Source organism: Clinocottus analis, unplaced genomic scaffold, assembly GCF_023055335.1.
Source record: "Clinocottus analis isolate CAN_PGR_092001 unplaced genomic scaffold, fCliAna1.0.p SCAF_4, whole genome shotgun sequence".
Taxonomy (NCBI): Eukaryota; Metazoa; Chordata; class Actinopteri; order Perciformes; family Cottidae; genus Clinocottus; species Clinocottus analis.
The window spans coordinates 9,004,810-9,076,898 of NW_027176153.1; the positions used below are offsets into that span (position 1 = coordinate 9,004,810).

Sequence of the window (72,089 nt, forward strand, 5' to 3'; positions counted from 1 at the left end):
GGCATATCTAACTAGCTAATTAAGCCAACTAAGCAGCTTGTAAAGTATGTTCTAATCACTGGTAGACCTGTACAGCTCTGGTTTGTTTTGCTATGGCACCTCTAGTCCCCCTTCATGCGTGGCCTTTCCAAAGGCTGCTCGACAGACCAGCACAATGACTCAGCTTTGTCTGGAAACAGGCAGCTAGCTTCATTTTGGAATGACTCCCACAGTGCTGAATGCTTCCCATTGAAAAGATCAGGGACATGGCGGTGTGCTACACATAGACTGTACATATAAGAAGTGGACAGTGTCATTGTGACGTCACCCATTGGTTTGTGGACTGCCATTATGAAGCCTTGAGTTCGACGATTTGGCGGTCGCCATCTTGACTTTTTGCAACTGGTGAATGGACGGATTTCATAGATTTCATAGATTTTCATAGAACATTTTTCTTGGGATGTATGGGAGAAGAGGCTTCAAGGATGAAGGGAAACACTTTGAAAATTGGATGTTGCGTTAACTTCCCCAACCCTGAAAAGAGCAACACACAAATCTAAACAGTGCCAAAGGACATATTTTTGATGTTCATCTTACAGTGTTAGTCTGAATGGGATACCAGCAGAGCAGTGATGCATCGCATCACAGCTATTTGAGAGGTGGATCCTGGCTGTCTTGTATATTACTCTTATAAACCCCACTGAGCTTTAATCATTTTTTGACAACATAACTGCTCTTTTTGGCTCAACTGTCTAGAAGAAACCAAGCCCCTGCTGTGCTGCTTCCAGCCGTTAACTAATGCAGTAAATTTTGTAACTTGCTTCATTTCTAATAAGAAGGTGCGCTTTGGTGAAACCCTGTTTGATTACGGTGGCCCTGATATACCATAGTAAGAAGAGGGTCATACCTATGTTTCCTCAGCCCCATGTTCCCCAAGCATCAACCCCAGCCCACGTTGAAATGATCTATTCTGGAAATACAGATAACAATATCCAATAACAGACAGATAGTACGCATGAACTGGCAAGCACTCGTTGCCTTCATTGGTTGGCTTGATTTGGTTTAGGCATAAGTGATATTGGTTCAGGTCAGGATATCATGGTAAACCAATCATAGGTATGGAGTATGGCCATGGTCATGTCTTCCCATAGAAGGAAACATATATGGGTCCTGTAAACATCCGGTAACACCCTTCTGCATAATAATTAGCGATGTGCTTCCGTTTGTTAAATTTCTTCATCTGTAGAAAACTTTGATAACTGAAAATTGTGATAACTGTGACGACATTGGTACAGCTGTGTCTTTATAAGGCATTGGTAGGCCTATGCTTTCTTATTGCGCTTTTGTAAGTAATAATTATATGTAATGTCTTGTCTTATCTGGACCCTGAGTTGGAAATAAAAAAGTTAGAGTAATACATCTTTTCGATGAATGATGAAAGTTGACGGTTAACAGCGATTTACTACTTAGAATTTGATGGTCAATAGGAATCAAATACAATTTGATAATTTAGGATTGGTCCACAAACTAAAGGGTGTCATCACTGTGTGCCAGCTCTCTAGTTTAGGCAGGGCCTGGTGTGTGTGCATGTGTGTGTGCGCTCTCATTAGGACGTTATAAACACCTGTCTCACACCTGCTTTGACCCACGGTACAGGGTGATTTGATTGGTTCGTTTGTTTAAAAATGGCTGAGATCGTTTCTTTTTGTGAAACAGCATCAGAGGAGCTTTTAGCCCATCTGAACCATCATAATAAATAACAAACATCTTTCCACATTTGACATATTCCAAATGTCCTTCAGGAAACACATTAAGAACATGCATCTCTAATTGGTGCAGTTTCTCATTTTTCGTCTCCTTTGTTCTCCATGCACACTTTTATTTTCATATGATTCACTAAAGAGATATTGAAATGCATTATAATTCTAATTAGCAATGCATGGCGAGGGCAGATAATTTCATTCAAGTACAGGCTCACAATACCCTTAAAAACCACTTGTGAATTTCGGAGTGCGAGAGCTGAGCAATACTTGCACTTCATTATATCGGCTGAGCTATTTCTAGTCACTTTAACAAGCAAATCCAGTGTGTGTGTGTGTGTGTGTGTTTTACTGTGTTGGGATCTAAAACAAAAATGAACACCAAGACACACATTTATAATGGGAGTCACACGACAAGACAAGCTCAACTACTCAAACATTGGTAGCCTTTTTGCCCAACTGTCACAGAAGTAGGGACGTGTTTTCTTTAAAAGGACCATTGTGTAGGTTTTGGTGGCATTTAGTGGCGAGGTTGCAGATTTCAATCAATTGAATATCCCATTGCTCCCTCTTCCCTCACCAAGACTGCAATAGCGTGAGCTACAAAGTTAAAAATAGCGGTAACTCTGTTGCTTCTTACTGTAACCCAAATTTTGGCGCAATGGAAAGAAATTGCCAAAAATGATTTCACTTTATCATAAAGGTGAAAAAAGAATCCTCACATACCAGCCTAGTTTTTAAAAGTGATTGAAGCTACATGGCTTGCTGATAACGATAATTAAGTTGTCTGCATGATTGACGTGCCATGGGAGATGACTGGGAGACAACACATCTTCCTTGTGTTCGTGTGTGTGTGTGTATTTTTGCATACATCTTGTATTGGTTATGAGTGAACTGCTGTGCGGTTTTAAATGTCACTGATGCTGTTGGTGATCTTCTAAAATATGTTATCTGTTTAAAAGCAGGCAAGTGGAGAGTCTGAGCAGGGTGACAAAATGTATGAGACCTTTTCTCGGTGGAAAATGCAGTGCTTTTCTGGAGGTGTGGGAATGTCTGCATTTGTCTGGGCTTAGAGCCAAGCAGGGGATTTTATTTTGCGAGTTCAACGAAAGCTCGAGGTCGTTATTGGTGGAAGACAGAACACCAAAGACTTCCATTAACTGTAGGGATTACTTCACAGCTCCCTGGGCATCCGACTCTGCAGTGTTTGTCTTTCCTTTTTGCTCATTTCCGCCTCATCTTTCTCACAATCACCTCCCCCATTAGATTACAATCGAGAAAAACAAGTACAGGAAGGGTCAATAGTGAGTGGGATTAGGCAACAGAGGTAAAGATATTTCAAACAGTTGCTTTATGTTAAATATTGTTTTGCAAAACTAATATGCTAGCTGGAAGTAAAAGTCATATTCAAAGAATGTAGTGTCTTGTCAACACTAATCTATTACGTAATTAGCCATTGTGTTCCTTCCACACCGCTTGAGGAACTTGAAGGAGATCCTTAATAGGCAGCTGCTTTCTGCGTTTACTTTTGTTGGTCTCAGGGTCGAGCATTGGAACAATTCATGTGAAATACAGCCTGTTCTTATTTGCGTCAAGAAAGGCTACCTGGTTGGTGGCCATGAGCATTAAACTATGACGCCCTCCGTGGCTGTGGTTATGCCCGGAGCAAAGGATAAAGTGTTTGTATAAGCAAGGCGTGACGGATGGATGGATCACAAAAACACAGAACTTTCACTCACTTAACAAAAGATCTTTAATCCGAGAGAATTCCCTGATTTCTTTGAAATCAGTGATAAAAAATAAATTCCTCCTATGCACAATTGCTAACTCAAACTTTGAGCTCCATGTGAAATATCAACTTCCGTATTATGTCCTCCAGGCAGCTACTCCTGAAGTCTGCCACGAGACTTTTCAGCTGCACCAAACAACACGTTGCTGAGTCCTTGCTTAGTGTGGTCCACTATTTAATGTCCGCTTCTATGTCAGTAAAACATTTAAAATCACACAGCTCTGCTTGTGGATGGGCTACTGTAAGTCCAAGAGCTATGCTTCAATAAGCGGTGGAAAAACATGCATAAAACCAAATAAACATTTAATTCAGAAGGCCTGCAACCATTTTGATGACCGCTAACTTTTATGACTTTTCCCCAGAGTAACTGGAGGCATTTCAACAGATTCCCTCAGCACTGCACAGTGTTTGTCGTCGACCTGAAAGTATGTGACAGGAATCCCGCGCGAGTCCCATTATTGACTCTGCAGCTGCTTGTGTACATAACAAGCACACTAAACATACATTTTTCAGTCAGAGGCGCGCCTACCATTCATCTTTCTCAATTCTCTCATTTGGGAATCTGCTCTCGTTGTTTCTCGTGGCGTGTTTTTTTGTCGTTTGTCTATCCTTTAACCTGGTTTGTGAACACAACGCCGAGCCACGTGATTCATCACACCCAGTCTCTGTCTCATTAGTACCATATCAATTGAGCTAGACTGCCATAGTGAAGGTCAATCAGGCATTTCCTCTCCAAAGGTTAGCCAAGACTTGTCATGAATGGGCCTTTAATTGATTGATTGGGCCTTTAATTGATTGATTGGGCCATTGCTTTGTCAGGCTTCTTCAATCTGTTTCACCATCAAACCATCCTTTGCATTGTTCCCATCTCTTCAGTTAGTACGCTTGCTTTTGATCAGAATTACGGCACTTGATTGTGATTCATTTCATGCTCGTACTGCCTTCATGTCCAGCTGTTCATTTTGATGAATTTTCTTTTCTTTCAGAAGCATTGACACATTATGTAAACTTAAGCCACAACATACAGGTAGAAGCCCATTGGGTCACTAATACAACCCATGACAATAGCCCGGTATTGTTTTTGTATTAGTTTGGGGTTATTTATATGGACTAAAATACAAAAAAGGGACACAACATCGGATTAAATGCATCAGAACACAAAATGTATTCACGAATAAAAAACAGGATAAATAAAAGGAACACAAAATGTCTCCCATGTTGGAGGTTTCGGGAGATACTGAGCAGCTTCACGGGTCACCCGCATAAACCCCGCCCACAGCTCCATACAGGTGCACCTCGTCAGTATTTAGCAGCAATCCCAGGATCAAAGAAAAAAAGTAAATCATTAAAAGTCGTACGTGGGTTTACTCTCCTGTAGACAGCTGTGAGCAGCAATCCAGCAGCACCTTTAGTGACATGTACACAGCCACAATAACATTGCTATATATTCTCATCACATTCACTTATCTGAATCTGCTTCTTCAATCGCTTGTTGCCGAGTTGCTCCACAGACTTTATGCATTGCCTTGCGATACTTGTCTGCTTGACATTAAAGTAAGCCCGCTTACCACTTTGCATGATATTCTTTATTTTTTATCAGCTCCCAAGTCTATTTCACATGAGAAGGCTAAGCCTTCAGTGAGCGTGTGTGAACGAGTGAACCTGGACATGAAATGAAGCCCTTTGAGTTGTCCAAAGACAATTTATGAACGCAGTCCATTTATAAGCACATAGCTTTACACAATAATTCTTATTTACAGTCTTATATGATGCAAACACATAGCAGGGTAACGTTAGAACATTGATTAATACATATAAATAAATACACCTGATTAAGTTAGCAACAGTAGTGACTGCAGGCAGTTTAATATGCATGCATATATGTACACAGCAAAAATCAATTTTTCGGCAGCTGTAAACATCTTAGTTAATATTTGTTATGCCGGATGATGCGTTCATGCGTTACACATTAATTTATTTGGAGCTTGAACCCCGCGAGGGGCTTGGGTTCGCGCTGTGTTGCCCTGCGCGGCAGCAATCTGTAGATCCCCACCCGAGGAGTCCGGACACTGGTGGTGGTGGCTAAAGGTTCTGCTGGAGATGCAGACGGGGTGTCGAGTCTGGGAAGGCGGCCTGAAGCTAGAAGCAGCAATAGAGTACATTTAAAAAGGAGAAGGTGACAGCTGATAGGCTAGTGAAGGGGGCGTGGCTATGGGCACACCCAGCTGTTAAACAGCTGATAGAGTCTGACACCTCTGATGTTCCTGGCAGTGATGTTAGGATTGTGTGCTGCTGGTCAGGGACGGTATGTGAGAGACCTACGAGCCCTGCATGAGGGGGTTGTCTTCTTGTCTGAACTTAGGCTAGAGCTTCATAAATTAGTAATTGTGAGAACACCAAAAAAAAACCGCTTAAATTTAAAATGTTTTTTCAACCAACCATTATATAATGTGGATAAAGGAAGGTTGATATTCAATGATTTGCTGAAAGATTTGTCTTATGCAACTGTCTGGCAATTTTGAATTGTCCTGTGAATAACCCCATCATACAGGGTAATATCACTCGATCAGGAGAATTATGGGTTGTAAAAAGTGGCTGCATGCATGCCATAACTCAAACTCTTACACAATAACCTGAACCTACAGGAGAAGCATTTGTGGCTTTTCACCTGCGTGTTTGTGTGTGTGCAAGGTCATTTGGCTAGAAGTGAAGTTATTACAGTGAAAACAGAAAAGCTCTGATTTTCCCCGGAAACAAATGTTGCCACTGAACTTCAAAGAACTGAAAACAAAGACTTCTGTTCTGTTTACAGGACTGATATTTGAAATTGCCAACTTTTGTTATTATAACATTAGACTTAATTGATTGTAATCATTAATTATTAGGGCTGTGAAATGATTAAACATTTTAATCAGATTAATCACAGGTTTCTGTGGATTAATCACGACTAATCACATATGACCGATATTCTCGGTATATTTTTGTAAAAACATAAAGATTTATGATAAAAGACGGATATATACATTGTCATTTATACATTGGGGTGCTGTTGTAAACAATGCAGCTACAGGCCGTAAGGTGAACCGCGTTATGGCTTCATCCCGCTCCACAGTCCAGCATCTACGCGGTCTTATTATCTTATCTTATATTAATTCCGCAACTGTGCTGCTCAGCTCGTCACAGGCAGACTTGGTGAGGGGTCTTTGTTGTTCAGTGAGGCTGGTTTGACGCATTCCTCTTGAACGCTCCTCAACGACCAACATGCTGCGCGTTGAGGTGTTACTTAAGGCTGGTTGTGCTGCGGTGAAACGACAACGTCTTCCCGCAGAGTGAACATCTGACATCTACGTGTGACTGCGTTAGAGAGGAAATAGTTGAATTTCCGCTCTAATGGAAGCTCATTCTGCGCATGCGTTAAATGCATTAAAACAATTAACTAATTAATCCTGTAATTTAATCATAATGCGTTATTTTTCACAGCTCTAATTGAAGTATTTTGTTCTTTTGTTGACAATACAAACAAATCTGAACACTGAAAACACTTATAGCACAAAACTACATGCAATGTCAAAATATTTAAATATAATCTGTATTCCTAAAACATTTTGTATTTTGTACAATGCTGAACAAAGCTATATATATTATATATATATATATATATATATATATATATATATATATATATATATATATGTATATATATATATATATATATATATATATGTATATATATATATATATATATAGAGAGAGAGAGAGAGAGAGAGAGTATATTCTTTTTAATTTTGTCGAATTATTCAGTATATTTCATGGTGAATGAAAACGAATTTCCAAGGTTTAGTTTACATTTCGTAGAAACCCTGTTGGCTAACCAATTTAATTGAAAGAAGCAAGCAAGTCAGAACGTGACGAAGTAAGGAATGCTGAATGTAGTGTTTTGTGCGTGACCCAGCCGTTCTATCTGGCTGCTTTTGCTCCTCTGTCCAACTGCAGCTAATGAGAGCGACGGCTCCCCCTTGACAACTTGTGGGAAAAACATCTCTAAGCTCCTGTGTTGGCTCCAAAAACAATTTGTTGTGCAAATTCCCAGAGGTTGGATTTGGATCCCTCCTGTGTTGGTTTACCTACTTCCAGTGACGTGCTGCGCATACGCTTGACCGGACCTCTCTGTCTTTCCTTTCTCTTAGTCTAGCTTTCCCTTTTCCCAGACTTACCTTATTTCTCTTTCTCTCTCTACACCCCACGTCAAGGCTTCCCGATACCTTCTTCAAACACTTTTCTCACTTTTACGGCATCAATTCATCTTTTTGTCTCACTGAAGGTTAAGTGTCGTTCTAAAATCCCCTTACGTAAGACAACAAAATGAAGTTTTGTGATTAGTTTTTGGAACTCAAGCTTGTGTCCAAGACCTTCTGTCTGTCTCAGAGATAGGTAAAGTGGCCACATGTTACCACCACTTTTGCAAAATCTTGTCTGGATCGTGAATATCTCCTAAAACGGCATTCAGAAACGTTGACAAGCGGTGTAGTGTGGGTGAATTTCGGGAGCTTAAAGACCAGTCGAGCTGCTGCATTCTGGATTAGCTGTAAAGGTCGAACGGCACGAGGACGTAGACCAGGACCAGGACCGTGTGGCTCCCTTTCCGGTCTCCGTTACGAAGAGAGGGGTCTTGTCTGGACGTTCAGCCGATAGATCTAAAGTTTAGGTAGTAGCGGATGGGCTGGTACGGGCTGAGGAACGAGTCTAGACCGTAGAGGTGAATGGGTTGGGGCGGACCGTGTTGGTGGTTCTTGCTGTGCTTGAGATGATGCTATCGCTTGGGGCGGTAAACTCCGAGCAGTGCAGGGAGCCAAAGAAGGAAAGCAGGAACATTGACTCCTTTTGTTTTGTCCGCGAAGGGAGACAGGTACCCCGAGCAGAGCGTGTGGATGCAGCAGGCGAGGAGGTCTAAAGTGAGGGGCAGGTAATTAGATACAGGAGGCAGTTAGGCCTTGCTGAGGCCTTCGATTAGCATGGCGGCATACAAGTTGGACAAGACTGGACACGAAGCCCCTAAGGCTAGTTTCATGAGGTTAATGTCACTTATCTAGGGCCGTATTGTGGAGGCCTTTACTCTAAGAAAGGAATGGACGTGAGGGATGAAGTGCGTAAGTTGGAGGACGTTGAGCGACGAGAATGATAAAGGAGAGCGCTGCAACAGTGAAGAGCTGAATGTCTTCCGGTTTGGTGATGTGGTCTTTGAAGAAAAAAGTATTCCTGTATATAAGATATCTTGTGAGCTTGCGGTCGGGGTGGCCTTGGAGGGCGGAAGCTAACGCGTGTATATTTGATTGGTCCCTTATTATTTAGTCTGTATGTTAATGATCTCCATGAACAGTGTCATAATGTAGAAATACAAATGTATGCAGATGACACTGTTGTTTACACACACGCAAAAACTCCTGAGTTGGCAGCTGCCAAACTAGCAATTGCATTGGAAAGGATCTCACACTGGCTTAATCAGTCTTGTCTGAGCCTAAATGTCAAGAAGACAAAAGGGATGTTTTTCTCTAAAACCATGAAACAACCTCCTGAAGTTGATATTCTGATCAAAGGTGAAAGGATTGATATTGTTACGGATTTTAAATATCTTGGCATGACACTGGACCAAAATTTGAATTGCAAACATGTTAAGAGAATGGTCAAAACCATAAGGTATAATCTGGCTAATTTTAAACACATTAGAAACTGTCTTTCACTGGATGCTGCTAAGATTTTTATGCATGCCATGATCCTCTCACATATATCATATTGCATCACATGTTGGGGGCAGGCTGGTGAAACAACCTTAAAACCACTGCAATCCCTTTACAAACTCTTAAAACATTGGACAAAAAAGCATTGGATTGCCATCACTGTAGGATACTGGAGAAATACAATCTGCTGAGCTTCACACATTTTAGATTATTTACAAATATGTGCATGGTCTATACAATTCTAAATGGCTTGGCCCCTCCTCCACTGCGTGACCTTGTGTACAGTCGCTCACTCACTGCCATCAGATCCACTAGAATAGCCTCAGTATTGGACTGCACTATCCCATTTCGCCGCACTACATTTGGGCAATCATCCTTTACTGTGAAAGCCACAAATCAGTGCAACACCCTGCCTGATGTGGTGAAGAGCTGCAGCTCCATCAACACTTTAAAAAAAACTTTGAAAAATCTGTTGAAGTCTGGTCAGCACTGTACTCATTGAACACAATTATTAGAGTTTGGTATCACTTTTAACATTTTATTACATTTTCTTTTATTGACTTTTAATTGATTGTATTACTTACTTTTAACGGTTATTACTTATTATTAATATGGTGTATTATTGCTTGTATTGTGCCCTCCTCCCCCATATAATGTTTTATAGTGTATTTTATCCTGTACTATTTGTTCTTGTTTTATGTTTGTCCTGGTTAGTTAAGGGACTGCAGATGCAAATTAGCAATAGCTAAAATCTGGTACTGTGCATCAAATGGTGTATATATATATATATATATATATATATATATACACACACACACACACACACACACACACTGAAAAAGTTATTATTTTCAACTAGAATGAACACATTTTGAAAATGACGTGATGAATACAAGAACACTTTCTGACCCACAGCAGCAGATTAATTCGAAGAAAATGAAAGCTAAATGCATCATCTTGAGTGCCGTGCCTCGGTGTCGACTGGCTGAAGGACGGCAGCGCATCACTGAGTACTGACTGCTTCATAAACCGGCATGCCATTCATTGTAGAATGAATAGCAGAATCAGTGACTTTTAAACCCTTTTTTTGGGAATTGCTTTAGCAGGATCTTGTCCATGTATGTCCTTTGATAGAGTTCTTTTCTTCTTCTCAATTAGTTTTTAAATTATATTTATTTTGCATCTTTTTTCTTTGTTTGCATCTGCTTCCTGCATCTGGTGTTCTTGTCTTCTTGTGATGGCTATGTCTATTGTACGGCCTGCTTAGGGTGCCTTGGGGTACACAGGCGTAACACATGTAAAGAGAAAATAGCCTCGACCAAGGTGGAAAAAGGAAGGGAAACACCAAGGTGGGTGAGGTATATAAGAGTCAATAAATATAATTTATTCACAGCTTTAATAGTGAACCAAAAGGTAAATCAACTAACAAGAAGCAAAAGTAGTCAGCTTTATTTTTGTACCATTATTATATTCGTTTTAAGGCCGTAAAACCCCTAAACACACACCTTTATACACTTTTTTTCAGACAGGAATTAACATTTTCTCACATTTATCTCTTATTTAAACACTCTCAAAGTTTCGCGGATTTAAAAAAAATAAGCCCAAACATGTTTAACAAATTTCATTTTAATGATCAATCTACGAGGTCCTCTGACCCGTATACCTCTTTGTCCGGGCGCCGCTCCGCTGACTTTTTATCCGGACGTATTCTGTCCTGTACAGGAGACTCTGCACAGAGGAGACGGATTACAAGATGTACAGTACAGTCTCTTAGCTTAATGAGGGCGCAGAACACAATGCACGTTCATACTGTACGCTGTAAAAAAAAAAGCAACAAAAAAAAAACAGCGAGTCGGTGCCACATTATCACCGGTTGTCTGTACCCAACCCTAGTTATTAGGACACCATACATATCATTATTGTAGAAAAGGGTTAACGATAAGAATAGAGAGAATCACCCACAGTTACATACATATATCCTCATAAATATCTATTAAGTCATATCAATTAGATGCTCTTTGGGGTTGTTCATCATACTTAGGAAGAGTTGAGAATTATTTTCGCTGATTAATTCCATTAAAACTACTGCCAGCAGGCACATTTAAAGAACTACAATCGGTCGGATTGATTGAGGTGATGAGGCACTTAAAATTACATTATCCCAACACGTACGCATTTAGTTTGTCGGCAATGATTTAAAACACTTCCTGTCGAGCCCTCGCAGCAGTAACAGTGTTGGATTTGGCCATGATTATGGTTTTTACTTCCTCAAATGCTGACATTTTCTCCTGCTCCTCCACAGAGAAAAAGAGGCTTTTTCTCTTAGTTTGGTTGTCAAGGTGGCGTCAAGGATGAAGGAATCTGTGCTCAATGCGGCTCCCCTTTGAAGCAGACGGACATGTGCAATTATCCAGATGACTGAAGTCTGGTTCGAATTAACGACAAAGTTTAAGGACGGGTCCACCTTTGAGACACTGACTTAGCCTGATGTCAATCATCTCGGTTTAAGCTGGATGATAGGACATTTGATCGACTTTGTTGACCAATGTATGAAGCATAGGGGACAGATCCGACCAATCGCAGCACTGGAGAAGTCATAACAGCAAGGTCATTAAATCATCATGTTGTATATCTCCATTTATTGATTTTTTATTATGAAATGAAATAACATTGTCAGAAATGTGTCATATACAGTTGGCTGATTGGAATTATCAGCTAAAATAAGCAAATGATTTATTCGATTTTAAATACAATGCTTGGCCAAAACACATTCACTTTGTAATATCCATGAACAGGTTTCTGACTGCAAAAAATAAAAGGGATGTACAGCATCTTTTTCATATATTTCATTCAGTATGTCTGGTGGCGCTTTGGGTCAGGGAATCTGATGTTTGGCTGAATAAAGGTGTGATGAAACGTGTATACAGTAAAGTGGCTAAAGCCTCCGTGGATTCAATAAGAACACAAATACCGCACAGGAACACAGTCATAGGAACTGATACAACGCTAATACTGTTACTGTCACCTACACTAAGAAAGCACATATCAAAACAACCAGCCATGGCGTGATACAAATGGTAGCCAGAGGTTGACCCTTTATTTATGTTTGTATCAATTTAATACTGAGAGATGCAGTGAGTACGTGGAAGCAGTGTTGGGGCAAATTTAGTGGGCAAAAGAAAGCGTAAGGGCCTGATCTGCTTTTATTTTTTGCTATGCAACCACCAAATGAGTGCTGCTAATGTCTGCTTAATAAAACCCATACATTGTATGCTATCTAATAGTTGCTACTCGAGGTTACATGAAAACGTCTTAGCCAAAGTTTGAAGTAAATCACTAAATTGCGTCTGTTTTCCGTTCAGAGCGCAAAATGCTTCACCCCCATTGACAACAGTTACCTGAAGCCACCCAGGCTGGCTGATCACGAGTTAATTTTGTTTGCATTTTCAGCCACGAGCAACATGGCTGTTTGAAAATGGAGGCATCTGTTGGATTGCCATGAACTTTTGGACAGATATTATTGGTTTCCAGATTTTAGCTCTACCATATAGTTTAAATGTGTTTTTTTGTATTGGGTATAATGATACACTCCTAATGAGAAATGACAATCAGATTGGTGATCCTCTGACTTTGTCATTTATCTAATACTTTAGTCTATGACTTTTTATTTTCCCCGTCAGACTCAGCTGTACTTTGCGTTTAGTACAAATGAGCAAATGCTTAGTACACAGCTGCCAACTTTTCAAAAAACCTTGGAGTGGGATTTTGTCGACGGGGGAGATGTGAGACTACGACAAATATGCGCTGCCGAACAGCCGTGTGGCGGGAGGGCGTGACTTAAAACCAAAATGAGTGACAGTCACGCTCAATGCGTGACTGCTTGCAGCGAATAGGTTTACAGATGCGCTCCTTAGCGCCATCTATCATCAGAGTTTGAACAGGAACGAACATGGCTCAGGTTTTTGTTTTGCTGTGAGAAATTGGTTGTGTGGCTTTAGTGCGTGTGAAAACATGACAAAGCGTGTATCACATGGCGAAACCGTGAGAGTTGGTAGTTCTGTTAGTAATATTAAGCTAAAGGGATGGCAATGTTAAACTTGAGCTGCTCTGCATCAACATGCTAGTATGTCACTACGCTGACGTTAGCATTCAGAGCTCAAAGTACCTCCGTGCCCAAATACAGCCTCACAGACCTGTTATGACAACAAGACTTATGACTTTTTGCATCACCTCATTTGGTTTTCAACCCAGCAGAAAAATAGGTATACTTCAATTATAATAGGTATACTTCAATAACAATAACATGTATACTTCAGTAACAATCAAAGATATGCTTCAGTAACATAAGCATTGTAACCCGTAAACTAGGGCTGCAGCTAACGATTATTTTAATAATGGATTAATCAGATAAATGTTTTTTTTCAAAGCATTAATTTGTAACCTTGTACTACAAAAACAAAACTGACAGTGCAAATATACAGTCCAAACAATCCTAACAAAGAATTTATATTAAAAAAAATGAAGATACAATTCAAAAAACTTAAAAGGAACGTCAGAACTTGTTCTCCACACTCTCAGACGCTCACAGACACACACACACACAATCACAGACGCTCATACACACACACACACACACACACACACACACACACACACACACACACACACCGGACACTGTACTTTACCTAAATAAAAGTTATTAATTAGATATCGAACCACAAATCCAAGCAGCACTTCCGGACTGTTGAACGCAGGTCAGCGTTCTGCACCTCAGTGGAGATATTTACACATCGCTTCTCTTAGAGCCTCTTAAACATTTCAATAAGACGTTATCTATCCCAACAGCTCAAACAAGGGAAATGAATGACGAGCTCGCGAGCTAACGACAACGGTTAGCCTAGCTGCTACGTTATTGTAGCAAGCAATGTGAACGCGCAGTAGCACACGAGGGGATGCAACAAGCTGCACCAGAACCTCCTGGACCTTCTGTCTGCTCTGGTGGTCGCGCAACTTTTCTACTCAAACATCTCCGCGACTTATTGAGTAATAGTTGATAGTGTAATAATCTGTGCGACACAATGAATCGATAATTAAATTTGTTGCCAACTTTTTTAATCGATTTTTAGCGATTTGTTGTTGCAGCCCTCCTATAAAAAACTGAATAACTCAGCTGCTGTGACTGATCATTTCTACAGCCACTTGAAATTAAATGTATTCAATCCAATTGCAATCAGTGTTTATATGCTTCTCCTAAGATGAAGTACCAGACTGGGTTCTCTCAGAGACTAAATATTAACTCAATTGCTGATGATTCAATGATCCTATGTGTTTATAAATTAAACAAACTAGCATATAATAGAATCTGTGACTTGTTCAAAAGCACATACACAAGTATCATACATTCTAAGTTACACGAACTCTTTTGGGAACACACAAGCATCGCCTCACAATACTCAGAATACTGACAACACAAGCAACAGGTCTTCCAAAGGAAAACCTTCAGCTACTATGATTACAATGACCTCGCTCACTCCTGGTCCTGCATTTTACATTTGTTTTACCTGGATAGGAAATTTGTTGACGACAATTATGCTTCATGTTCTCAGTGTCATTTTGTGTGTTTAGTCACTGCATCGCCAGTCAGGATATTGGATGTCGATATTTGACATATCGGCAAACCATTGATTACATTCAGCAACAATGTCTTGTGTCCACTGCTTATGTTTTCAGCATTCTGAGGTAATTAGTAAAGATGAAAATGTTGAATAAAAAAGCTAAGGCGTAAAGTACAGTTATTGAACTGAGGTCATTATTGGACAATTAATGAAACCCCAGCCCTGAAACCTCTCTGTTATTTTTTGGACCGTAACAACTGTTGCAACATTGTGCAAGCTTCAATCTCTTGGCATTTCAAAATGCTGTTGCTAAATAATGGATAACAAATAGCAATGGGATTCCTCAAATCCTTTTGTAGCACTTCTGCGTGCCTTAACTGAGGGATAGTCCAGATCGTTTCACATTTTGGCATTGCTCCCGAAGGAAAAGTTGGAATGCCCAGATCTCTCCCCGCCTCAGATTACTGCTGCTGCTGCAGCAGCTGGTGGGGAGGCGATGGATTGGTTCTATGTATCTGTTGGTGCTCATGTCTCTGCTCAACATAACGTTTCAGGTCAGCAGAGTCTAAAATCCAAAAGGGAGATAGTAAACACTCTGGACTTTCAGCCTCCAGTCACTTGGCTTCATTGTGAACAACAACATGTTGAAATCGACAGAAGGAAGCCAGTTCTGCCGTTTGCTGATGGGCCTACACCGAATGTTAACAGAGGTAGGATTGCACTGCTTTATCATTCACTCAAGATCTATTCGGTTAAAATTCATTTTGATCAAAGGTAAACTATAATGTTGTCATACGTTTGGGCGGAAAGTAGATCGAAGATTTCAAATTAGATATTGAAAATGATTTCCAGGGTAAGGGTATTGATTAGTAAATGTCCGGTATCACGACATCCCAACGCCTCTGTGTGCTCACTTAAACTAACCAGAAATAATCATAACTTTTATGCTCTATTTACAAATTCCATGTACATTCGTATTTCAGAGTTTAAGGACCAGCTATCTGAACTTACCAAAAGAGGCAAGTGAGGTAAGCAGTAATGACGCAAGGTATTCGTCCTACACAGCTGTCAATGCAACCTAGATCCAAGAAAGAGGAATACCAACATCAAAGCTTAGTTTATCCACAGATGCTAACCAAAGTTGCACAAAGGAGGGTTGCATCAGAACTTTAGAGCTTTTTAACTTGATTCTTGAAAACAATGAGTCATTGGAACTGTACAGCAACAAGCAAGTGAATCATTGGTACAATAAAAACATGTATATACTGTATAAAACATTTACATAGGTGTCCATTTTGCTCGTTTATGTCCTAACGTTTTTCCCTCTTTGCATCCTTTCATCGTCATATATCGTTTTTTTTTTATTTCCTAAAATTCATGCTGAATGAACAAGACCACAACAAATGATCACGCATAATACTTGTGCATCTGAAATGAAATCTCACAGCGAGCACTTGGCGCCACGTGTCAACTGATGGTGACGTCGGCAGTACTGGATCATCCTGTCCCAACAATCTCCAAACAAGTTCCAAAAAGTCCTTGATGAAGGTGGAACCGGTAATCACGATGTGACACAGACGGGTTCATAGCATGAGAACGTGTATCCCGTTGCAGCCCAATCAGTACGCAGTCTCTTTGATGACGTGGGAGGAGAGGGTGTGGTTGCTGGATATGCTGATGGAGTGGCGGGTAAAGGGGTGGGGTTGCCTCCTGGGGGCGCGGCGGCACGGCAAGCAGAAGTAGCGCAGCGTGGAGAAGAAGACCTGGCGGTAGGTGGCCGACACCAGGTTGTAGAGGATTGGGTTGACGGCGGAGCTGACGTAAAACAAGACGTTGGTCAGCATGTAGAAATAGTGGTAGAAGTCATACAGGTCACTGTGAGAAAACAGGAGACAGGGAGCCATTGTTATGACATATTGATGTGTTGGATTATATTTTTAAGGCATCTATTTTTCACATATCATAATTAGACATATCTTTCAGCTTCCTTCTCGCCTAAATAAAACTGCCAATATATCCATTATGAAAGCTTGTATGCAGCCTAAATAATGGCTGTATATCGAGGGATGTCATGGTGGACTTGGCAGCAGGCCTCAATCAGCCTCTCAGGACCTCAGGGCTGACCTTGAAACGTGAACTAAAGAGATCGAAGTCAACAGCTTAGACCCATTATTACGGTAGAGATTCCTCACTTGTATTGTGCATTCATGGGCGGAGCCAGACCCTGTAAACATTTCAGGGCCTAGCTTCAAACCTTGGGGGTAGCTATATTAACTTTTTTCCAAGACATTTAAGATAATATAATGCCTAAATATCTGTATATTAATTGGCAGAAACATGACAGGTGCCAAGGAATAAAGTCCTTCTATAGATCAAGCATCCTATTTTATATGTAATTGTACTGCTCCACATCTTGACAATAACCAATTTCCCCTCCTGCCACCTAGAAGAAGCAAGGAAAAAAAAGGTCTGTTACTATTTTTTAAATGACGTACAAACGTATGGGTAGGAATTTGGCATTAACAGCATTACTAATCTTAAAACCTATTTTTTGTTACACTATGCTGGATGATTTAAAACAGCCATAGTTTCATGCCTTAATGTAATTAGTTGTGGTTGTTGTCGTTATTCAACAATATATACAATGCAATGTTAGCACATAACACACACACTTAAAGGAGTAATTTACACAGGGCCTCTGCCTTGATCAGGGTTGGGCAATTATTTTCCCCAGGAGGCCACATGAGAAACCGAACATATTGTGGAGGGTCGGGCCAATAGCCTGAAGTCATTCATGTATTCTCTGCCATGGAGTTTGACAGGACTTCCCAGCATGCAGTTCTGTGGTATAATTTTATAAATGTGAAACCTTGAGTTAATGAACAAAATTATAATAATAATTAATTAATATATATGTGTGTATATATATATATATATATAAAAAATGTTTTCAATGGTATAATTATTATACTCTGCGGGCCAGATTTAAACGCCCAACGGGCGGTAGTTTGCCCACCCCTGCCCTCGATGTTGCGGCTGTACGGGCAAGTGAGGCAGAGCGGTTGGAAAGCGGGCTCAAAGGAAACGTTAGTGCTTTTGCCCCATAGATGCGGAAGATCCCCGTAAATGGAGATGGAGACCTTTTTAACACATCCATGGCTTTCACTGTAAATAATGTACAGAGTTGTTTGTTGTTTGCTTATTTTTTACCAATAAAACCTATTGTGGAAGATTAAACATGTTTCATGCCCAAATAACATGAAGATATACTGATGAGTAAAAAGGGAGTACATGTATTTAACTTTCAGTCCATGAAGGAATTAGAATGCATTACACACAGTTTGAGCTCAGTGGCATGGTCTGCGTCGAGCTTCTGGGGTTTGAGCTGGGAATGTTTTAGCAGGAAAGTCAAATCATCATAAAATGTAAATAATTAAATTCCAGGCCACAAGGACCCTCGCTGCCGCATGTACTTGTTGGCGGATACAACAGGGGCATTTAATTAGGATTCAGCGAGGTCCAGTGAGAGAGAATTCCCTCATGAAAATGACTAAATGTGTTAGGATTCTGAGAAAACATGATTTTGTCATATATGACACGAGATTGATATCGGACACTTGAGGAGTTTTCCACTTGGGGTAATTGGAGAAAAGCCATATGGTCTAAAATTGGCTCTTGATTTGCTCAACTCCAAGAAAAATCCCTCGGTGAGATTCAAACCTATGTGTTGGAATAAGTGATCCGTCCCTCTGATTGCTGTTGGAGAGGAGAAGGGCGATGGAGGTTAAGCTACACAGCAGAGGACTGTTAGGGGTGTAAAGATTACACGAGATGTGACAGGATAAAGATGGTGAGGAAAGTATTAATACATAAATACAAAACTGTGTGAGGGATACTGAAATGGCAAAACAAATTTAAAGTGCAGGCATTTATCATTGAAAAGAAACTGTTTTGGACAGATAATTTTTTTTGAGGAAAAGCTCAGCTTAAAGCCTCAGAGTGTGTTTTTCCAATGGCAACGGTAGACTGACAATAGAGAATTGGCATGCTGTCAACGGGAGCACGTCATATTCTTGGTAGTTTCCGCTCCAGAAGGTGTTTCCGGGACCACAATGACAGAAACGCACAGAGCCTGATGTTACATCCAGCGCAACCAGTGCAACTTTTATTGCTCGTTTCAAAGCAGCAACAACAATTGGCATTTCCACGTCGTCTAAGTGGCGAAGGCGCTTGCGCCCAAAGGCTCACTGATCTTAAAATGGTGTGTGGTCAAGTGTATTGCTGGCACATTGCCTGAGGCATCAGACAGCCACTGTGCAATTGATCAACAAGAACCTGGCCTAAAGTCAATGGCGCAGTACTTTTCTGCTATTTAAAGGGAATCTTGTTCATACAGGATGCACTTGCATAATCTTCACACACGCACGCACGCACACACCGGCCAATCACCACAAATATGTCCCCCAATATGTCATGGCAACATGAATTCAGCTCCCTGAAAATGGACAGCAACAAATAGTACACAGTGCTTTCACATCATATGAGACAAAGGCTGTACCAAATATTTGGAAGCTTTGAAACTTCATTCATAATTTCAAATTCTTTTGTATTATTTTGTTCAAATACTGGAATTCCTGTTGCAGATAAAGATTTGGCTACACTAATACTATTAACATAGTAATATATCAAGAATTAGGGTCCAGTGGTAACACTTCCTCTAACTCCAGAGGGTGGTACAGTCAAATTGTATTGAAAAAAGATGGATATAATCGTCTGTAAAATTCATGTGTTTTCGCCGTTGAAATAACGATGCAAAACAATGAACATCCAGTAGACGTGATATACGGTATATAGCAACTTTAGTTCACCTTGAAGTGTTGCATTGCTGCAGCACCAGAGCAGACAAAAGGGTTCTCATGAGATCATACCGGGCTGTTTTTATTTATGTGCACAGGTAAAGCAAGGATGAATGGATACCGTAGCACAGATAATGAAATGGAACAACATAAAACACGGAAACAATGCACACTGAAGGGGAAAAACTAAAGGTTATAAGTCACAACAAATTATTGTCCTCACACATACTTGAATCTGGTGTATCGATCTGTTATGCTCTCGCAGTGGTGAAGGTCTCTGAAGTGTGCAGAAAGGCAATGATCCACATATAGGGACCCCATTAAAGACGAAGGACTGAAAGGGCCAACGGAGGTAGTTGACCTGCTCATCACATATGGCGAGGTATTTCTGTGAGCTCTGCTTATGGTAGATGACAAATTACTCGTCTTTGCTCAGGTACAAATTTTTTTTTTATAGGAAATTCTGCATTTTTCATTACAATGACACACAATATGGGTCAAGGGTGTCATTTTTACATTCAGATTTTGTGCTTCCTGCACACAAGTTAATTTCCTGTCGTAGAAGCTCCACTAAGGACCGATTTTATATCAGCACTGCTATTACCAGGAAAGAAAAGACAAATATGTTCACTAGTCGGTGAAGGACTGCTTCCAGTCCCTTCAACACTACATTCATCTGCACCGGCTGCTTTATGGCAGGAAATCAACCTAAAGCTGTCAACGTGCCCTGAGGCCCCTCCCCCCACCCCTCCACACACACAATATGCTCCCATTTGTCTAATTTTGTGACTGACACGTAGTCAGACACACACACCTGGCAAAGTGTGTAGAAACGCAGGATCTCCAGGACCACATTATGACTCACTCACAGGGAGAAATCAATAGCTGCGGCGCTGTCGTGGCTGGTAATAACACCCGTTTACCTCCTGATATGGAGCTACACTGAAGATGGCTGCAGAGTTGACTCATGCCATTTTAAAGACGGCTGATGCTGTGCACTGTGTTATCTTGGGTCCCTAAATAATAAGAGTGCTTGCTTCTGAATAATGCCTCTACTGCAGGCGTAATGCAGAAAACACACACCAGCACAGTATTAGCATAATCTGTTGAGGACACACGCACAATTGAATATCAGTGGATGGCAACTTGCTTAATGATGAGTGAAACCGCAATCATACTATTTCCTTATGAATAAGTCATTAATTTGAATGTTATTACAGTTTGTTTGTTTTTATTGATATTGTTCACATAATTATGCATGACACGATGCTTGTGAGGCTTTGGAGACGGTATGAACAAACGTTCAACGACAAAACAAGTCTTATTTCCATGTTTTTTGTAATTTTCCAGAATTCAATTTGCACATTAATGCTTTTTTTTCTAACTGTTTTTGTCACAAGGATGTGAATATTGCTCAGCGATAAAGCAAAGGACAACTTTCAAAAAAACGTTAGCTAACCCTCGTTAAACGTTAGCTAACGCTAACCAATGACGTCATGTTGACTTTATCAACATGCAATATTGATACGCAAAAGGCAAAAGGAAATGACAAGAATGTAGTTTAATACAATATAAACAACCTTTCCAAAAAAAGATTTAGTTTGTTTAAATGGAGAAGCTCAGTTTCCTATAGCATACTTGCTAAATGCAAAGTGAACAATGAGGACAGCAGGGCCAGTGAGAAAGAAAACAGGTGATGTCTTCACAAGACCAGACTCACAAATTGATTTACACAATCTGAAGTAACAACTAAAATGCCCAAACGTTTAGTAAAGATTGACTTGGGAGAGGAAGAGGTTGACTAAAAGAAAACACATGTTTCAGCCCATAAGCCACAACGACAGAGATAGGGTAACCTTATACATAACACCAAAAAGGAATGCGGTATTTTGTGAATAATCGCATAGGACGTTCTTAAAAATTATATGTAATTTGGGTTTGAGGCTCTAACGAACAATCTTTATTAGTTTATCATTTATTCACAGTAAAGTTTAATCAGTTCAACAAAGGAAAAGGCTAAGATTCATAATTTAAGATTCTTATTTTATTTTGAACTACAGCTGTGTTTCTTCACTTTTGACCAAATTGTTTGCAATTTCCAATGTCATGCGGCACTTTCCGTAGCGTTTTAAGTCGGCTGATTCTTGACAAACCGGCCACAGATTTGATGCGTCCGGCTTGACGCTGCGCCAGACAAGGCATTGAAAATCCGCAGTGTCCGGCCTAAATCCGGATGTCTGGTCACCCTAGACAGAGAGGAACTCTGGAAACCTTGAAGTCATGCTGTTTGTTCATTCTTCATAAGAAGAAACATGAAGCTTCCCAGAACTAACATTCATTTACTGAAACAGTGTGCGTTTCAGAGAGAGAGAGACTTTGTCAGACGCTCTTAACTGATGACCCTCTAAACGACGGCTGTAGCCACCATTAGCGTGTGCTACGGTCTCTGCATATGTGAAAGTAATGTGCGTGCAGGTGAAGCTCTGTGTGGATGTGCGTGCACTGTGCATGCAGCATCAGTGTGTTTCTGCACAGAGAACCCCACCAACCCCCTCAAAAAATCCAGTAAAGGGGGGTTCCCTCGTGTCAGAGGTGGAGAAGGAACGGTTACTCACTCGGGCCAGTCGGAGACGTAACAGAACATGAGGCGGCGAGCGTGATAGGGCAGCCAGCAGACCACGAAGGCGATGACCACTGCTCCTGAACACAACAGGTGGGGAGGGAGGGCAGTGTCAGAGGCCAACAGATACAGAGCAATACCAAACACACAGAAAGTGAACATTTGCTAAGTTGTACGCGGCAGATTTTGGATTATGCCAGGGATACAAGGACGGACAGAATAATGGCGTGTTCTAGAGGTTGACGGAAAATACAAAGAATTAATGAGACGCCGCGCAATCGTGCTCAGCGACCCGTGTGACAATAATGATGAATTGCTCCAGCAAATCAACAGGGGAAATTTTTTAGATGTGAAATTGTAGATATGTAGAACAATATTCGAGATTTCTTTTTTTACTCCGTTCAATGCAGAACTTTGTTAGGTTCTCCTTCCACACAGAATACAAAGAAACAGAAAACTTCAAACTTAAAGCATTAATACCAGAAGTTCACCCAGATTCCTTCGATATTGTGTCAAGCTTTGTACTTGATTACATGCATTTAGTTAGCTTGGGAAATGTTAGAAATCTTGTAAGTCTGTGGATCAAAAGGAAATTTAATGTGTCAGACTTCTGCAACCACCATCACAATTATCTCTAACCATTTAAAATATATTATAAAACATCTCCCATCAATTTTATGCTACTGTCAGTAGCAATGAGAATTCTTCTCGCCCAGGCTTGTGTTCTGAATACTGTGACTATACAGACAAACTATTGAAATGTTATGTGACAAACTTTGTGAGGCTATATGGACCAGCGCACCTCGTGTATAACACCCACAGTCTTATATATCTGGCTGATGATGGAAAAAACGTTTGGTGCCTTGGACAGCGTTTCATGTTTCCCTTTTGAAAATTATCCTGGCACATTAAAGCGGCTGGTAAGAAGGCCCCAAAATCCTCTTCAACAAGTTGTGCGGCATTTAGGTGAAAAAACTATCCCCTTTAAGAATGGAAGGGAAATGAGGAATAAGCCTCAACAACCACTTCTCTATGCTCCAACTCTCCAAAAGTTCCCTGCTCGTGTACAATACAAGAAGTATAGACATGAGGGCAGAGTTGCTGTTGTGAGGAATATTGTAGAGGTGTTATCAGGAGCTATGTACACTGTGTGTCAGTTTTATGAGAAACAGAGATGCTTTTACAATTGTCCTACTGATTCATCTTGTGTGGGGATCAGAACAGTGACAACTCTCTGACCAGCTTCATGCAGTGGCGGCCGGCCCATAGAGGGCAACGGGGCTTGGCCCCACCCACCCCCCAAAAAAAGATTATAATATTAATTATAAAAAATATAATTATATTAATACATTCTACAAATTGTCACTATTTGTGTTTATGTAATATACCCAATAATATTTGTAAAATAGGATGTCTGCGCCAAATATCTGCTTTTCCTGCTTCTCTCCTCTGCTGGTGGTGGGCTTGATCGATTCTGTCCAAAGAAGACGGGTCTAATACGAAGTTTAGCCGATCACCCATTAAATAAATAAATAAGTGACGTACAATTCATCCGATCAGCGCCGTATTAACAGACTTCTGGAGGGGCTATTCTCATCTTGCTCCAGAGCGCCATCCCTTGTCTCTGTTCTCGTCAGGGCTCGTGTCTCGTTCACCTCTCACGTGTTCTCGCCAGCTTCTCTTCTCTCGCAGCGACATTTGAACGAGACGACAGTGGAGCGCTACTCTTGCGAGAAGACTCAACCCAACCGAGATAAAATCTCTCCTCCAAGGCCCGTTTGAGAGAAGGAGAGGGGCGGAGAGGGTCCAGGTGAAACAACTGGTCCCAGATCAGCCGCCTGAACTCAGCGTGAAACAGACCGGGGACATGTATGAGAGACGGACAGCTGCTGCTTGTGCTACATCGATGCTAACGGGAACGAACAAGAGTCCAAATTCTAATCTAAGCAAATTCTAATGTTTACAAACTGACTTAACTATCCAAAACGAGACCACTCCTTCAATAATGCTTCATTGATAATTAATGTTGAGATTGTCCCTGTGTATTTACCAAGACATTGCTATGTGTGAGGGACTTGTAAATGACCTTTAAGTGTTCAAGTTTTTATATTATTTGCTAAAGTATCTTCTTCCAAAATAACCCAGGTTCTGTCAAGTGAGGAGAAGGCTGAGTCACGTGACGAGGACCTAGTGCCACCTTCTCACCTTCTCCCTCTCAGACATTTAGCAGTTGGGTACAAGCCTAATATCACCTTGAGAGTAAGTGGCTCCAGTCTCTTCAAAGCCTCAGTGCTGCCTCAAGTGTGAGCAGCCACAGTGACATTAAAGGAGCCATGTTTGTAAAATTGGCCACCCCTCCTGGAAGAAGTGAAGGACACTCAAAGAGCACATGGCAAAGTGGTAAATACACTGCTGAAGCAGAAAGTGTCCGTACCGGTGTTGGAACCACCTGAAGGAGCGATATTTCCAGTGACCACGATCCGAGACGTGCAGGCCATGAACGAGAAGCTCAGCAGCCCAAATGTAAACCTTATGGGCCGCACATGGACATGCCGATATCAGGATGTGGACTCAAACTCTTTGGATGTGTGTGTGTGTGTGTGTGTGTGTGTGTGTGTGTGTGTGTGTGTGTGTGTGTGTTTTGTCACTGTTCTGATTTGAGTTTCAAACGGAACCTGATTATATACAAAAAGCCAAACATCAAAAATAATACAAAACAAGCATCAGAGAGGCACAAATCGATATGTTATTCAAACAGCAGCGTTGGGTTTCTTTATGGGTTCTCTTCTCTTTCATCTACATCTACCACACTCTTGTTATTGGTCGACAAGACAGTATTTCACTGGACATTGATTAAAAGTTCATTTATTTCTGTTTTATTACTGAAATACTTAGGTGAACATCTTAAGGAAAGCTTTAGTGTTTTCTGTGTAGCTGATTTTATTTCAAGGAAACCTTAACTCAAACTTTAAGGTGGTTCATGACTTGGAGTTGTTTTGTGCACTCGGCCACTGAGGCTTTCGGAAAACACTTTTTCAGGTTGCAGACTCAGCAAACAACCAAACTTGGCCAGTCATCTCCACTGCCGCAGGCTCAACTTTAATGAAGACAGAGGCTCTAAATAAATAAACTGCTTCCTGGACAGAGCCTTAAAAACCCAACCCAGGAAATACCCAAAGGGAATCTTTAATGTTGTTAAACCCATGAGATATGTTTAGTCTAGTTAGGATTGAACCAGTCCGGCAGAAAGAGAGAACATTTAAACAAAGTCTCTTGGAGAATGTATATACTTATAGTGATTTCACCACATGAAGATTAGTTTATAATGATGCGCTTATTTATCCTCAATGCCACTTTGACCTGCTGTAACATGTTTGGCTTGACTAATTCACTCTACTTGGACAAATTCATAATCTCAAATTTGATGTATAATGTTATTAGGGCTGGGCAGATTAACGCGTGAACGCAAAATTAATCTGGCAATCCTTTAACGGCGTTAACTATTTGATCATGCGTTAACCGCATGTTGGTGGTTTTTTTGCATTGGGAGGGGCTTATCGCTTTAAATCTCTCCAGACGTAGTTCAGGCCTGGCGTCTCACGGCTCTCCCGGTCCGGCCCGCGTCAATCAAACATGAAAAATAAATAAATAAGATAAACACTATGAATGAAATACGACACAGCTTTTACTTTGAAGAGGAGAACTTTCCTCACATCACAAGATGTTCAGTGCACTTGCTCAAGACAACACAGACTGGACTTTTCTCACCGAGGAAGAAAAACTGAACTGAAGACATGAAAAGCACTTATTGCTTTTGTATAAAGTGAATCAATTGTTGGTCTTTAACATCTTTAAGGTAAGCAACAGACTGAACATGGACTAAAGAAGGAGTGGCTTGTCCCTCACAGGGACCCTTACTACTGAACACTACCTGTTCAGGAAAAAAAAGAAACGAAAACAGATTTATAAACTATGAATGTATGTTAACTTGCTGTTGCTCCAGAGTGCCTGTTATATTGCTCTGATGACATTTAAAATAAATATATCACAATTAATCGCAGAAAAATCATGTGATTAATCAGTTAATTGTTTTTCAACTTTGCCCAGCCCTCGTAATATATATATATATATATATATATATATATATATATATATATATATATATATATATATATATATATACACACACACACACTTCAAAATCAAACTTAAACCGAAAGGTCCATTTATGGATTGGAGTTCGACCAATGAGCTCAACTACATTAACAGAAGTAAAACAATTTCTTCGGCAAAAATGAACAGGTTTGTAACATTTCGGGAAATTTGCTCATTGGCTTTCATTCTGTGCTTTCTTTGGGTTTTAATATTTTAAAAAGGTGAAGTAAGAGTCTGCTGGTAGATTGATTTTTTCATATATTTGTAAATCTTCTTCATTTCACATCAATGTAAGGTTTAAACTTAGGAAAGGCAGTCACTACAGTTTACAGGCTTTACACCTTTTATATTAAAACAGTGGACCTTCAAATGTCTTCAGGTCCACTTCCTGAACAGGTACCCGAACCATAACCACCACTTGCCTAATCCATACACTAACCTTAACCAATGACCTTTAAAATGAGCTTTTTCCAAATGGAGACACAGCTTTTGTCCCAAGCCGTCCAAAATGTGTCCCCAAACTTAACCTCCACTAGGAGCACACGAACGCACACACGCATGCATGGATGCACACGCACACGAAGAGCAGGTCTAATTGAGCTAGAGAAGGATGGTGGTGGCCTGTCAAGAGAGGAATCTCAGCCCTTTTCCTGTCAATGTCTCAGTCAGCTTTCATAACGGATGAGTACAGATCGTGGGGCACATGAATGTGAGCATTAGTCAGTCTCTAAATGACATCTGTGTGATAAAGATGCCAATTACACGGAGAGTATGAGAAATCATTTCAAGAATCCTCTTCCCGTAATTGAAATTGCACGGTGACATCAATCTTATCCGATTGACGCTAAATTGCAACACGGCTTCTTGTGCATCAGGACAGATTTCCGAATCGACTGCTGTGACCGGGAGGATCAGAGATGGCTCTGGACCCTTCTGGCCACCGCACTCATTTTGACCACGTTTGAGTTTCCCATTCAGTCACTGTGATATGCGGACATGGTTCACAACAATGACAGCGGGGCCATTATGGAAAGAGCTTATGCATCTCATTTCAAGCCCCCGATAATGAAATGCCAGAAATGTCACGCTGAGCTCGGTAAGAGTTTATCACTCGTGCCACTGATTCAACGAGAGCTGCGACACGGAGATGTGCATTTTGTAGGGACTCTCACAGCTGAGCAGAAACAGTATTCACATCATATCACACAATATGTGACCAGATTATTCTCCAGAACAGACAGAGTTCGAGGTAGTGCACTTTCAAGCTGTAGGTTTACGTTAAAACGTTCATTAGTACAAAAGCTAATTAATACCAGGTGTGCAAGCTGATTTTGCTCAGGTGCATTAATTAGGCTGATTAAGAAACTTCTTGTTCCTGTTCAATGCAGTTAGTTAAAAAATATATATACATAAGAAACATGTAATGCTAACACAAGATGCTACAGTAATACATGTAAGGTTCTATGAAATTGCGATTTTTTTATTTCCTTGAGTCGTGGGAGATAAGTATCCATCAACAATATCTGAAACACTTTCAGTGTGAACACACATGCATAATAAATATGGATGGATTTTGGACACGCCTCCAGGAAAATCCAGAACCATGGACACGCATACACTAAATGGTAAACTATCAATTCATAAGCAACTTAAAGTAACTTAAAGCGTCCTCGCTACAGACTTTTAGATCACCGCAAACGGACAGCGGACACGGTTTCACCAACGGACGCCTCACTGTCTCATGAGCTGCAGAACCAGCAGCAGTAGTCGAGTTTGGAGAACTGACCCACTTCCTGAAAGTATATTGATTTTGCTCAGTTCGCTGCAACAGTTGAGAAATTGCTCTTCTGCAGCTCGATACTTTTCAGCAGATGCTGTGTGTTTGTTCTGGAAGAGTCTTTCAACATCACATTTTTTGTTGCTTGGTAACTTCTTGCCGCATATCAGCAGGTCAGACAGCATCGTTGGCAGTGAAAGCAAATGTAATACGGCCACGCAGAATTAAACGCTCTGCTTTTCTCTGTGACCTTTTTGATTTTAGATTTATCCGTTGATAGTTTAGAGAGTTTAGCTCCGAAGCCGCAGGTTGCCGACCCTCTAAGTGCCAACACATTTGATCTCTACTTTGACAATTACAAAAAAAGGGGGACAAGGGAGAGGAGAAGGACAAGGTGAAGAAGGAGGAAGAGAGAGAAGAAGGAGAGTGGTGATCTCAAATTAAATCCAGGCAACTGTTGTAGACCATGTTCTCAACCATGGGTTGAGCATGAGGGAGGCTGGCCAGAGGGTCCAACCCAACCTCAGCCGCCTCACAGTTGCTGCCATCATGAGAACTTTCAGGATGGAGAAGAGAACCACACCGTGGAGGTAGAGCGTCCATTTTCACAGCCGAACAGGAGACAGCGATTGTAGAAATGGTTCGTGAGAACAATGCTCTGACACTGAGACAAGTAAAAGCTAGGATCCTGGCTGACCGTGCTATATTTGGGAATGTCCAGACTGTCAGCCTATCCACATTAGACAGCGGATCCAAGAGCACGACACAGCAAATGTACTTAACCAGTCCATCTTTATTGATGAGGTGGGTTTCAACCTGGTGAAGGGGCAGAAATGTCATTGGGCAGCGGGCCATTGTTGAGGTCTCCGGCCAGCATGATGGGAACATCACGATGTGTGCTGCGATGAATCAACATGGGATCCTGCACCGTCATGCCCACCTACAACACCGTCTCCTCGTCTTTCTAGATGGCCTGCATGACCTGCTGCTACCACCTGGCCAAATAGATGACCAGCAGTGTGTCAACCATGTTGTCATCTGGGACGATGTCAGTTTCCACCGGGCTGCTCAAGAGCTCGAGTGGTTCCAGGAGCACCCACATTTTTCTGTTCTGTACCTTCCTCCTTATTCACCATTCCTGAACCCTCTTGAGGAATTCTTTTCAGCTTGGAGGTGGAAAGTATACGAACGCCACCGACAGGACCGGGTCCCACTGCTCCATGGAGGAGGCTTGCGATGACGTGAGTGTCGAGGCCTGTCAGGGCTTCGTGCGTCTCGCGAGGCGATTCTTTCCACGCTGCTTGGACAGGGACAACATTACCTGCGATGTAGATGAGGCCTTCTGGCCAGACAGGAACCGCAGGCCGGTTTACAGTACTATACTGTTGTCTCTGTACCAGAATAAACCTTTTTTTGCTGCATATTTGTGTGCTGTTGTATGTTTGACTATGAAAAAAGTAGGCCTACACTGAGACATTTTACAAAAAAGGAGAAATGGCTCATTCTCCAGAGTCATTGTCATTCCTACGGTGTGTTTCATTTCGATGATTGCGTTTTCAATTTTGCCCTTCTGTGTGCTCTAAATGCTTGGTAGTGTGCAGCAAATGCTTAGCTGTGTGTACTCAATGAATGTATGTGTGTGTGTTTTGAAAATGTGGCTGTGTGTACCAAATGCAAAAACACAAGTTTCATTTTGTGAACAGTCAAGATATTTGATGGCAAAGAGTCTTCTTGCAAAGGGAGTGTCAGGTTAAGCCTCTTGTGTGTGAGGTTTTCAGTTTTCCGTGAGCAGTTTTGAGAAAGCCGTTATTGTTTTGAAAAACGTGTGTTAACAATTGTGAAAAACTGTAATCTGTCGGCATGCTTTCCACTGTGCGTTTTGCTTATTCTTACTGAGGAACTAATGCTTGGTGATTATTTGTTATCTAGAAGATATAACATTTTTGTGTGTGATTATTTTATAAAACCTTTCTGTGTGTGTGTGTGTGTCTGTGTGTATAAACCACAAGCGTGCCGACCGCCGTGCACTGTGGGTAATATGCTAATATACAGCTACATATTAAAATACCCAAACTATCTATTACAGAAAATATGCCTCTGATTTTTTAGAGTAACTATAATATGTTTTTAATATCTGTGGATTTCTTGGCATCAAATATTGAAAGACATAAAGTCTGGTAGTAAAACTGCTTGTCAGGGGATTGTTGAAATTATCGCTCGGCATTTAGCAATTACTTCTGAACATTGTGGCAGTATGATTTGAGTCAAAATTAGAGTGGGGGGGGTTGGCATTTAGCGATGTGTACCGTTACAGCCAAATGGGAAAATGGTTTTTATGCAAAAAATAAATCTGCATTTTTAATAACAGTGTTGGTTGATTAGATGTACCTCTATATCACTGACTAGATAACAGTGAGGACACGGAGCAATGACTCAGCTTGAGTGAGTGAAGCTCAGATCACTGACACCATGACGGATCACCTCATGTATTTATCTTTGTAGCAGCGAAACCCCTTCCACCATCAAGCATAGTGGACTGGGATACTGGGAATGGACACCTCAGTTCATTCACACAGAAAGGGTGAAATTGAGAAATGAAACAATTATCAAAGTTACTCAAATACTAATACTGAAATGTAACTCGACATGGCTGTGGCATCCTTTGAGACACTGACCCCCTCTCATTTTCCCCTTTAGTAATCTATAAACATTCTGCTTAGTATGCGACTAACTCTACTTCTTCCCTGGAGTCAATGTGCTTTTTTTTTCCAGCTGTAGTTCAGGGGGATGAGTAGTCTTTAACCAGAGTCTTTAACCAGAGTCTTTAACCAGAGTCTTTAACCAGAGTCTTTAACCTTGCTCTTCTATGTTCATTCTTCTTAAAGGCAGTTCAAAACTTGTACGTCTCTCATGTGTTCAGACGATTATTAAAAGCTCAATGTGAAGCTTTGCTACGAGACAAAGCACAACTCTTTTGAGCAAAAGTATCGACTTACGTCTGAAATAAAGGAACAGAATCTAAGAGCCAAGATGATCGTGGATCGTGGTTTTACATGAATGCCGGCCGTTCGGTTTCCTTGACTTTGACAAATTGACTGCCGAGACAATGCATGTTTATGTTTCATGAGGTAATAAATCAAATGAGTAGTAGTTTTATTTTCTCATTGACAAGACTTAGTTTGCTCCCGGGAATCACCCTGATGGCCATTAGAAGGCATTAGAAGTTCAATGCGCTTCCTCATTCGTCACTTTTCAGAACCAGAGGTGGCTGTCAATGCAGATGTTTGGCATGAAGTTCAGCTCTTTGACATGTTAATCCATCCTCCTGACCATTAGCTAACTGTTTTGCATTTGAGGGAACAATAACCAGAGTTGGGAAGTTCCAATTTGTGCTTCATTGTCCTTTTAAAATATCATGATGAAGTCTTTATTGTTGGTGTGTTATATAACATAGAGAAATATAAAATAGCCAAATCTCCTTCTGTATATGGAAATCTGGAGGTGTATGTATCTATGCATGTTTGTGTGTAAGGCGGGAGAGTGCGCACTTACGGAGAACAAGGACCCCGTGGCGGAGCGACTGAGCCCGGTTGGGCTCCACGGTGACATTCAGCATGGTGGGATTTCCCCCAACGACACAGACCCGGTTCTCCTGCTCCGCCTCGCGGAACATCCGCAGCAGCTGGTTGGCTATGATCCCGTTCAGAGCAGAGATGGCCACCATGGGTACCACGAAGGACAGAAACGCGTTGACCTGTTCAGGGAGGAACGACAGGAGGTAAAACATATCACATCCGAAGATTTGTTTTTATCTAACAATTGATAGATATTTTGACACGTAGCAATATTAATGAAATAGAAAAAAAGAACAAAATCATATGAATGTAACTAATCAAGCAATAGTGCAAAGATGTAGCCAAACAAACAGGATAAGAGTGTGATAGTTGAGTGATTGAGTTGGCCAGAGGTGAAACTCGCACAGCGACATCTTGCCAATTTAGTGATACAATTGTTGCAGATTCATTTCTGTTGACTTATCAAATATTTGGATGCTCGTGTAAGCGATAGGCACAAGACAGGCCACAACAACACTGGCTTTTTGAAGAAGGAGCAGAGAAGTATCGTCACTTTAAAAAAGAAACATGTATTTATATGCAAATACGACTGAATATTACTTGAAAGCAACTGATTTTTCAAATCATGAAAAAAAACATTTGAAAATGTTCAAAGAGTCGTGGAGGGAAACAGTTGGAGACGAAAGGGCGAATCACTTACACTCAAAATAAAAAGGCGCAGCAAAAGCTAATTGAGTTGGGCACTTTTTGTGCTTTTTAAAACCTTTTTGCAGCCACTGTAGACCTCCTTTGATCAAATCCATTTAGCGGACATATGAACACATCAATAGTCGCTTTGTTTCCCCCGGCAAAGGAACGACGCAAACATTTTGAGAGAGTTCCATTGAGAAACACCAAAAGATACTCTGGCGGAAATCACATTTTACGAGTGCTTTGATGAAATTCAGAATGGAAACTTTTGCTCAAACAATTTCCGTCACACTCGGCTGCGTCGCCGCTGGAACACAACAGACGATAGCGGCGAAGATTAATGAGAGAGAATAATGGAGCGAGAGCCTTGGAGGGGGAAGAAAAGAAAAGAGAGAGGAGGAGGTGCTGCCACACATTCGTTCTGACAGTTTACTTCTCAGTGGAGCTGGCGTGTGACTGCGTGAGAGGACGCTTAGGAGAGAAAACGTGGATGTGCGCGGTGTGTAGATATTTGCTTTATCGATGTAACTAACAGCTCTTCCATCAGTTCTTCCCTGCAGCATTCCCTCTACACACACACACACACACACACACACACACACACACGTTGTTTTTCCAAGGAATAGTCATGGATGAAAAATGTTAATGGCTTTAACGAAGAGGCTGGCTGACTCCTGAGGGTCCCCTGCCTGCTAGACATTGTTGACTGATTAAAGCTGAAAAGGAGAAGAGACGCAGCGAGGCAAACCCCGGCTACGGACTGAGGCCAAACCTCTGCTTGAGTGGAAATACAAATAAAGTAGAAAGACGAGAACCAGACATAAAAACTGTCAGAGCAATTGAGGGTAATTGGAACTGAAGACCAAGTAATTGAGATATTATAAATCGGAGGAAAAAGTTGTGACACAGTGGACAACATGACTAGAAATTATGACATTTTGATGCATGTAGAAGGAAAATATAAAAGGTGTAAAATGGCACAAGCAATGAAAGTTGGAGGGCCACAAAGACAACAGGACTTTGTTGTCGCCTTCGCTAACCGCTGCCAGAGCATCAACAGTGTGTAATATATAACTCTTATCGAGTGTTGAACCCATTTTTCTAATTCACCGCCCTGTCACCAGAGATTTACGACCAGGGGTTGTTGCACTTGTCTTTCCTCTGGGATGTGACAGAGGGGCTGGCAGGTTCCCCATCCTGATAAAAACGAGGTTCTTGTGCTATCTGTGGTTGACGTGCACTTGAGGCGCCGCCCCCTTTGCTGGCAACTGTCACCTGCGTTTTTTAGTACTGTTGTGTGTTTCAATGCTTTTCAATGCCTTCCGATTCATGATCATGAGCGGGATCACACCCTGGCTGCACTGTAGTTTGCCTCCTGTGGCTTTGTTTCAGACTTTTCTGGAGAAACATTTTGCTTTTTATGTCCTGTAGTCGGCAGGAGCTTCTTTAGCTTCTTCCTCCTGCATCAAGTAGACAGAGTCCTGACTTTGACTTGTCGGATACCAAGCCTGTGAATCAGGAAGAGAGGACGCGGAGGCGGGATCCGGGTCAGGAACAGTCGGCGGGGTACCTGTGCTCCCCTCCACTATCATGGAGAATGGGCGCTCCTTGGCGAATAAGATGGATGAGCTGTCGGCCTACTCGAGGTATTATCGCTGATGATGGAGGGATTTTCACTCCACCGGGGCCTTTGGAACAGCATTAAATCTATTACTGGCCATGGGACCAGTAATTCCAGTTTCTTTGGTGCTGGGACCAATGCAAACGGAGCAAATCAGATCTTTGGAAGAACCTGAGACCCGTAACCCTGACGCACATAATGAAATGTTTTGAAAGGGTCACCTGAGTACACAGGTCTCAGTCTTCCAAGATCTCTTGCAGTTTGCCTACAGGAAGGGTGTAGGGGTAGACGATGCACTACTTTTTAATACTATTAGTACTTGTAGCCATCTTGACTTTTCTAACGCTTTAACAATTTCAATCACACCAAAAAACGTTAAACTTTTAAACCGCACGATAAAATTATTGCTTGGGTTCTGGATTACCTTTTATCTCGACCACAGTTTGTCAGGCTTGATAAAAAACTTTCTGAAACTATTTTAACTAAAACTAGAGCACCACTGGGAACAGTTTCATCCCCCTTTTTATTCTCACTCTATACAGCGGACTCTCGGGAGAGCCATGTGTCCTGTAACATGGAATAGTGTTGGGGTCCATCTGGACAGTAAATTAAACTGTAAAAAGAATACTGATGCTGGATTTAAAAAGCCTCAGTCAAGACTTTTCTTCTTCAGGAAGCTTAGATCCTTTGATATCAGCAGAAGGTTGCATGTATTTTATCAAGAGATCTTATCTAGTCTTCTATGCTGTGCTCTGCCATTGTTTCTTTTGAAGGCAATCCACTACACAGGGTTTCTAATGGACTCAAAAGCTCATTCAGGGAGAGACTCAGGAGCCTCAGTGTTTCACTAAACCAGGAGGTCTTTTGTTTCAGCAGCAGTTGGATTTTTTAAATGCATTTTAGTTGTGTTTTTTAGATTTTGGCCTATTTCTGATGTCGGTCATGTGTCATATGACGTTTTCCGGTGTTTGTTCTTTGTGATCTAATTTTTGTCTGCTTTGCACTTTGTCTGTTGTGTGCATAAGTCTATTGTTGAATTTTTGGGACAAATGGGGATTAATACACTTTTCTAATTCTAGGGGTCCGTTTGTTTGTTGGCAATCCATCCGTTTCCCATCTGGATTGGTGGTTCAGAGATTAGATTGTTACGAGATATAGAATGCGGATGTTCGCTACCTGTGAAATTTTACAATTATTGTTGATCCGAGTATCTCGCCAAAAACTAAAGTTGAGATTACACTTAAACACATCATGATAATGTTATATTTACACAATTTTACCCCATGGAGCTGAATCAATACTAAATCAATGCAACTCATGGATGAATTATGTGCCATTACTTAGATTATTCTACTGACAACTCAGTATATTATTCATTCTGTATCATCACCGTTGTTAAATAAAAAATAAAAAAATATCAAGGTTTAGTTATGGGGAGAGCCAAGGACTGTGTCTGTTATTTCAATTTATTTTTTCAGGAGGGCATGTCTCTCAGCAATAACATTGTGAGATGTTTTCCAGTGCAAGATGAGTAATGGAGGAAATATGTCAATTCCAGAGATTAGCAAAGAATTTGTGACATTCAAACTCTTTCACGATTTGTATTTTCTTGTGGAAATAATATGTGACGCAGGCGGTGGGTGCGGTGATCACTAACTAAGCAGATATATATATATATATATATATATATATATATATATATATATATATATATATATGGAAAAAAGTCCTGTAGCCTTCAGTGGGCTGCAGCGCGGTGCTAACACCTTTGGGTTTCTTTTTTTCCCCCCTGCACAGCTCAGCTTTCAGTTCCTGACAGGTTTCCCGGCCCTCAGGAGGGGCGCTAGTGGATGTCTGGTCCGTGTTACCAGACTTGCGGCCGTGCCTGTGAGCTGTCTGCTTGGATAAAGTAGCTTTATTAATTATGCCGTTACCCTGAAACCCTGAAACTCAAACTCACAGAGTTCAGACCAGCCCACACATATGGGTGATAGGCATTAGACCGCCTACTTCGTCACAGGATCTTATCAAAATAGACCACTGCAAAGGTGATTCATCCATTCCACGAGAGCCTGGAGGGACCCGATGTTAGAGATATGGAAACGCTAAAGTTAATAACAGCTCCCTTATTTGAACTGCAGGGATACTTTTGCAGTGGACGAAACTACTTTTTGAATCTGGAACATCTAACAAGAGCTTTGGCCTGTGATCCTGGCTCTGCCACAATCTGTTTTCACATCCCCGTGAAGAGGCGAATTGCCACTTTAAATGTAACCAGTTTTGCTTTAATTATAACGAATACAAAAAAATATCTTCTTTAACAGAGATCAGATGGATTATTTTTCAGAAATGCAAAGCCTTTCAGCAACAGAACAGTGACGTCAATCAGATGCTGTGAACACAGAGAACAAGAACAAGGCTGAAAGCAAAAAAGGTCCAAACAACTCCAATCACAGTTCAGAGAAACAGTTTACTTCACCTCAAACTTCAGGCTGGTATTCATATCTTACTATTCATATATGGTCATCCTACATTAGCTCACCTGGAAGCATGAGCCAGGGCCCTATTTTCGTACCTGCTTCAACAAAGTCAATCAAATGTCTTATTATCCAGCTTCAATTACCGAGGTGATTGACGTCAGGCTGTGTCACAGATCATCTAAAATGAATAGCGCGCAATTTAGAAGTATTGTACAGTATGTGGATCGCCTACAGCAGGCAATTGCAAGGTCCATGACCCGTATTGTCAAAGATATGATTGTTTTTATAGCAATGTAATTTGAGGAAAAAAGTATATCATAAAGTACCTGCACATGAATGTTGTGAAAGCCTTTTAAAATCGACAAAATCTCCCTCGTTTGGGCGATTTGATGCGGATCTGCGTGCAGTCCACTTCACCCATGACATTGGGAAACTCTGCATAATGATGAACTCCGTAATGAATAGTGATAGTAATGTATTTTTATTAAATGGTGAAATATTGAATAACTCAATTTCCTGCAATTCTATTGAATCTCTCTTTGAATACATTTACTCCAAAGTGGCCAGGGAATGTAATGAACGCAAGCGTACATTTAAGGGCCAAATAAACTTTACGAACAGCACGGCATGCAGCGGCTTTCCCGATGTTCTGCACATCACCGACACTGTGGAGAAATGTGTCCCTCGCCAAAAAACGCAAGGCTATGCATACAGTCTGTGAGAAAGTCAACGCTCGGATGCGCCGTTTGCAATGTGCGACTCGAGCAAGTCTCGTAAATAAATGAGCCCTTGTCGGATGAATTGATAGTGCCTGTTCATGGAGTCATCGTGTTGTGAGAACAGAGCTTGAATTCTCTTATGAAACGCTAATCTAACTAATATCGCTCCTTGATCAATCCCTGAGGAAGGGCGCTGCCATTTTTGCCCGGTGGGAGTGGCCATCTTATCCAGTGAATTGAAGTAAACCTACCCTGGAGCAGGTTAGGGGATTTTAATATGTTGCTATTGTGATTATTCTAAACTTGCTTCGGGGAACTAAAGAGCCCGACATGCGTCATCTTATCCTGAAAATTATTCAGCTAACTCAGTAGGCCAAGTACGAGGACAGGATTTCCTAAAAAAAAACAAAAAAAAAAACACTTGACCTGGACCCTCAACCTTTTTCATCCGCTCAGCACAACCTCGTTCATGAACCAACGCTCTGTTGGTTTCAAAATTAAAATCTACTACTTTAATTATTTGGGTACTTCCTCTCTGGCAGCTCTGCACAGCTCCTTCAGCCACCAAGAGGTTCCCCTAGTCCTTCCTTCCTGCTGTGGTCAGACTGCACAACCGAGCAGCTAACAGTACAGGTGCCAGGGATGAGGCCTAATTGCCATCAGAGGAGGGCAATTAGGCTTCATCACTGGCACCTGTGCCTGAAGCCATCCACAACCACACCCCTCTGCGGCTGAGCATAGCCACGCCCACACCACCACAGTCTTATATTACAAGAAGTGTTATTATTATTCACGCTGTTGGACAGTATAGCTTGTGGCCAATAGCGCTGAGCTTCTGTTGGGAAACCATTAGCGAGAAGAGCATTTCCAGAAGCATGTTGGCAGCGTTGATAGTATCATTGTCCTCCAAAGTAAGTGGGCCAATTTTCTAATTATATTGTCAGTGCGTTCGAGTCATTCCTCATTGGGTCTTTTCTGAGTGGGCATGGCAGTGTCGTTCGTTATTTGTTCATACAAATTAGACATGTTTTGACACACAAGCTCTGCCTGAAATTGGCGTAGTAAAATGTCACAGAAAAGTCAGTCCAAAGGGAATAATTCAGTTTCCTACCTCTACCGTCATATTCAATTAAAGTGGCTTGTAAACCATTGATGTTTACCAGAACCTTAGACGCTGTGTCATTACGTCTGCACATTTTGTCACTGTCACATGGGTTTTTGTACTTAATACCATTGAACAATAATACTATTTCAGTGATGGCTGTCATTTTTCCAGATTATGCTAGACGTTCCGCAAATGTTTTATTGCCTTGCTTACGTCCTAGTATGTGAACACTATTAGACAATATCCTCATGGTAATATAACATCTAGCATTTACTGCTTGTGTGCCATCCTTCATTCTTTATTTTGGTCTTCCTCGCACACACTTAGGTGCGGAAATGGCCGCGGCCCGGCAGTGAAACTGCTATCCTCCTCACGATTCTTCCAAATAGAAACAAAGGAAAGAGAACACGAAGCCAATTTACCCCAAAATAGCTGAGGAACAACATTAAACACAACAGTACTGCGGACATGTTCACAAACCTTTCTCACACTGTCTTCCATTAAGTCCACTGTCTTCATCGTTTTTCGCCCAGTTCAGTCTCTCTCAATGTAAATATATACAGTATATTACAATTTCAAATAGGTATTGGTAACATTTTACTCTTTACTCTCACAAAATTACAATAATTATAGGAAAAGTAATAATCAAAACAATTGTCTATATTGGGAGCCTTAGTGTCTTGCCCTCATGAGTCCATTTCAGTTTTCTTCAACCAACTGCAGTTAGATACAGGACGTATAATCTTGTAATCTGATTCAATATGTCAAATCAAATCCGTTTTCACAAAGCGCGTTCCAATAATCTCATACCAGCTTTGACACAAAACCAGTGTTCAGACTGAAAAAATCAGATTATTTTTCTCAATTCTGATCTGGAAGACAGACGGGCTGTTATTTACAAGTCATCCGATCCGATTTGTGTGTCCAGAGATCCCCGACCGATCTGCGTGGGCTGCTGTGGTAAAGACGCAGGTACGATCTCGGCCTGATGACTGATGCGCCTTCGGGAGCAGGGGGCGAGATCCCTGGGGCCAAGACTTCCTTTTCCGTGCCCATTGTTTACCGTCTGATCAGCAATTTGAGATGCACGACTAGAGATGGCGTTAAGAGACGGTGTGTACTTTCGGATTGTTTCACAAGTAGCCAGTATACAAGCTAATCTTAAGTAAAAATCCAATTCTTGGTCAGATTACAACTGGTGGGTTCCGAGATTGCATTTCGGCCACAGCATTGCGCCTTTTATTCTCTCCACACGGACTTTTTACCGACATTCAACCAAACCCTGTTCAAACGTGATTGGTCGATACTCCTCAGACTTCAAATGAAAACCAGCTTCCAATGCCAGAATCTTGTTCCGCTTCCTGCATGCGTTTACAGAAATTAATGAATAAATAGTGATGTTGATGATGCAGCTCTCTGAAGACAAAGCCTGAGCCCTTTAGTGCTGTCAAGGCAGAGGAGGCTGGTATGAAGCAGCAGAAAGTGAAAGCAAAGGGAAAGTGCCAGCACACTATTTATTCTTTGTGTCCATGGACTGTTTTTCTCCTTTGTCCTGGATTCTGCTCAGCAATTCCACATTTTGAAATTAAATTTGAGCAGCAAGTGCATACAGTGTAGTAATCAGTTTTGCAAGCTATTGCAAACCCTAACTTAAGTTGTGTTGATGTTTCTAAAAATCAATCTGGATACAAACTGCATGTGTCAAAAAAAAACTGATTTGAGTGAGCAGTCTTACATTTTAAATGTGTTTTTTAAATTAATACATTTTGTTTTAATCACAGATGTGTCCTGTAATCACAAAGACTCTGGTAAAATATCAATATAATATGAAACTTTATGATTAAAAAGTGCCAACGAAAAACCTAAATAGTAATGTAACATGTGTGACAAAGCTGAGATTGCCTATAAATGGAACATATGATCCGCTTCTAACTTGAAACCAGGGTTGACAGAAATATTCCTGTGTCTTTGTCCATTTGGGAAACATGGCCAATTCATGTGGACAATGGTATTCCCAATAGCACATTTGATAATTCCCTATTACTTTGGCATCTGGACTACCTTTTATATGGGCTGCTCACTGTGGACCAAGGAACCAACATCCATTTATGTTTATGACAGTCGAGCTATATATCTATCTATCTATCTATCTACTTTGAAGGCGATTAATTTAGCTTCCATGGTCTCACCGGACGATTTGCCGACTAGAGCCTGACGTGAAAGCACGTATTGTTATGTAGTTTCTGTTCTTAGCTGCCGCGAGTCGCTGAGTCGCCTCACAAAGCTTCACAGGCAGTCAGACTACCTGCAGCCTCGCTCTGCAGGCTCAGCGTCCCCGGATTGAACATTAATCGCGCAAAGCCGCCGCTGATACCTGTCAGCTGTCCTTCACATCTGCACCTCATTCAACCAGACGTCAGTGCACTTGTTCAAGTCAACACAGACTGGACTTTTCTCACTGAGGAAGGAAAAACTGAACTAAAGACATGAAAAGCACTTATTGCTTTTGTATAAAGTTAATTAACTGCTGGTCTTTAACATACATCTTTAAGGTAAGCAACAGACTGAACATGAACTAAAGGAGTGGTTTGTATAGATATATAGATACATCTATAGATGTAAAGAAGTATGTATAGATTGATAATCGCATTATGCGCCAAATTCAAAAATGAAGTAAAAACTAGTGTATTGTGCGCTTTTATTTTAAAGTAATGTTATCAGAACAGTGTAACAGCACTCTGGAACAACAGCAAGTTGCATACATACATACATACAGTTTATAAATCTGTTTTCTTTTTCTGAACAGGTACCAGAAGAAACATTTGTATTTTTATCAGGGAACAAACGGTGTGTTTCGTAGTAAGGGTCCTTGTGGGACAAACCACTTCTTCTTTGATCCATGTTCAGTCTGTTGCTAACCTTTTTAAAGATGGATCTTAAAGACCAGCAATTGATTAACTTTAAACTGTTTTCTAGTTTTGTTCAGTTTTTCTTACTCAGCAAAAAAAAAGTCCAGTAGGGTTCGTCCAGTCTGTGTTGGCTTGAACAAGTGCACTGAGCATGCCTCTTCATGTGAGGAAAGTTCTCCTCTTTAAGAGAAAAGTAAAGATTCACAAGTGATCCTGACTTAAAGTGCTCTGCCATAGTGGATCAGACCGCGGGGTCAGGAGCTTTGCGCAAGCGCGATTCATTTTCAATCTGGACTTAGAGACTGTGAGACTAACCGCCTGTGAGAGCTTTGTGAAGCGGAGCGGCTCGTGTCAGCGCTCGCTGCTCGCTAAGGACAGACACTACATAACAATATGTGCTTTCTTGACAGGCTCAAGTCGGCAACACTGTCTGCCAATGAGGCTAGGAAAGCACGTGCTCGCACGGACATAAATCGCCTTCAAAGTAAAATCAGTGTTGTTGTATTGCATTTTTGGCGTGCGTCTTATTTATTTTACACTTTTGATTGACCTTACGCAGGCCGGACTGGGAGAGCCGTAAAACACCCAGTTCTGGACTATGCTTTCTGCTGTATAAAATTACTGTTGGAGTCTCTGCTGTGTTCATTGTAACACTCTGCAAGTTCAATTAACCCTTGACTCACGAGCCAGTGAGGTGCAGCTGTGGAGACTGGCCAGGTGTTGATGAGTGTTAGAGGCCAGACTTCTGGTGGACATTCCTGAAACGAGTAGAGAAGCTGTTGGGCCCTAATAATAGATCACCTGTTGTTTTTAATCCATTTCCTGTGGAGGTTGTACTGCTCTTCATAAAATATGTATTACTCTTAAATAACTGACTTCCGTTAAGTGAGTGTTTGCATAGACGGCCTAATTATCTTCCCCTCCAGGCACACCACACTCCTAATTGTCATGCATGGCTTGTTTATACTCTCATATCTACATAAACATCCATCCCACTTTCAGCGGTGACTAATCCAAATATTTGTATCACACTGACATTGTTTGGACTAAAGGTCTCTCCCTCGGATACGTGCCACGTGCCTTGCGGGGTTTTATAATCGCACACAAAAACACTTGCATCTGGCTCTTCTCTGGTGTCATCGCCGAAGAAGATATTTCATCTGCACTTACAAAACAAATTGTAGACCACGCATTCATGCTGTTGTCCTCAAGTGTTTAACTATTGGTGAGGGTGAGTCCTTGGATCTGTTTTAAATGTACATTCAGGACTGCTGCATTTTAGTAGTCTTTTGGTCTTTAACTACTTCTAAAAAGTAGTTAATCGCGGGAGATATCATTTTTGATCAATGATCCATTCTGGTCAAAAAGCGCTGAAATACAGCAAGTATATAGGGTTAATTCATCGAAGAGGGGAAAGGTGAACGTCCTTGTTTGGCTCAAAGAGGTGCTATATGAATCTGATTGGGCCAATCCCCTTGAAGGCTTGTCTGAGCTAGAGACTGTTTGACTGCAGTAACAATCCACAGACTCACACTGGGTCTCCAATGCAACGCTCAGTAGTATCCACGAGTGGGTCTGAAAGTCAGCTATTCTGTGAAACCCCGACTGCTCATAAAGTGGTTGGAAACCTCCGAGCTGTAAGTCCGCACTTCATCATCATCATGGACTTCAGTAATGGATGACAGCATTGGGGGACAGGTGCTCACAGTCCGGCCCCATGTACCAATTACATGGAGCTGCCTTTGCGACCCAACTAAACAAGGGGCCATCGCAATGTCCTTACCAGGAAATCATTCCAAATGAAGTACACTCAGAGGTTTGCCCCGATCATTGAGTGTATATAAGAAGAGACGTCCCCCATTGGTTTGTGGAATACGGTTTGAAAGCCTTGAGTTTGGCATTTTGTCTGTCACCAGGTTTTTTTTTGTTTTTTTTTACATAACCAAACACAGATAAAACCGATTTTAGGTGACCAAAGAGTTTAATTAACTTTCATAAATAGAAAAGACACTGTGAAAAGGGTCAAAATGACCAAAGTACCAAACCACAGACAACTATTCGTAAATAGAAATGTGAATATTATGGTCAGAAATGTAAGCGTTCAGTCATCAAATGTATAATTACAAATGTAAATACTTTTGTTAGAAATGTGAATATTTTTATTTGAAGTCATCAATAAATAAAAATAGAAAGAAATGTGAATAATATTGCGGTCGCGATGTTGAGGATTGAGCACTGATGGTAAGAAATCTGGATACCATTATGATCATGTATAGGGATATAAATGTTCCATTTATGCTGACTAACACTAAACAGGATACCAAAGGGCATTTAAAGATACCCTCAAGAAAACCAGATAATGTATTCAGTTTACATTTGTTGATTCCAGCCCGGTGGGAGGTCTTTTACCACAGTTTGTCTTAACGTGTCCTCACTTTGAAACTGCATAAAATAAAAGATGCATCACACAACTACCACATGCAGGGGCTGGAAGGCAGCACATTTCTGAATGAAGGCATTGGGAGAGATTTTTTTTTTTCTGCAAGGCCAAAGCCCCATTAGTCACTTGTGAGTTAAGTTAGTGCGGCTGTAAGGATGTATACATAACAGAAGCTCGGTTCTGCCGGTGGACCAACGAGGTCTGGACAGTTTCTTTTGAAGGAGGTAAAGCAAACGGAAGGTTACCCGATGTATCGTAGCCAAGAAGATGTTTGAAAGAATGTCCAATCACACTACATTGTGCTTTAGTCCGAGATTATTTACCCACTACAGACAGTTATTAGAGTCAAACCGTCATGTGCTTTGGACTAATGCACAGTCCAACCTGTTTCCTTCAGGTTCAGTCGCACACCTCTACTTGTTATCCCCAAAAGCGGGTGACACATGCAACATCTCATAAAATGTGTGCAATAAATCAAAACCATGTTCATTTCATGACCATAATTGAGCTGTGCGTTTAGTGTGAGCAACGCTTGCTACCTTTTCTGGGCCTCGTGCCGCACAGTGTGTGAAGTGGTAAAATGTGCTGCGTTTACTCTCAACAAAAAGAAGAATTGGTTTTGGCACCAGTCAGGACGAGTGTGTGCTGCTCTTCCAGTTCAATTTGAAATGTTCCCTGGGTTTCTGGGTGGGGAAATAAGTCACAGGTGGATGGGGAAGGAAATCACCTCCAACAAGTTCTCCACTGCATTCACAATGAGGGTGGAAAGAGTGGTATTTATATTTATGGGATGCATTGTGGATGCAATTCCAATTCTGCTGGTAGGTTGCAATACTAAATAAGAGTTCAAATTACTCTATCAAGTCTGATTAAGATTTCAGACCAAATAAAATGCAAATAGTTCAACCATGAAAATTGGTGCAGAGAAAAAGAATCGAAATGTCCAAAAAAAAAGGTATCTGATATCTAACACTTTGTAATGCAGCCCAGTGGTGTCAGTGTGTACCATTAGTCATAAGGTGTTATGTTTTTATTTACAAAGTACCAATAGCAGAACCGTGAACTCCGGTCCTCATCGATACTATGAGCTCATCCGTTTTAGCACAACGTTTTGGAGGCCTTCCTCATCACGCAGGACTGCTCAACCACTTCTGGCACCCTCGGCTAAAAATAACAATGCTCTATTTGCGACATAAAATCGCAGTTACAACTCACAAAGACCAGAATGCCTCGCTCCTCCGCAGTCTAAATATATTGACTTCCATTTACTGGTTGCAAAAAAACCCCAAAATGGCTTAACTTGAGGTCTCAAAAAAGCACTCCACAAACCAATTGATGACGTCACAACGACTATGGTTTCTATGGTTCACCCTCAATACTGGACTAGGTCGTTATGTTTTTACAGAAAGCTCAGTCAACCCATGATAAGTCAGCCACGGACATCACGCCGTATCAAAATTATTCAATTTAGACCCATATATAAGCCCAATAATTGCTTCTAGCAGACAACAGTAGCTGAGTAAAAAAAAACAACATTTATGTATTAACATTAAGTTCCTCTTTATTCAACGTTTTGCAGTTCTAACTTATCCGGCTGCGCAAACAACATGACCTTGTACATCCAAGGCAGAGACTCCTGAACAGCAGGAGGCCACTCAGAGCAACGACAGCAAACAAGTCCACAGTCACACCAGTGCAGGTAAGTACACACTCACACCAGGACCAGGCTGAATACGCAGCATGGAAAGTGTGTGTGTGTGTGTGTGTGTGTGTGTGTGTGTGTGTGTGTGTGTGTGTGTGTGTGTGTGTGTGTGTGTACCGAAAATATCTGAGCTTACTGTCAAACTGCAGCCAGTTAACTTATGTTCCAGTTTGTTCATGAGTTTAGTCGTTATCTGTGCGGAAGAAGGGCAATGGATCAAGAGCTTTCCAGAATAACATTAAGAGAAGAGGTTAAGAAAGATTCACGCCGGAGAGGGGGCGTGGCTTATCGTGAGCGGCCGTCATTCAGATACTGTTGTGGGACTACTGATAATGGCCGCGTTTCCCAGATTCAATCGTTCTTAAGGACTAAAGAAGGCTCGAAAGAAGGTTCGGCTCAGAAGGAGCGCTAAGATGCGAGTGTTTCCCAGACGCGTTCTTACCTGAGCAGAGGGACTGAGGTATCGGGGCTCTCAAGTGTCACACATTTAACGTGACTGTCACTCATTTCGGTCTTAAGTCACGCCCTTCCGGCACACAGCTGTTCGGCGGCGCGTGTTTCTCGTTGTCGCACCATTAAGTGCACTCATTTATGTAATTACAGTCTGAACTGTTTTCATGCCGAATATGAAATGCTGACGTATGAATGCTGTAATGGTGGGCTAACACAAAGAACATGTCAGATTGATGGACTTATGGACATATACCGCCAACATAATTTCGCCAGTCGTCAACCAGCTGCTAGCCTCAGTGCTAACAATAGCCATGTTTGTTGTTTACATCTGCAATGAAGTGGCTTTACAGGGAGGTCGAAAGCGTCGAGTTGTCTCTTTAGAAGAGAGTGCTACTTGCTACTTTCCTTGGAAAAGAAGCTCCTCCTCCTTCTCCCAACTTACTCTCTGACCTCATCTTTGCATTTCACTTCAGTTTTCTCTCTCACGCACCCACACCTTCTCTCCCCTTCAGTGTCACACACTGTTGTCAAAACAAGCAGAGTGTTTGGGGACCGTCCACAGCAGCAGGACGCCGACTGAACCATTTTACGTGACATCATCCATAAACATAAGCACAGTGCAATATATTCACAGGCAAACACGCACATTTTGAAACTGTTATGAGAGAAATTGCGTCGCCCTCCCCTGTCTCGGTGTGCGTTATTGCACACCAACACAAACATTGCACAAAGTCATATGTGAGTTCTATAAGGTACTTTGTGTGTGAAAAATGTTTGTATAAAAGGTAAGACCTTTTGTGTGGGGAAACATGTTTGTCGGAGCCCGGCTCAAGTAGCCTCAATAAAAGCATCAAACTGTTGACCTTGGCACTATTTCAGTTAGTAACTGTCTGACAGGCGTGATGGATAGAAGAGGCAAACATAAAAAAAAAAGAAGAATCAAGACAAAACCTGGAAAGACAAGTAGAAGACACATCAGTGTGGTGCGGAGAGGAAACCCAGACTCAATGGACTCTATCCCAGCAGATAATGGAGACGATGGTGATTGCACTGATTACACAGGAGGTGAAAACAGACGCACCAGCTCATGGCCCGCTTCTGTTTCCTTTTTGTCTCATGCCGCGTAACGCTGCGCCGGGGTGACAGAGCATCCGCAAAACACCTTACCCAATCGCTTCTAATTAAATCACATCAGCCGGGCGTCTGAGGCAATGCCAAGTCTATGCTTGACAATCGCAGCTGGGCAGATTGGCTATGCTATTGACGATACCCTTTGACCTGCTGAGCAAAGACATTTATTGTAGGAGGACGCTGTGTGCATGGCCGTCGCTCTCACCGTGTTGCTCACTCACGCGCTTGCTGATGACTCACGGGCTCTTTACATGTACGGCACAATGGCAAGGATACGATCTAGAGGCTCACACAGGAACAATTCCTCTCAATCAATACTTATGACACGCTTGCGGCGGGGGTCTGCAGAGACCCCGGCCTTATTATAAACTATAATATGCTGGCCCCGAGAGACATCTCATGTCCGCGGTGCAGCGTGTCTTTGCTCAGGGCTTTCAGCTGGCTCAGGTGTGCGAGAGCAGAGAGGAGTGGAGACTGGGCATGGAGGAGGCTCTGCAGCCGGGGCCTTGGTGTAATAATTGCTTTCAGCTTGTGAGCCGCCAGCTGTTTGTATTTTGTCGTGAAAATGTACAGGTGTGTGTGTGTGGTTGATGAGGGCCGAGGTCGAAAGTGGGTGGGCTCCCAGCGAGGAAGCCAGAAGTAGGAGGAGAAGGGCGTACTTACTTTACGCCCCCGGCCTGGTTTGGCATGGCAAATTGCTGTAACTATTAAATGTTCAGACAAAGCGATATGTCTAAATAATTAAAGAAATATTTTGCGATTCGCAAATTAATGCTTTTTTTTTTCATTATATTTGAGATGAAAGCATCTAATAAAAAAAACGCCTCCTTCCAAATTAATTTCCAAAAACGCTGACTCTTTTGGAATTGAAACATGTTCAGTCTGCTGTAAAATGAAATCGTTCCTCAAATTGCAACCGCTTTTCTTTTCTTACTCCAGGCAGCCGGAATTGAAACGCCCTGGTTTTTATAAAGATCTGAACGATAATTACTTTGTTTTTACTTTTTCGTACTGTAGTTGCAAAGCCCTTCAATAAACACAGATACAGTGATGTAATGATACATGAAAAAGTAAAACTAGATGAATGTAATATAATAATAAATACGGTAATAAAATGGCCGTGCGACAAAAACATTCACATCAGTTATAAAACATTTTTAAAGAGGTGAATTTTCATCTCGACAGAAAATTAGAAAGTAACATAAGTCAATAAAAACCAATATAAGACTGAATATTTTGGTTTATGTTGTATAAATTGAATGAGGTGTTATGTAATTTCCTGCCAGCATCTCTGTTTGGTTGAGGAAACGGTGGCAGAGAGAGAGAGTTTTCATGTTTGAAGAGTCTATAACTTCACAGTAATAGGTCACTGGTTTACTAACATGCAAGAAGAAGAAAAAAATACATTCTGCTTGAAAAAAAATCAATAATTGATTAATAATTGATAATTGATCAAAGATTAAAATACAGACACATTTTCTGTCAATCGACTAATTGCATGAATCACTAATAAGTTCAGCTCCACAGCTCAGAGCCAACAAGACCACTGGAGGAAACATCGTGTAGCCAAGAGCTGAAGTTCGCTAATTGTTTTAATGTTTTTGTCCATTAAAATATGGACAAAAACAACAGGACTGATCATATAATAGTTTGCAGTTAATATTTTTTTTATTTTGCCAATACGCATCATATATTTGATGTTGGTGAGCGCAGTTTTCTGGCATTAATAAACCTGCAGTGACTAAATGACTAATTATATTGGATTAAAGCATCAATATCTTAATAACATTAACATCCTGTCTGTAAAGGCTATGTTATAGTTTATTTGAGTAGTTTTCAGTTAAAATCAACATATCAATGCGCGCAAACCGGGTTTTGGAGACACATTCGCGCGTAAAACCGTGCAGCTTGTCAGATGTAAAGTATGTAACGTTCCGGTGCGTGGACACATCTGCGCGCAGAGCGCACACACACACACACACACACACACACACACACACACACACACACACACACACACACACACACACACACACACACAAATCAACAAGACGCCCACCTGTAGCACGGTCTTAAGGGTGACAGGAGAGACGATGAAGGTGCATATCTTCTCCCCTTTACGCATCACCTGGCCCATGACGAAGAGCATCGGCGCGGCCAGCGCGAAGGACGCGAGCCACATAGCGCTGATGAGCTTCTTGGTGCGACTGCGGGACATGATGCTCTTGGCCTTGAACGGGTGGCAGATGGCCATGTAGCGCTCCACGCTCAGGCTGGCGATGTTGAGCGCGGTGGCGTAGGAGCAGCTGTCCCGCAGGAAGTAGTAGCCCCGGCACACGGCGTCGCCGAACACCCACGGGTGGTGGAACCAGATGAAGTTGTAGAGCTCGATGGGCATGGACAGCACGAGGATCAACAGGTCGGACACGGCCAGGCTGGCCAGGTGGTAGTGCACGGTGCTCTGAAGGTTCTGCAGCGTCTTCTTGGTCAGCAGGGTGTACAGGGTGATGGAGTTCCCCAGAGTGCCCACGGCAAACAGCGCGACGTAGATGACGGTGACCACCACCCTGGAGTAAACATCCGTGTTGACCTCCAAGTCTTCCTCCTCCGTGTGGGAAGTGATGTTTTCAAGCGAGTTGTTCCCAAAGAGTCTCCGGGCCAGCGCGTCCACGTGGCGCCCCGAGAGCGTGAGGTTTAAATCCATGACGGCTCTATGAGTGGAAACATTGGAACAGAAAGTATGCTCGTTTAAACTGAGCCGCCATCTGCTTGGCTTTCACTTGAAGCCGGAGTAACACGGGTTCCGCCTCTGAGCGTCGAAGGAGAGCAGCCCTATATATGAGGCTCGACACGGAGGCGCGCTCGCTATTGGATCTGCTACGATGACGCACATCCATCCATTCAGTGAGTGAGATTCTGTTTGTTCATGTTTCACCTTGGATGCTAAACTTAACTTGCAAAGACCAAAATTCAGCATCAGGTTTCTGACAGATGTATGTGTTTATGTGCTTTTGACACTGCGACCTCTCTCTGTCTCTCTGCGGGTGCGCGGCGGGGTTTCTCCCCGCAAAGAAATAATGTGACGCAACAGCTGGAGAGTTGCCGCTGTGTCCTTGTGCTGGAGGATGCACTTAAGACCATCTCTTCTTAAGTGCTATAGAACCAGTCTCAGTGTGGAGAAAATATCATCACAGGGACGAGAGAAAATGCTACCCTGATACTTTGCAGCTGCCACTGCTGAGACCAATATAGCAGTCTCTCTCTCTCTCTCTCTCTCTCTCTCTCTCTCTCTCTCTCTCTCTCTCTCTCTCTCTCTCGTCTTGCAATGCAACACAACGCGTTCTGCTTGAAAAAAAAGCCTCCTTTATAGTAGATCCAAATAGTTGCAGGACAATTTTCTGTTTTCCAGATTTTACGCTGCTCAATGACTCTTTTTTTTCCATTTTAATATGAAGAACTGATCATCGGATAGTTCCAAATTTCTGTCTTTATTTTACGATCTTAACTGCAGCCTCCAACACAATGACACCAAACGGTGGGAACTCTCCAGCTGTTGCCTCACTATATTTACTTCCTGCGGGACAGCATCCCCCCAATCAACATCATATTAATTGTCTTCATCACTTTGTTGTGTCTATTTCCCTTTTCGGTTGAAAAGATAACAGACTTTTGTTAGCTTTGATGCACTGCTGGCCTTTTAAAACAATGTGCAGTTTGTCAAGCGTTATGGCAGACTCACAAACCAGCAACAAGACACCCACCTGTAGCACGGTCCTAATGGTGACAGGAGAGACGATGCATATGTTCTCACCTTTACGCATCTCCTGGCGCTGTGTGTAGTGCATATGTTCTCACCTTTACGCATCTCCTGGCGCTGTGTGTAGTACATATGTTCTCACCTGGCCCCGGATGAAACGCATCGGCGCGGCTAGCGCGAAGGACGCGAGCCGCGTGGTGCTGATGAGCTTTTTGGCTTTGAACGGGTGGCAGATGGCCATGCAGCGCTGCACACTCGGCCTAGCGAAGTTGAGCGCGGTGCGTAGGAGCATCTGTCCCGGAGGACGTATTGGAAATAATGAGAGGCAACAGCTGGAGAGTTCCCACTGTTCGGTGTCGTTGTGTTGGAGGCTACAGTTAAAGACGTGCCTTCTTGTACTTGCGTCTTCGTGAGGACACACTGGCCCCTTAACCGAACCTCAACTATCACAACTAAATGCCCGACCCTCAGCTAAGCCTGCTCTTACCCTGACCCTTAAAACTAAAGTGGAACCCTCAGAGTGTCCTTTGAAGGTCTGAAACAAAGTGAGGACCAGCCAAAATAATGTCCTCACTTTGAATGACTACACCTTGGGTCCTCACATAGATAACTGTACAAGAACACACACACACACACACACACACACACACACACACACACACACACACACACACACACACACACACACACACACACACACACACACACACAGAAAGTTAAAGTTCCTTCATAATTTCAAATTTTTTAGTGAGCACATCTCCATCCTGGAGCTTTTGCGTTGCATGCCACACACCTATTGTAACACATTAAAGGATTGGTGTGTGGTTGCTCTGCAGTTTTATATTGCTTTCTTTACTTTCTTCTCCTTGGCATCAACAACCTGCTGCTGATATTTTTTTAGACTGAGTGGAAATGTCCTTTCTTCTTAAATTGGAAATATCTCCATGTTTCCGCCGCCGGTGGCCAATGTCTCTTTCTGGGTTCAATGTGTTTGGCTGACAGGATATCACAGAGGAATACAACGTACAGCATTGCTTATAATAATTGTCACATGGTCACAGTTGGTCCTGTCTCCAGTAGCAGTTGGGAATAAGTGGATATATTAAACATACTGTATCTTTGCCGTATACCTTAGATATGTTTTTATTGATTAATGGGTTCCTTATCCTTGTTTAAGATTTGTATTTAGAAGACAAAAATATATTGGATTTATTTTCTGCTCAAGATAATTCAAAATAGACATTTTAAATTACGATCACTTGTCAGGTGATGGGAACATTAGGGGTTTAACAGTTTGTCTCACAAGTATACTTTTTTTTCGAGTTAGGCGTGCATGTTGATGCACACGCAGAACAAACGCAGAGTTTTTTAAATGATCTTGTAAAAGATAGCTTTTATGTTAGCATGTATGTTCAACACATCCTCGTGCAGCGTTTTGTACAATATCGTACACAAAGGTTACTAACCATTTTTTGTGCGTTTTTCCAACAAAAGCCAGCAACAAGTGACAATGTCTGCTCGTTACATACTTTTCAAAAGAAACATCTATCTTCACAAGAAACAACTTTATTATGTTTATGCAAAAAAAATTTACTTAGGGTTTTGAAACGTGTCAAATCAATTAACATCGACCTCCTTATTTTGAAGCTCTTTCCTCCCGTGCCATGTGGTTTTACTCCCTGTTTCTTTGAGTGATTGTCTGTTCAGCTGTTTTACTTCGATTTGGAGTCAGTCACGAGTTGCACCAGGGCGGTCCAACTTGTTTTCGTCCCACACAAAAAGCTCAATTTGAACTCAAATGGGCCAGACCAGTAAAACCATGTATAAAAAAACAGCACCTCCAGGTGTTTGCATTCATTTCTAATGTAAAGAAGCCTGCGGTATCCTCAAACCTGCCAGCAATGAATTTATCTTCTCTATTCTCAGTGGCCTTTGCAAGCACCTGTAATTTTCCCCATGATGGAAAAAGATATCCGCATCACATGTTGTTTTCCTTTAGCTCTGAAAGCTGCTGTGAACACACCGGCTTTCCATTTACCTCTGTGATGAAATAGGAACAGGTCCAATCTTCTGGAAAAACACATTATTCTCTTTGTCCTCTGTTACCTGCCGGGTGTTCTTGTCTGCTTTTTGGACACTCTGCTTTTCAATCTTTTGTGTTATTATTTCCTTTATATCTGCCCTTCTTGGTCTCTTGGTCCTTCCTTCCTATACGGTTCCCTCCAACACAAAAGATACGATCCGTCACAGACAACCTTTTTGTATTCAATTCACATCATAGGTTATCTTTCTGGTTGCTCACGGGGAAAAGCAGGAGGAACATGACAGCAATACACACTTAATTTTGGGTAGTACAGTTTAATTGACATAGTAAATATAAATATATTACCATAGTCCTAAAAGTCCCCCCAAAAAATGTATAGTCTCACTCTACTATATGGACATTTTCAGTATTTAAACATTGGCTCACTACGCTTTATGTTGATAGAAAAGACTGTAAAGGAGAGCTCGTTCAAATCCATGTGATCGCCCGCTAGTAGTCGTAACTATAGCCTTCCTTGAGAAGGCATCAGGTCAGAAAATGCCGTCGTTCCAGAGGACATTGACCAACAAGTGTCGTCTAATTCTGAGGACGTAATGTGAGCGCTCACTTCAGCCGACATCCGTCTAACATGACGCATGGAAATCCAGGGAGTTTGCATACGTCAAATCCCCAAACTGCCGTTTCTGTGACATCCCAGCATTGCCCCTTTTGCTTTTTATATTATTTTCACTTTATTATTTATTATGCATTATTTATATACTTTTGAGCTAATATCTATTGATTGACACCGTTGTTTTCACCATGTGCACCAAATGAAAGGATATACGATTGTCTGCCTTTAAAAGAAGGAAGGCAGGATTTAATAAATGTTATTCCTCCACTCCATCCTCTCGTTTAGACTCTGACTGCTGCTGCAAAAGGAAAGATAGTATTCATTAGTATGTATGTTGTCTCAATGTTTTTTAAAATCTATTTGCACTTTATATCTGCATTTATTTGTTGGACTAGAGAGACACGATTTTCCTCTGTATGTTTTGTACATGTTGAGAAATTGACACAGCTGACTGATTTGTTACCTTTGCAAATCTTAAAGGTATTGCACAGAACAAGTCCTCATATTGCGCTTCCTGGGCTTTCAGTCTCAAAAGTTACCTTTGCAAATCTTAAAGGTATTGCACAGAACAAGTCCTCATATTGCGCTTCCTGGGCTTTCAGTCTCAAAAGTTACCTTTGCAAATCTTAAAGGTATTGCACAGAACAAGTCCTCATATTGCGCTTCCTGGGCTTTCAGTCTCAAAAGTTAAACCAAAAAAAGCCGAGATAAAATTCTGCATGATTCATCCATGTGTTTTTCATTTGTAGCTGGAACCCCCAGTGTTTAAGATGATGAGATTGAAAAATCAGATATGCCAAAACCCAGCGCTGAGGTCCAGGCAAACAAGGACTGAATGGACATCTTGGTAAAAAAATTGGTTTATAATTGTTGAACATTTTTATTTTAATGTGTCTTTTTTGTCCAAAAAGAGAAGAACTAACGCATTTACAAAGGACTGAACCGCAGCTACCTGTTGCTAATGAGTTTGAATAATTTAAATTGACAGCAAGCGTCGGCGTCTTCCTTCTCTAAAGACTACACTCCTAAAAACCACATCATTCACCGGCCAATAGAGTCTGCGTACCATGCATAGTATGGGTCCAGTAGTGGATGTACAGTGCCATGGAGATTCAGCCGTATGCGGTTTTGCATTGTGTTGATCTGGAGGGAGGATGATATCCTTTCTGCACTCAAAGAGGGATGTTTTTTGAACAATGGAGATGATATCTGAGGTGAGTTATTCATTATGCATGCAACAGTTGCACAAAAGCCAGTTGAGTGAATGTCCTTAAAAGTAGTCACATTGAGCCTCCTGTCTGGGAGGCTGGCAACCTCCAGGCCTCCGATAAGTGTCTCTTCACCCAATCAAAGTGATTGGGTGAAGAGTTTTGAGTGCTTCCAAAACACGGGTGATTTACAATCAATACTGTGTCTGAATGCATCCTGGTTAGTCACTAGAGGTGGGAATCACCAGACGTCCCGTACAATATTATCACGATACTTAGGTCCCGATACGATATTATCACGATGCTGTGATATTTTCACAATACTTACGTCCCGATATAATATTATCACAATACTTCATTTCTGATGCGATATTATCACGATAAATTGAGTATTGCTTCCAGTGCTACGAGAGTACCCAGTTCGATTTGTTTGTTTTTTGTTTTTTTCTTTGACCAACGTTGCGTCACGGCCGTTGTCCGACCTCAAATGTCTTAAAGCATACCTTTTTGTTAAAGTATTTTTCAACCTGGACCATATTTTCCAACGTTTTGGTGTCTAGGTGACAAGTGGGGACAACAAATTCATGAAATTGGTTTTGGACCAATTTCATGAATTGTGTGAAAAGTGCCAAGATATATAATTGTCCTGGGAATGTCTGAGCCAGTGGGGGTCCGGGGCTTTGTTTATTAGCTTGACTGTGGACGGGAAGAAACTGTCTTTGTACGAGGGCTATTGGTTCTAATTGGGCCACACTCTTTTGTGCCCTCGGGATCCTGAGGGTGTAAAAGTCATAACCTTCCAGGCAAAGCAAATGAGGAGCAAATTTCTGCTCTTCTCCTGGAGGCGGTGAGGATGGAGGCTGCCCTTTATCACCGGTCCTGGTTGTGACTTTCATGGACAGGATATCTCGGCGCAGCCAGAGGGCGGAGGAAACCCGGTTCAGGGCCTAGGAATTACCTCTCTGCTGTGCGGATGATGTGGTCTTGTTTGCCTCGTGAGACTGTCACCTCCAGCAGTCACTGTGGCGTTTTACAGCTGAGTGTGAAGCGGCAGGGATGAGAGTTAGCACCTTCAAATCTGAGGCCATGTTGCTCTGACTGGAAACAACAGCCTTAGAGAATAGGGTAAGGAGCTTGGAGATCAGGAGGGACCTTGGAGTTGACTACTCCTTCGGATCGAAAGGAGTCAGCTGAGGTGGTTCAAGCATTTAATCCGATGCCTCCTGGACGCCTCCTGGACGCCTCTTTTCTAGGCACGTCTAACTGGTAGGAGGCCCCGGGGAAGACCCAGGACACGCTGGAGGGATTATATCTCCAGGCTGGCCTGGAAGTAGCAGTTGTTTTAACGTCTCTATGTAGTCAACAACCTTTTTTTAATATATAGAAAGTTAAAATGAACATATCTCAACAATATTTATTGTCAGATTTCAAATTGAACTGGAGGAATTCTAAATAACACATACTATATTAATCATGAATAAATGATCAGGTAAGGACTGGAATCAAAAAATAAAATACATAACAGAAAGTGTATTAAAAAAATAGTGCATCTTAAAATAAAGTACTTTATTTTAGAACCCTAACTTAAAAAGCCACAATATTATATTATTTTCTTAAAAGAGAAATTTGTGTGCAGGGACTTTATCTGTAGTTATTAAACCACTTGTTAGAGCTCTATTCTCGTCTCTGTTAACGTCATTATTGGACAGTAAATGTGTTAGAATTCTGATAATGGCTTTGGCTTATTTTGTTGTGTCTTCATTTCAGATGTGTCTGGCTCGAAAGAGACGTGTTTTGTCCCGTAGCGGCGCTTTACTGAGCGGCTGTTAATAATGCCCACGGTCTCTGAAGACTCACCGGATTTAAACTGTGTTTTGGTCAAAGATTTCATGGTCTCGCTATCCACTTTTCTCTTTTTGGAGAACGTCATGTGAAATAACGTTTGACTCACATTCTCTCCGATGGTCGGCTCTCTCACCGTGTCTCATGTGTGGGTTCATCTCACTCAAGTCAAGGGTGATGCTCATCAGAATACACACATTTGATTGGCTGAGTAGTAGCATGAGAGATGATTTGCAGCGCGTGCAATTGGTCGGTGTGCGTCCTGGACGCTTGATGAGTGTCTTAAAATAGTAGCCCCTCGACAAAATGTAAGAATACAGGAAACACACAGAGGTTGTGGGCTTTTGATTCAAGGGAGAGACAGACGTTTGCCAGAGCCGTGTTTAGCATTCTGAACATTGATGTAGCAGGATATAACTATTAGCCATGTCAATGTATAGTGGAGTAATGTCTAACTGTGTGTGTGTTGTAATCCCAGCTTCTCCTTGCTTCTAGTAGATGTGACTGTGCCGCACCCTCCGGTTCCCCCTTCACGGTTAACACTGTTCGCTCTGTCAGCACTTTGGTCATTGTTTAGCTGCTAGCACCTTTAGCCGTGAGCCACCGGCTCGCAGTCGCCATGTTGAGAGCTGTTGAGAGGCAATTTAAATGCTCCAGGTGTCATTTCCTGCTCCTTTTTAAGGTGGGATCTAATGTACAGAGGAATGTTTGGGCTCAAGTATGATGTCTTAATATCTAGATATATGATCTACAGGGAAAATGTGTGAATCACACTTTTTATTTCTCCATATGAATATGTCATAAATCTTATCACCCTAAATACTCATATTATGATGAAAATAAACCTATTGTATGTGATTTCATTCAATTAGGTTTCGCCTAAATATGTTTTTCACTGTACACATAAGGGTTGCATTTAAATCATGCAAGTGTACAATATCTGTCAAGCACATCTCTCATGAATAATTACAAAATAGTGATTGTGTCGGTTCAGAGTCAATTGTGTCGCGTCGTAAATGATCCCTACTGGTATGAAAGACAAAACAGGAAACGTCACTATAGAAAAAAAATAATTGGGAAGACTGCACAAGATCACTGAGTCGCTGTTCTGAGGTGTCTAAAAAAGTTTCTGACATTAGAAAGAGTCGTACCAGATGTGCCTAACGTTTGTGGAGGTGTCGTTTGCATGTCATGTAATTAAGTCTGTGCTGTACTTTAATCATTGTCGGTAATTTATTTATAGTTTCCCTCAATCAAGTGGGTTGCATATGCTGACCTGACCCCAGATTAACGTTATCTGTATCTCTACTTCCGTCAAATTGCTCATTCTTCTCCTTCTCTCATGCCACACAAAAAATTGTGTGGCAGGCTCCAAGTCGTCGTCCACAGACCACTCACTCACTTGTATATCTCGGGATCACTGGCAGAAATAAGTTTGATCAGGTTTTATCAAGTTACATGCAAACGTTAAGCCAGAGCCACCAACTCTCACGGTTTCGCCGTGTGACACACGCTTTAACATGTTTTCACACGCCACACAACCAATATCTCACGCCAAAAAAAAAATCTGGAGCGCGTTCGTTCCTTTTCAAACTCCCCGACGATAGATGGCGCGAAGGAGCGCATCTGTAAACCTATTCGCTGCACAGAGATCCTGTTTACCCCAAACAGACACAGTCACACGACTGGGGGAGCGCCAGCAGAGAGACGGAGGTATCGGAAAAGTTGGCAGCTCTGGTTAAACTATTTTTTTTAAGTAGTCAATGTAAAACGTCCAATGGATGCACGGTCGCAGTTCTAAACACAAAGTTAACATTAGTTAAACCTAATCAATTGTTTAGGTTTTGGTTCAGGTAGGTTCAGTGAGTAACAAACAAGGGTCTCCTGGGTGTAAGTCCTAGGTTTGTTTGATCATCCCATCCGTATCTGTGGAGCCATTAACACCATATATATGATCATTACGTCTCTTGGCTGAGCATGAGGAGCTGTGAATAAATCTCGACCTAGTCCATTTTTCTATCATTATAACCATCCATGCATGTATGCGGCTTGTTTCCCCACAGTGTGTTAATGAGGTTATGTCTCAGTTGTTTCGCTCAGTGCTCAAATCTGCCACTCTATTCCCCAGAGAAGAGCGTAATGACGTTAACCGGCTCGAGTGAAAACTCATCATCGAATGTGTGCCATGTAAGTAATTACATGGACCTTTCGGGTTGTTTCGGGAGTATGCTGTGTGCTGTGGAAGAGGTAGATAATTGTATTCATCAACATGCTCATTAAATTACCGTCAGAGGGTACTCTTGTGTCGCGTAACACTGATTGGGTGGCGGTAGGCCAGTTCTCCTTTTGGGCATTTAAGATGTGCACTTAAGCAAGGCACTGAACCCTCAACTGCTTGATCTGCCCATTTTGTGGCAAACTGGTTCTAACTCCCAACTTGTCAAATACAGTCGCTTGGTCAGTGCCCTTCGGATATTTTCCCAGCAACATGAATGTATATTAGAGATAATTCTGACCTGTTGACACTAGCGCTTGGCAGCTTGTAACACATCATTAAAATGTAATTAAAACTACTAATGACATTTGTTTTATTAAATAAATACAAAATAAAAACTTTAATTTCCTCATCATTTGAATTGCATGTTTTTTATAAAGAAAGAAACCCTAACATTTCTCAAACAAAGTAAAAGACTAACATTTAGAATTTGACTGTTTACACTGACTTCAGAGCAGTTTAAATGATTCATGGGACGATGGAGCCTTGTAGACCAGCTGGGTTATTCAAACAACGATGCGACGACGACGAGAAATACGCGCCACCGAACAGCTGTGTACCGGGAGGGCGTGACTTAAGACCGAAATGAGTGACAGTCACATTCAATGCGTGACACTTCTGAGCCCCGATACTTCAGTCTCTCCGCTCCTCTCTACTGGCGGTCCCTATAGTCGCTCGAGTTTCTCCCGCGACTGTTTGAGGTAAATAGGAAGGCTATTCAGCGAATAGGTTTACAGATGCGCTTCTTAGCGCCATCTATCGTCAGGGAGTTTAAAAAGGAACGAACACGCCTCAGACTTATTTTTTTAGATATTGGGTGTGTGAGCATGTGAAAACATGAAAAAGCGTGTGTCACACGGCGAAACCGTGAAAGTTGGTAGCTCTGCTTCAATACAAGCATGGGCCCCGAAATACAGTGAAAAAAATTGAATTTCCCCAATAAGGAATAAATAAAGTGTTTCTTCTGATTTTCATAACCGGTAATGCACCTCACTTAGAGAGATCCCTGAGAGGCTCAGAGAGGTAGCTCCGTCACCGCGAGCTAAACACTCAACAAAGTCACGACTGTTTGCGGTCCTGCTCCTCAATGGTGAAATGAGTTCCCCATTGACATCAGGACAGCAGAAAGTGTCTACAGCTTCCGTCGCAAACTAAAAACACATATTTTTCGACTACAGGAAGGAAGGACGGTAGCCCAGTAGTAGCACTTTAGTAGCACTTAAATATCTCTTACTGACAGCACTTTGTAGTTTGACTTTATTGAAGAAATTGTACTTTCCTGATTCTTGTTGTTCTGAGTTTGTTCTCACGGTTGAATGCACTCGTTGTAAGTTGCTTTGGATAAAAGCGTCAGCTAAATGAAATGTAATGTAAAGAGGGACACGGTTAAGGTGTTGCGGTTAATCAAGACACGGGCAACAAACAAATTACACACGGAAAGTAAGAATTCCTTTGTGGGCAATGATTTCTTCATAATTAAGCAAGGAGCTGGAACTGATGACAGTCACAAGGAGGACTTAATCGTACAACAGAAAATAACAATCGTGCTCATCTTTGTATTCTCTGATCCTCTCTGTGTTTAACTTAAATACGCTGCTGCAGCCGACGAATGGAAATCTTTACTTACTTGAAATAAGAAGAATATGTGAGCCAGAAGTCAATACTGACAATCAGGCGACCACTGAAAGGACGCTCGAATGGTGTCATTGTACGTTTTATCAGCGACAGAGGTCTTTGTGTTTCACAGACATGGCCACTAACACAGCCCATCTACAATCGAGGCTGCTCTCGCCGTGCTATTGATTGAGTAATCTCAGGAGCTTCAGTGCTGGTGGAGCGAGTAGGGCAGCGAGCCCAGTGATGCAGCAGAGACAAATTCACAGGTACGGGAGAAAAAAACGAGGCTGAAATGAATCAAACGAGATCCGAGCTAAACCTCCAGGACGTCAATTGACAGCTGAGGACTGAAGCCGCCATTTCCAATGATAGTAATTAAAGTAAACGAATCAGTAAAAGCAAACACATGTTGAATTTGTGTCATAAAATGTCGGAGTAACAAATGGTAGCTTGATTGTTAGAAGAACCACAACAACAATAATGAATGAATATGAAGTAATCAATGAGCATGTCGTGTTTGTTTTTAGTGTTTAATCTCAACTGTGCCGTGACCGCGAGGAAAGAGGGGCATTTATCAACGCAGCAATTTTGATGATGTTGTGATATGAATGCTTGTGTCTCATAAAATGAGACACAAGCATTCATATCACGATTCATTTTTACAATTAATAGCGATAAAATACAACAGAGCTGGAAAAGTGCACTCAGCAGAGAGCAGATCTCCGCCTGGTGTTTACGTAACGACCGCTGCTGTCAAGAATACAACAAATACTATATTAAATCTTATTTGATTGATGTACAGGAAATGGGGTCCAATATGTTGCACAAAACGTAAAGATTTAAAATGATTGTCATTCCGTATCAAGTCTGGGAAACTGACATATGGAAAACAGCGAAGGCAATACTGAGAAACAACATTTAATATAAGAATATGGACCTCATGCAGGAAGTGATACAAGAACAACTTTCTCTCATTTCATTTTATATTTCTGCTCTTTCGTTTGGGAAACATCCAAAACGCATGATTATCATATAATCGAATTTTGATTATTATATGTTTAGAGTAATTGTAATGTTTGGATTTTGAATGTGTAAAAAAAAAAACACCCAAAAAAACAGTCTATTGATCTGAAGAGGATCATAAGCGCCTTGGATGATGTTGTATGTGTTCATCTTCTGATGATACTTTGCCTTCGATGCCGTTTGATTTCTTTGTAAAGTCATGACTGGTGCACAGAAAAATCCCATTTACTTTGTTGAATTTTATTGAAGAGAACATCTACATCTCTACTGTTGAAGGTCTTCTTACAGACTTTTTTTTAACATTGTTCTGTGGTTCAGTCGGTATTATTATTGCTGCTTTTTTGCATTTCTTCATTAAACAATTTAAAGCATAATACGAGAGATTCTTACAGGAACTAAAAGTAATTATACTAATTAATCCACGAATAAGTGGGGGATAAATAAAGATACTGCATTTTTTCACCCAGTAAGATCACTCTCATTATCATCAGTTGCTGTAAATCCACCGAGATGACGTACAGTTTGAATATGGAAGGAGAAATTTACAAATGTGTCGGGTTAATTCCCATGCGTGCTAATTTTGTGTTATGATTTATTCTCCAAGTACAGTGTAAGGCCGAAATGTGCTTGGTCCATCCATAGACATATTTTATTGGACATCATTCAGTCTGATCAGGTGACTCTTGTTAGATCCTTATACTGGAGGGGCTTGTAGCTTACTGTATTTTTCAAGTATGAAGAATACTTAATTGGCTTTTAATCTGCAATCCATTTTACAAACTGGATATTTCTGGTTTTTTTTCATAATAATATTTACATAAAGGTATGTACCCCTGGGGCACAGCCACACAGTTCAATCACAAGCAGTCTCCATCTTGTTTTACCCTCATATTTTAAATCCATTCACACCTGAACCGACAATACACATCCTTCATAATATTTTTTATAATATCCCTTATTAATTATCATATGCATTGTACACATTAAACATTTCTTTATATACATGTGCAAGTTCAAAATAAACTATTAAAGTTGTACAACGTACACAGTTATTCAAAACCTTTTCTTATATGTGTATATGTCTGTGACAACATGAGTTATAAAACACTTTCCTTTCACAAAAGGCAGAAACCTTCGGGAGCGCAACAGAAGAGGATCCCTCTCCCCGGATGGATACAGTGCAGTAGATGTCATGTGTACCGAATGAACCACGTAACAGAGTTACAATATGACAATCTATTCATATGACTAGTTTAGGCATGGACCAGAAACCACATCCACACGGTTGCGCTGCACTCCAACCAGATTACCGTTATTGCCAACTTTATTACTCTATTAATTTCTTCAATGGAGACCAAAAGGACTCCTTCTGTTCGTGGCTCTCATAACCAAGCAGAGCCAACAGTATGTACAATGCTTTGTGTGGAATATGAGGCACAGGTCAGCATGGTCTTCAGCAGCAGGACAGAAAGGACCTTTTTCAGTCTTTCAAGTTTTCCCTGACTTTTGAGTTTTACTTTGCTCAAGGGGAAAAAGGAAATTGTTTCCTAGAGTGTGTGTCTTTTCTTCTAAGTCGCACCACTCATTAATGCCACACTCGGCCCAGACAGCCAATCAAATCGAACAAGAGGGGGGCTTTTCTACTTCAACATTTCTTGAGGTATTTATACTCACAGATTCTTCTTGTTCTCTGATTAATTTTCCCCAGTATTCACGGGCGCGGCCGTGGCTGAGGCAACACGTGTTTTCTCAAGTGAGAAACATTTAAACTGAGGCTGTTGCCGACGGTCTTATACAGAACCCCCCCGGTGGGTTGCCATCAATGTCACTAGCAGGTCGAACTCTGCTGTTTATGCACACAGAGCCCGTTCCAGAGCGACACGGCTCTTTACCATATAATATGTACAGTTCCACCTTGTTCGTACATCTTGTTGCAGTTGCTTCGGGCGGCACATTCAGCACCACTTGACTGTCCTTCGAGAGTGAAAGCACATGACGACTGCTTGAAATGACGGCCATTACTTTTCCTGTCGACAGCCAGTGCATCACTTCCACTGCAGTGCAACAGCAGTCCCTCGTTCATAATACGTTGCAGGGTACAGCGTGAAGTATCCCAAACTGTCAACTCCGAGGAGAAACGTGGTTTTTTTACATTACTGGCTTTATAACATGGACTCGCCTCAATTTTTCTCTGCGTGGGCCACGAAACTGCTTGGCCTGCAGCACTATTTTTTTTGAGTAAAGTAAGACTTTACTGTCAATCCACTGTGCTGTCAGATCTGACCTACAGATGTCACCGGTGAAACTAACCATGGCAACGTTTTCCAAGCATTTCAGACCCTTAAGTGTACTTATTTGGAATGGTTGTTTCGCAGAAGAAATGGCGGTTTGGCAATGTAAAACGGGGCTCGAAGCATTGACTAAGAGTCATAAACCTTCACAACAGAAAGGGGTTGGTCATCCAGCCCGAGCGACTCTCCTTTATCAGCTTTGCTCTGTTGCTGTCCAGAGGGTGCGTTCACACCAAAAGACTTGTGAATGATTTGCGCGAGGAGATTACGTGTAAAGTCAATGCACAGACGCTTTTCCACTTTTCCGAAACATTTGCTCAATGCTGAGTTTTGAGAGCCAATCAGCGTTGAGATGCTCCGCCCGGCATCACTGCCGTCCTGCCGTTGCTGATTCCCACTGGCTGCTGGCCCGACTGAAGTACTGGTGGAAGCGGCCGTCATTCAGACGCAGGTCAGAGCTGTGTGTGCCCGCGGATAATATTATGAACCCAGACAACGTTTGTCGGACTTCCACAACAAGTATAACGCAGAACTAGTGGTTATTTTCAATGGTGAAAGATGGAAATGGTAACTGTTTTCATGGAGTACACTCACGGAAAAGCCGTGTCCTCTTTTTCCCCATGAAAAATGAAGCGGAGTAAAGGCAAAAAAGTGTTTTGCAAACTCTTTTGATGTGAACGAAACATCACGCTTCTGAATTATACCCACAAAGTTTTTTTTTTAATTGCAGCCCACTTTTCTTTCTTACCACTTTTTGCCTATTTGAATTTGGCCGTGCACTCCTTTCCATGAGGCTTCTGCAAGTGTTCAAGATCAAGTTTGTGGTGTTGAAGATCCCAACGCTGACAGCTTGTTCTTGTATGTGAACAGTTGCATGTTGGGTCATCAGTCATCAGCTTGATGGGGGCAGTTTGAAAAGGGTAACCATTATCTCCCAGAATGCATCTTTCCTCTGGTGGGTAGAGCTGCTATTTTTCAGCACGTGGTCATCATGGACAAACCCAAGGAAACCATTTCACACATCAATGAACTTGCGTTAAGGATCGCAGATGGCCTGAAGCTGGATGGATGCAGAAGCTTCTTATCATATATAATAATAGCGAGCGTCCTCTGCAGGGGACTTAATGCGGATGTGGCAGCCATCAATTGCACCGACACGGGATACTGGAGAGCCTGCACCCACATCCTCAATCTGGTTTGGTTGAGGAAACTGGACAATCCCCTTCAGGAACCCTAATGTCCGGTTGACTATGTGGGAAATCCTTATGGACCGAATTCGCTGCATGAGCAAGCCAGTATAGAAAGGAACTGAAGCTCTTTTTCACATTCGTAATGGTCAGAGTGAAGGATGGACATAAAAAAAGATTGATTGCAATCAAGTTCTCCCTCTCCCCTGCCATTCCAAATCATCCCACTCATATTACATATAAATGTAGAACTTCGCCAGTGTTTCTGAGATTGGACTGTGAGACGCGGAGCAAAGACGATGTTGTCATCTTCATAAATAGAACATTTTTGATGTCACACGTCAAGTCTTGACCAATCAGCTTTAAGATGTCTCCAGCGGCCGTTTCTGAAGATGCAAACTCTTTACTTGATGAAAAAACTCACAACTGCAAGTTGACATTCTCTGAATAGTACTGTTGTAGAGTCACAAAATGTTATTTTAGGATGTTTTCGGCCAAGAAGTTAGTTGTTTAACCATAAAATCTCTGGTCGGTTTGTCAAGAATCAGCCCATTTACATGCTACGGAAAGAGCCGCATGACATTGGAAAGCTTTGCCTCTTAGCGTTCAGAATCCATTGGAATTACATTGATTCCAAATGTTCGAGGAGTTACGGTCAAACTCGGGTCGACACACGAAAGTTGAAATTTTCCAACTCCGGCAGCAAAAACGCGAGTCATAGTTGCGTCAGCCAATTAGCGTGTAGATGTTCCGCTTGTCACCGCCGTCCTGCCGGCACTGAATCCGCATAGTGTCCTCCTTTTTGGTGTTATGGATACGGTCACCCTACTCATGAGAGATCTCTCTTTCGTCGTGCCCTCAGACTTCTGGTTGACGGCTAGACGCTGCATCCCCTTGCGCTTGGAAACAACAATGACATTTGGCTGCCATCTCTGGCTGTTGAGCATATTCCTCAGGAGCAAAGCCATGTTAAGTGTCCTGTGCAATTTACAAAACATATGTTCATGTGTGCCTGTGTACACTGTGGTGCTGTTGGGCGCATGCGCAGAATAAACGGTCAGTGTGAGTTCCCAGACCAAAGAGACGATGGTCGTCTGTCCTTTTTTTCTGCCGTGAACAGTACCTATGAGCTACTAGTTAAACCAATTTGGTGACTGACAATAACGAAGACACCTGCGGGAATGTCTAACACTACACTGGCGTTTACGTGACAGCTGGAGTACAAACTATAGGAAAGAGCAGGCGAGCCGACAAACTGATACATGTCACGCCGGAGGGAGAAACTTCACCTGTCCAAGATCACCCAATTTCATGGTTCAAAGTGTGTGTTGGATTGGTGTGTGGCATCAACAAACAATGTGTCAAGAGGCGGTAAAGTCCCTGTAATCCCCCTCCAGGAAGATTTGCTAGTTTTTCCTCGACAAAGGACAGAACTGGAGCTCAAGTGGAAGTTCAGTGTAAGCTAAGCTCTTTACACTCCTGTTCATTTATCATTTCAGTCTCTAGTTCTCCCAGCTATTGTTTCATCAGCTGATTGTGGGGCGTGCACTTTTAAATGTACCAATCATATTCTGCGTAGTTTCTGTACATTTTTTAATAGGTTCTCCTCTCTGCTGCTATCAGTTCATTTTAGCCCAAACAGATGCGACCCTCCTCCAAAAGTTATCATCAATTTCCCTGTTTGCTTTTTTGTTACTTTCCATTTCATCCTTGCTGACTGCAGCAACTCCTTCTTCACCTCCACCGCCAGCGTCTGGACTCCACGGGGGATTCTGCCTGACATCAGCATCACGACCCCTTTGCTTCTCCTAATTCAAGACGGAGTCCAATCGCCAAAGACTTTGCACTATTCAAACATATGCAATTGTATTAAATTATTGGTAAACTCTAAACAAGCCTCCCCTGGTTGAAATGAAAGAAAGTGGTAAAACATGGCCAGTGGATGAAATGTGGACGACTAACGATTGGTTACTCGCGTAGCATGAGTCACTCTGTGACTGTGAGCGGACCGAAGCTCTCGGGACTTCACGTCTTCACCTTCACATTGTTCTTCAAGTAATGTTGTGTGTTCTCGAACACAACAACACGCACACGCAGATATTTTCCAGTCGTTGCCTCATGTTACCATCGTTAAATTATACAGGTAAAGCAACAGTGGATTGGATTAACTGTGACCTTGCAGGGACAGAGTAGATTATTGGGAGAAAGGGGAAGACACAGCTTTCTAAATACATCACGGAGGCTGATGTGCTGTTCTTGACTTCTCAATGCTCCTCTGACTGCTGTAAGTATTGGGACATTTATCCAACATTTATCAAAAACGAGACATTACGTAATGCTTTTTTTTTGTGGTGAATTTAGGGGACGTCTACAGACATAAATTGTTTAGTAATACAAATAACTGAATGTTTTCAATAAACTAACCTGAAAGAAAACATGTTCTGGAAGCTGATCCAGAAATGGATCAGTGAATGTGTTAGCTTGGTTTCTACGCTTTAGTGTAACACGCTGTTTTCATTTCACTGCAGTTAAAAAAAAAATCCCTAAAAACCTTTCCTTCAGGCTCTGCTCTTAATCCCTCTATACTGTGAAAATAACCTGAATTTCACGCATTTTAAAAGAGCTTATTACGAAAACTACACAGGGCCACGGCGCCGTGTAATGCTGTGTTCACACCGAACGCGTCAAGATTTCATGTAAAGTCAACGCACAGCCGCGTCGAAGCTGCGTAGACGCGTATTTCCCAGCGGGCAGCGCGTCAGACGCGTAGAAGCAGCACGAACAGCCCGCAGGTCGCGGAGCGAACTCGGGTCGATGGAGTTTATGTTCACACGTTTTTGTGACTCCCACAACAAGTATAAAGCAGATCTCGTGGTTATTTCATCTGTAGTCTATAACGGAGAAGATCGTTCTTTTCAAGGAAAGAAGCGTCTGAGATAAGCCACGCCCCCTTCGTGGCGCCGCCATTAGTCTTGCTGCTTTTGGTGTGAACACACTTTGTCTTGACGCGCGTCGGAAAAAAATGTCGACGCACCATAAGAGGAAATATAATAGTTTGCTAATGAGGCCTTACCAGCCCTCGTGCCTTTCAAACACACATCCTCTACAAGCTTTTCCCTCTTGTGAGGGAAGCAATTATTATTATTGTAATTAATTGTTTTTCTCTTTGTCCTGCCCCCAGGGTGGTCACATTGTCTCTGATCCCGTCTTGCAAGGCTCTCCGAAGGCCCCGACAAGCCTCACAATGTCCTCTCGGAAAAGCCTACCCTGCCGCCACTCAGTAATTGCGCCTGCTATTAGTGGTAAATAATTGTACTGATTGACAAAAGCAGGACTGAGTGAGTACAATTACAACCTGGCTGTATTCCTCCCCCAACCACTCAGGTTGCAGTTTACATCCATATCAGGCTTGCTAGTCTTCCAGGGACAGGAAGTGAAGATGGTGGACTCATACGAGTACCTTTGGGTTCAAAAATCATGAAACTGGTCTCACAACACCTCTTCATGGAGGCACAGACTGTTCTGAAAGATCTCTGATCCTTCAGCGTGTTCAGCAGGAGGAGCTTTTATCAGTCTGGAGTGTCCGGTCTCAACAAGCTGTGAAGGAGGGATGAGGTTCCTTTGTTTGTACCCGGCGGGTGCAGTAACACAATATATAGAAATAAGAAAAAGTTAAAACAATTATATATGTTAAGTTAATTTAAAATAATGCAAATCTTAGCTGTACATATTATGGTAATAATGCTAATGATATGAGAATGATAATATTGGTGCAAAATTAAGCTTTACACATGATAATGATTCAGATACATGAATACAACTAAGCCTTATACATTATAATAATGATGTGCGGAGGATAATATTAATCCAAAACTAAGCCTTCCACATATAATAATTATATGAGAATAATAAAGGGAAAAAATAAGCTTTACACATGGTAACAACGATAATGATATGAGAATAATATTAGTGCAAAATTAAGTCTCATATGAGCGCAATAATATTACATAATTTAACTGAGTCGTTCGCGTTATGATAACATTGATGGTGAGAATAATAGTGCAGAACTAAGCTGTTCATGTTACAGTAAAGTGAGAATGACAACAGTGCATTCATAATTGTAATCCATGACAATATCGAGTGAACATCTTCGTCCAGTAAAAGTATAATGCCGTGTACACTGTATACATACTTCTATATACAGGTGCACGGTGATGCGGTGAGCACGGATAGACGGCAGCATCAGTCCCTGCCACGTGCAAGTCGCTGCGTGGTCAGTGCATGAAGCCACTCAAACACTACAGCAGTCTTCGACTGAGCCCTGCAGGCGGTTTGCTTTCTGCTGGCCGGTGGAGTGGAAGCAGCAGATGAAGGAGAACGTCATTACGACTCCCTCGGAGAAACCGCAGCCGAGTTTTATGAGGCTAAGAGCACTACGCCCCTGTACCGGGGGAGATCCTCAAGTTAAAGTTTTCAAGTAGTCGTATGAACCCCAAATGAGTTTGAATTTTTGTGTTAATTCTTTTTTTTTTTTTTTATTTTCTTGTAAAAAAAATATATTTTCCAGAAAGAAATCACTTTTATAACATATTTTGATCATAACTAAGGATATCCAGCATGATCGAAGCAAGATTGGCCGAAAATGCTTTTCAAGGAGTTATCGACATGTTCAAAATTTGTGCTAGAGGCCTTTACCAAGCTCCCACATACTAATAACACCCCTTGTTAGAAAGAACCCGAATATGCAATATAAACCAGAACTAGTGATTATTTCCATGGTGGATGGCTTAAAAGAAACACCACACGCAGTTCCCGAGTTGGTAAAATTCACGGAGGACTACAGATGGTGTTATTTGCAAGTGCCTGCATCATTTTAATTTCTGTTCCAAGCAGGGGGGCGTTTAATATTCCAACGTTTTTGTGACTTCCACAACAAGTATAAAGCAGAACTAGTGCTTGTTTCTTTCATAGTCGATAGCGGAAAAGATTGCTCTTTTCATGAAGAGAAGTGATGGTGATAAGCCACGCCCCCTTTTAGATATAATCCCATTATAATCGCCCGGCGTTTGGTTTTAACACCCTTTTATTGTCAAGCGAGTAAACACAGCATTACAGGAAAGTTACAAGACATGGAAATGTAAACAAAAAAAATCTCCAGCAATAATGGGAATTTTAAGGTACTTATAGTGGGACTAGATGGAAATCCACCGTTGTAAAGGATACTTACAGGCGATTTTGTGAAACCTTACGGGCGCCGCGGAAAGTTGACGGAGCTCATGGCGAGTCGTTGGATTTTACGTAAGTACATAAACTTAACAGTTACTTTTATTATTTTGTACAGAGCCGATGTCTTCTCAAAAGGGTTGCAGTATACGATGTGGTTGTGGAAAAAATGAAGGAAGCGTCAAAGGAAAACTGTTGTTTTTTTGCGTGTCCGGTAATGAGTGTGGGGGATTTTTGGTGGGTGCAGTTTTCAAAAGGTTATGAATGTGCCCAGATTTTCTAATTCTCATCCCTAACTCGTTCCAAAGGTATTGAGTTAACAAGAACGGTCATGAGGTCGCAGCGATCTTGGCCTTTGACCACCAAAATAGAATTAGTTAAGTCCACGTTTGCACCACATTGAAAGAGATTCCCTTCCTAAGATATTGCATTCACGACTCACCAGAATGGACCGGAAGGATGGGTCGACAACCCAAAAACAATCCGGCCCGATGCTACTAAATGCAACTAAAAGTTTGTGTGTGTGGAGTTCTGCAAGCTTCCACCTCACAGCCCTCCTGCCTCGCTGCACTTCTTGTTCTTTCCAATAAAAGGTTGTTACTCCTCTGCATCTCGTTCCTTTACTGATCCTCTCGGCCGGTCCACCTACCCTTTATTTATCTCCTCAGTTCCTTTCCTTTCTTCCTCCACTATGATGTTCTAGTTGACCTTCAAGACCGGCAGAGGGCAGTGGAAATGTAGGCAGCGCTCCCCTATTTCATATTTAGGTGTGCCTGCCTGTAACGGCGATCATTATTAAATTCTGAATTTGTTTGGAGAAATGTTTAGTTTTTGAAAAAGCTATGCAATTTCACATCAATTTAGACCATTTTAATTATTATTACTACAGATATCACCCAAATTGCTACTTACTTTAGTAAAATATACATCTTTTAATTTTGTTTTTGTCCCCTCTGGAAAGCCAGCTAATGCTCCCAGAAACACTTGTTTTTGTGGACGAGGTTATGTGGCGAGGTTATGTGAGTGGGAATCGTCGGTCTCGAGGGAGCTCAGTGACGTCGAGCGGAAAGCGCTATCTAAAGGTCACAAGCTGCTGTGTCCAGTGGATCCTCAGAATACAGTAATCCGTGCTTCTGCACTCTTAAGGACTTGTTCGATGGACTATCAACTCCAAACTGAAAGGAGTCATGGCTTCGTTTAGTTTATAATCCATCCCGTCGAAACCTTTTCTCCATGTCCTGAGGTATTTTTCATGCTTCATCAGGCTGATCCGATTTGCTCAGTATTTCAGTGGCTTGTTGTCTGTGGTGAGAAATTCAAATCCCACTTCAGCACATGGTCTGAATATTTTTTTGCATTTCCCAGGATAAGTTCGGACACTTCTCACATAGTTGCAGGATTTGTGTATACAATACCAAACATGGGATCCATTCCGGACTAAAAATAATAAAATATAAATACAAATACAGATATGAAACACTTCTTCACGGAAGGAGTTATAAGGTACATCAGATCATTCTAAAAGTAGATTTGCGTACCGCGGAGCATCAGCGTATAGTGGTAACCAAGATGAAATATTTTCGGGAAAAATTCTTAATTTTGCTTCTTTCAATTGAATAAGAAATGAGCATTCAAAAGCTGACAATCAGTTTTAAACCTTCCACGCCTGCTTGCGGCTATATTTGCTGAGGAATCGACTGCAAGCGCAAGAAAATATCTTTCCTCTATCCTGCTCTAACTTGGAGGATCAAAGATGGATGGAAGCAACTCTCAAAGGACCCACCCGAGGACACTGTCCGACTGAGGTTTAGCGAGGGCAAGAAAGTCTGATGAAAGGCAGCGAGGTCCAGAAAGCAGGATGAAAAGTAGTGCACACAAAAAGAGTCTTGTTCATTGAT

The 72,089-nt window shown here is 41.7% G+C and overlaps 1 protein-coding gene across 1 annotated transcript; it reads right to left on the minus strand.

Moving 5' to 3' along the window:
* Positions 1-16,170: 16,170 nt before the first annotated feature.
* Positions 16,171-49,885, minus strand: ntsr1 (neurotensin receptor 1 (high affinity)). Its single transcript, XM_068597805.1, has 4 exons — positions 49,171-49,885; positions 31,839-32,040; positions 22,350-22,434; positions 16,171-16,753 (listed from the first exon to the last, which is right to left on the minus strand). The coding sequence occupies exons 1-4, from the start codon at positions 49,813-49,815 to the stop codon at positions 16,498-16,500; spliced, it is 1,188 nt and encodes a 395-aa protein (XP_068453906.1). The 5' UTR covers positions 49,816-49,885; the 3' UTR covers positions 16,171-16,497.
* Positions 49,886-72,089: the final 22,204 nt, after the last annotated feature.

What these genes read in the sequence shown, in the direction of transcription:
- ntsr1 (XM_068597805.1), bottom strand. Translation starts at nt 49,815, where the DNA reads ATGGATTTAAACCTCACGCTCTCGGGGCGCCACGTGGACGCGCTGGCC. An exon ending in CCCTTAAGACCGTGCTACAG is followed by an intron (nt 32,041 to 49,170) that starts GTGGGCGTCTTG and finishes CTCCCTGAACAG; the next exon opens with GTCAACGCGTTTCTGTCCTT. An exon ending in CCACGGGGTCCTTGTTCTCC is followed by an intron (nt 22,435 to 31,838) that starts GTAAGTGCGCAC and finishes TGTTGTGTTCAG; the next exon opens with GAGCAGTGGTCATCGCCTTC.